A 72,089-nucleotide genomic window follows, 5' to 3' on the forward strand; every position below is an offset into this window, starting at 1 on the left:
TCTTTAATAGTAAAATTGGAATTTTGGGCTTCTGTTTTCTTTCCCAGATTTGAGAGGCTTTCAGCCACTATTTCTTCAAATACTTTCTATGGCCCCTTTTCTTTCTTTTCCTTCTGGGACCCCTATAATGCTAATGTTATTCTGCTTGATATTGTCCTAAAGGTCTCTTAAGTTATCTTCACTTTTTTGAATTCATTTTTCATTTTGCAGCTCTGTTTGTGTGGGTTCTGTTGCTTTGTTTTTCAGCTCACTGATTCACTCTTTACCTCATTCAATCTACTACTGAACCTCCCTAGTATATTTTTCAGTTAGTTATATCTGCTTGATATTTTCTTATATTTTGTTAATCTCTTTGTTGAAGTTTGTACTGTGTTCATCTATTTTTCCAGAGTTCAGTGAGCATCTTTATAACCTTTTCTTTGAACTCTTTATCAGGTAGATTGCTTATTTCTGTTTTGTTTAATTCTTTTTCTGAAGTTTTGTTTTGTTTTTCTTTTGCTTGAAACAAGTTTCCTGCTCCTCATTTTGCCTCCGTCTCTGTACTTGTTTCTACATGTTAGGTAAATCAGCTCTGTATCTCTGTCTTCACGAAGTGACTGTGTAGGAGAAGCCCTATGGGGCCCAGAAGCACAGTCTTGCCTTATGTGAGCTGCATGTGTCTACTGTGGCCAGGCCATGATGCTGCCAGACACTGGTGGGCAGAGTTCTGGTTCAGCTGGCTACGAGGCCTGGCTGAGGTGCAATAGTGGGTAGTGCTCTTGGTGAGGCACAACAACTGGTACTAACAGATTCGACTGTGATTTCCAAAATGGCACCCACCAGTGCTGGTATTAGCAAAGCAGTATGAACCCATGAGGAGGATGCCTGCCAGCATCTCAGTCCTCAGGGATCATCCCAACAGCTTCCTGCCTCTCCAGCAGACACTTCAAGGTCAGGAAGTGGATCCCCTTCACCAAGATCCCTGTGCTTTTCAATCTGGTGTTTTATTGCTGGCTTTTGGGTCACATGAGTCTGTGCAAGAGCCCTTTAGGAGGGGATTTTTCATCCCCTATAATTCTGTATTTTTTCTGAACACAAAACTTATGGTTTTCTAAGGCCAGGTGTTTTGGGGACTTGATTGTCCTGTGCAGGATCTAAATGTTGGAGTACTTTATATGAAACTCATATCCCTTACTCCTCAGGGAAAATAATCATACCTTTGTAATCCTTCCTGGCCACGGATTACTGTGACTGAGGTGTGATTTTCTTCTTGGTGTGACTATATCCTTGTTTCTGCTACTTGTCTTGATACTGTCCTTTTGCCATTTGTTGTGGAGTGTCCGTTCATCCAACTTTCAGAGCAAATTATTCTATATATAGTTGTAGAATGGATTTGTTATGTCCATGAGAGGAGATGACTTCAGGATCTTTCTTTGCCACCATTGAACTCTCTCCCTCAATTCTCCCACTGATAAATTTTCAATTACCTATATAAGCTTCACATTAAAACAGAATGATTTGATGCAAAAGATGTCACAAATTTGAAAATGCTTAAGTTGTATGGATTGGGCTGTAGCTCTGAGTAGTTCAACATTTTTTAAAAGAAAGGATCTTATCCACTTGAGAAATATGCCTTCTTCCTGATTTCCATTCATTTATTGAAATATTTAAACCTAAATATTTATGCTTCATATCCTGACACAATCAAAATTGCCTGTGCTGACGAAACTAAATAATGGGTCTGAGAAGAATAAGGGAATAATACTTCACACATTATCTTATTGTGAAATTATGTATCTCATATAAAAATTGTGGGAAGAGAACTCCCTATGTCCTTTATCTCTTAGATCATGCATATCTCAAACCCCAACTATGCACCACATAAAAGTAAAGAACTTAGAAATTCATGATGAAGAGCTGAAAGCATGAAGAATCCGTGGGCAATAGCCAATATTTTGAGTGTCTTCCCATCTGTCTCAATTTAACTCCAGTATATTCTATTTCTAACACATCATCTTTCAGCCCACTTCTAATTGTTTTAAGGAAAATAATTTCCAAGCCTCCGTTAAGCATATAAGTCCATCAATTTTTTATGCATCTTCGTAACAACAAAACATTGCCAAGTTTTACATTTGAATCAATTTCCATCATTTGAAAAAATAATTGTAGTGAAAAGTTCTGCCTTTGCTCTCTGAAATGCCTTTAGGAATGCTTTTATTTTCCATTTGCAAAGATGTCCTCCATTTTTCCTATAGAGTCACTGTCTAATCACGGTCCCTCGCATTCAGGAAATCCCATCTGTTTACATTAGCAATGAACAGGCTAGGCAGAAAATGGAGAAAAAAAAATCGGAGGTGGGAATTAGAGTCTTGAAAATGTGTGAGAAATGCTCAGAAAAAAACACATATACATACACATATTTTAGCAGTTTCCTGGAAACAATGGAAATCCCTCCTCTTCATAAAAAACCTCCCTTCCTCCCTCTGCTCTCCAATTCCCGTCCAAAACCCAGTGTTTTAACAGCAGTAATGTTCCCAGAATGAAACAAAGTGTGTTTCAGAGGCAGCATGGGAGACTGAGAGCTGTGAACATATGTGCAATACGATGTAGTACTAAAATACAGGCCTTTTTAATTAGACCCTAAAACTGCTTTTTTAACACTATTTTTTGAAGTTAAAGAATTGTATGGCTTTCTGTCATATAGATTCATGCTACCACCAAACTTTCTTGTTAATTAATACACAAATATAGGATACATAATAGGTTGCCCAGAGATGGCACATTTATTCTCACTAATGAGAATACCGTGTGAGGATGCTCACTTCTTGCCTAAGGCTATGCTGTTTTCAGTTCTTCATCCTGTAATTTCTGAATTAAATAGTTTACATTGGCTTTGTGATTAGGAAAAGGAGAAACACATTTTAGGAGGCTAAAAATCCACTTGGATATGGCATAGTTACAATTTCCTGTTAACACGAAGCCTTTAAAAATTTCTGGATGCATGACTTCTATCTTGCCAGCATCCACCCTCAACCCCAATACCCAGAATAAAAATCTTTGATTGAAAAGAATTAAATGGTAAAAGTTCAAGCCACTCTAACTGGCCAATGAGAAATACTGAACCAGAGGCCTGAAAAGAAGTTGGGAGAAAGAGAGCAATGATGGCAAACACTGGCTCATCAGGCCTGGAGCAATAGCTTAGAGATGGGGCTTTTATTGAAGCTTCTCAGTTCGCTATTTTGCTAGATATAACAATGAACAAAAATAAACCATGCCATCAGACGCTGGACCATCAAGTGAATGAGATGAGACTGATGTAAATAACTGAAGTACAAAGTAGGTCAAGGTTAGCCATGAGAGTGTCAAACTGTTAACGATCGGCAAAGCTTCTTAGGAGCGGTGGGAAATCCAACTAGTAAAAAGGCTTAGCAAGACATGTGTTTCAAAATTGGGCTCCTAACATTAAAGAGAGAGTTTTAATTTATGATTGGGGTTGTTGTTGTTTAGTATCTTTCCCCCTGTCCCCTGTCCTTATGTGTCTGGTGCAATATAGACCAGAGGATGAAGAAAGAGATCAGTGAGATGCAGGGAAAGGTGAAACTCAGGGATCCAGTAAAGTCAATGGAAACTGACAGTTGAAAATAGAAGCTTAGGGCAGAAATCTAGTAGTCTGCAAAAAAAGAAGAAAATGAACATCTCACTTTCTAATATTTCTCACTTTATGACCCTCAGTGTAGGGAAATCCTGGAGTCCTTTCATTCTGCACACACAGAAATTTCAATTGGGACCAAATATAACAAATAACATATCTGTTTGTTATTGATGTATAAAAATATTAAGTTGTCCTATTTCTAGGTGGAAATGTATATGACAAATTACTTATTGGCATGAGTTTATAAATTCTAATGATAAGGGGGTTCATATGAATAATTTGCATGAATTTGTATTAATATATACCTTGTTTTGTTTTATAAATAGTAATAGCATATGTGAGTTATATAGAAGAAAGTCCATTCTTATAAAAAGATTGTATCTAAATTGATTGTACAATATCTAGTTAATATTTATCAATACCCTGTACAACAAAAACACTTTATTAGAAGGTAAAAAAAAAAAAAATCTATGTTCCAGTCCTGGTTCTGCTCATTAGAAACACCATGTTTTTAGAGAAAGTTCTAAAACTTTTGTCTGAAAAATTAAGCATAATGTCCATAACTCCTTTTTGTAGCTTTTGAAAACTGATAGAGATATTTTATGTCGAGGTGCCTTAAACATTTACACGTTAATATTTAGTTAAATAGAATCTTATGAATAGATGCTTTGAAATGTTAAATTAATAACAATCTGAAATAAGCCTTTTACAACTCAGCAGTCTAATCCTTTTATAAAGTGAAAGACCTGATGTTTAAGAATTCCAAGGTAACAGAGTTTTTACACACCTTTGTTTCTTGTTGGGGTTAGTTCATTGGCATATCTAGTGCAGACAAAACAACTGGGGTTTTTAACATAGTCATCTATATTGAAGCCATACAAGTTAAACATGATCCTTTTGAAAATTTCTTTGGAATTGAATTATTTCAAACTGATATATGGGCCAAATATCATTGTATGTAGTTGGTCATTTGATTTATAAACAATTTATATATCACTGCTAATTGTCTTGCATCATAAACATAAATCTAGACACTTTCATCTCCACCTCATCTGTCTGTTTTCTAATCAGCATTGTTATTTTATTTTGGAGCTGAATTTCCAGAGGTCCTTTCTACATGCTGGACAATGGAACATTTGCTTATTTTGAAGTAATTTAACATTCTTTAAATGAGAAAATCTCAGATAATGAAGTAAATTTTAGTTAAACTTTCTTTAACTAAAAAAGCAATTAAATTGCTCTTAAAAGTACTGATAAAAATTCCATTTTGATGCTATGTTTCACTAAAGTTTCTTATATATTGTGTTATTCAAGGATTATATGTCTTGTAGCATCTTGTTTGTAAACAGGTAGAATTAAAAATATATAGTTCTGTTTCAGTAGTATGTGGGTTCAGGTTATTCTCAGGAAATATTTTTTTTTTACTTTTTTAAACATTTGTTTAGGTAGCTTTCTAGAAAAATCAGTGGGGGGGATGGAAGGGAAATAATTGGAAAGGTATCTCACAATAGCAAATCTAGGGAAAGCAGGTAGGTTTCAGAGAAGCCAAAGCAAGAACAGGAGAGCCTGCAGAAGCCAAGGATTCCCTCTAGATCTCATTTTGGACTTGCACAAGTTTTTAGTTTTATCTCTCTCTTCACTTCTTCTCCTTCTCTAAATAAATTGCTTTATTGATATATAAAGATCATAAGTGTACAGCAGAATAAATTTTCACAAAAAGAACTTATCAATGAAATCATCACCCAGACTGATAACTAGAACAGTATCCATAGCCAAAAGATCTCTTTTGCGTCTCCTACTCATTAACTCTCTCCTGCCGAAAGATGAATTCTCACGATCATAAATTAGTTCTATCTGTTCTTTAACTTCATATACCTGGAACTATACACTATGTGGGCTTCCCAGGTGGCTCACACAGTAAAGAATCTGCCTGCATTGTGGGAGACCCAGTTTCAACTCCTGGGTCTGAAAGATACCCTGCAGCAGGGAATGGCAACTCCCTCCAGTATGCTTGCCTGGAGAATTCTATGGACAGAGACACCTAGCCGGCTATAGTCCATAGCGTTGCAAAGAGTCAGATACTACTGAGTGACTAACACTTTCACCTTCATTTTAATATAGTATGTAGTCTTTTGTGCCTGGCCTCTGTTACCCACTGTAATTTTTCTAGGAATCATCCATAATGATTCATTTGTAGTTTCATTTGTTTTCATTGCTATGTAGAAATTTTTGCGAAGAATGTCACAATTTATTCATTCTATTTTAATGAATAAGTGATTGGAAATGTGATTTGTTTTTCATTTTTGGCTATTTTTAAAAGTGCTTCTAGGCAACAAAATAAAAAGTAAATAAATGTGACTGCATCAAAATGAAAAAAGCTTCTGCACAACAAAGGATACCATCAACAAAACAAAAAGGCAACCTACAGAATAGAAGATATGTGTAAATGATATGTCTGATAAGGAGTTACTAATCAAAATATACAAAGTCATACAACTCAGTATCAAAATAACAAATGGCCTGCTTAAAATATAGGCTGAGACATTATAGGCACATGACAAGTGCTCAATAAATATTTGTCCCATGACTGAAAAGATTGTAACAGTTTAATGACACTAAATCCAATAGTTAATCATTTCTACCTATTTAAATTATTATTCAGTTTAGTTCAGTTCAGTCACTCATATCAGATCAGATCAGATCAGTCACTCAGTCGTGTCTGACTCTTTGCGACCCCATGAATCGCAGCACGCCAGGCCTCCCTGTCCATCACCAACTCCTGGAGTTCACTCTGACTCACGTCCATCGAGTCAGTGATGCCATCCAGCCATCTCATCCTCTGTCATCCCCTTCTCCTCTTGCCCCCAATCCCTCCCAGCATCAGAGTCTTTTCCAATGAGTCAACTCTTCACATCAGGTGGCCAAAGTACTGGAGTTTGCTTTAGCATTATTATTAGGAAATTAGATATTTCAATATTGGACAGTCTTTGTCTAACTCAATGGCAAATTAGTCAAACTGCTTATTTTATTGAAGATCATGAGTAGATCTTTCTTTATTGATAGATCCATTTTTTAAACTGTAATTCTCCCGGACCTTTCTGACATCATTATAACTGATTACCACACTCATCTTAAATTCCATTCTCTGTTGTCTTCTCTTAGAATACCCTATTGAGAAGGGACATAGTAAAGGTTGTATGTGTCAATGATACTCCCCCAAAATGTCATACTCTCAGTAGCAATGATAAAATGTGTATGTGTTAATCACTCAGTTGTGTCCAATTCTTTGCAATTCCATGGGCTGTAGCCAGCCAGGCTCCTCTAGCCATGGGATTCTCCAGACCAGACTACTGGAGTGGGTTGCCATTCCCTTTTCCAGGGGATCTTCCTGATCCGGGGATTGAACCCTGAGTCTCCTATGGTTCTTGCACTGCCAGGCAGATTCTTTATGGTCTGAGCCACCAGGAAAGTCCAATAATAAAATAATGTCAATTAAAATATTGACAAAATATTGCAGCTGTGAAAAATTCAATATTTTCTGGGAATTGACTCCACTTAAAGTTTTGAAGAATTGATGCTTTTGAACTGTGTTGTTGGAGAAGACTCTTGAGAGTCCCTTGGACTGCAAGGAGATCCAACCAGTCCATCCTAAAAGAGATCAGTCCTGGGTGTTAATTGGAAGGACTGATGCTGAAGCTGAAACTCCAATACTTTGGCCACCTTATGCAAAGAGTTGACTCATTGAAAAAGACTCTAATGCTGGAGGGATTAGGGGCAGGAGGAGAAGGGGACGGCAGAGGATGAGATGGCTGGATGGCATCACTGACTCAATGAACATGAGTTTGGGTGAACTCTGGGAGTTGGTGATAGACAGGGAGGCCTGGCGTGCTGCAATTCATGGGGTCTCAAAGAATCAGACATGACTGAGCGACTGAACTGAACTGAACTGCAAGTTTTGAAACTATTTTTTTAATATCTAGCAAATGGTGTCCACCACATAAACTGACCTAATCTTTGATATTTTCTTAACTCTGTACAGTGACAGATGGTTACTAGACTTATAGTGATCAATTCATAGGGTATATAAATATCAAATCATTATGTTGTACACCTGAAACTAATATATATCAACTATATTTTAATTAAAAAACAAAAAGAAAGTACTTCTATGCACATACTTTAACTTGTCTCTGGTGTACATATTTGTGCTTTTCTGTTAGATGTACACCTGGGAGTAGAAATCCTTGATCTTAGATTATTGGCATGATGACACCACCCTTATGGCAGAAAGTGAAGAGGAACTAAAAAGCCTCTTGATGAAAGTGAAAGTGGAGAGTGAAAAAGTTGGCTTAAAGCTCAACATTCAGAAAACGAAGATCATGACATCTGGTCCCATCACTTCATGGGAAATAGATGGGGAAACAGTAGAAACAGTGTCAGACTTTATTTTTCTGGGCTCCAAAATCACTACAGATGGTGACTGCAGCCATGAAATTAAAAGACGCTTACTCCTTGGAAGGAAAGTTATGATCAACCTAGATAGCATATTCAAAAGCAGGGACATTACTTTGCCAACAAAGGTTCGTCTAGTCAAGGCTATGGTTTTTCCTCTGGTCATGTATGGATATGAGAGTTGGACTGTGAAGAAGGCTGAGCGCCGAAAAATTGATGCTTTTGAATTGTGGTGTTGGAGAAGACTCTTGAGAGTCCCTTGGACTGCAAGGAGATCCAACCAGTCCATTCTGAAGGAGATCAGCCCTGGGATTTCTTTGGAGGGAATGATGCTAAAGCTGAAACTCCAGTACTTTGGCCACCTGATGTGAAGAGTTGACTCCTTGGAAAAGACTCTGATGCTGGGAGGGATTGGGGGCAGGAGGAGAAGGGGATGACAGAGGATGAGATGGCTGGATGGCATCTCTGACTCGATGGACGTGAGTCTCAGTGAACTTCGGGAGTTGGTGATGGACAGGGAGGCCTGGCGTGCTGCGATTCATGGGGTCACAAAGAGTCAGACACGACTGAGCGACGAACTGAACTGATGTTCAAGTTTACTAGATACTACTAGACAAATTTCCAAAGTGGACATACCTACAATGTATGGATGCTCCAATTGCTCCACACTCCTCCGATAAAGTAAATGTAAACTAAAACCGCTGTAGGATGTTAAGATAATATAAAATTAGATTATAGTGGCACATATCCAGGATAATATTGAGTATATTAATTAAAATTTTTTAAATCTAGAATTTTCATTTAATTTCTTTTATCTAGATACCTTTTCTCAGCAGAAAGTCTCTCTCTTGTCTATTTTTCAAGCATATTAGTCACAGTTGTATTAAAATCTATGTTAGATAACTCCATTGTCTATATCATCGTGACTCTTTCTGTTGTCTGCATTTCCTCATAGTCCCATCATTTGGTATGCCTTATATATTTTGACTGAAGGGTGATTTTTTTTTTTTTTTTTTAAAGTTGAGAAGCTTTGAAAATGTGGCCTTCTTCCAAGACTGAATTTTATTTAGTTTCTTGCAGGATGTTAGAGCAAGATGAGGCCAACCTTATCCAACCTCACTCTGAATTTATTTGGGACTGAATTTTAGCCTTTTTAAGGCTTGATCTATCTTGTTCATTTGTCTCAACAGAAGGTTGGGCTGTTTACTATGGTCTTTTGACTTTGGTAGGCTCCTAGCTGCAAATTTTATCTTCCAGCACAGTAACTAGAATTAGGATTTCAGCCTTTTAGCAACTGTTTCCTGCTTGGTTCCCCAGACTCTCAGTCTGTTTGGTTTATGAATGACAAATGCTTCCGGGGAAGGGAGCGCATACTGCCAGGATTCCTTCTCTGTGCTTCCCTTCTCTTCAAAACATTATTCCCTCAACCTTGAGCTACTTTGCTATCCCTGAATATCAAAATTTTTCTCTCCAGGTCCACGTGACTCCTGAAGGCTTATTCAGCTTCCATACCCCTTATTCAACTCTTTCTGCTTGATTTATTAGTGCGTCAGGCAACGCTGCTTATGAATCAGCAAATGGTTTGAGGCAAAAAGCAGTATGAAATGTCATGTTTAGCTCAATGAGTTTGTCTTCTCCCAGAGATGTTGACCCATTAGACACTGGCAGTTTTAATAGCTCAATAGCATTTCAAAGAGATTGCTTTCATATTCTGCTCAGTTTTTGCAATTGTTTTTATTATGAAGATTGGTGTGCTTCAAGTTAATTCACCATAACTAGAAGAAGCAGAATTATTCTCTTTAATTATCTCTTCTAGTGTATGCTGACTTTTTTTTTTTTTTTTTTGCTTTTTCTCAGTTTGGGCTGAAAATGACCTCTCTGCAGCCTCATGACTTGCAAGTTCAATACTCAACAGACATTAACAGAACTTTTGTGTATGAGTTTCAAATTTTCAAGATGAAATATAGTTGGTTGAGTGTTATAACTGATACTAGAGGGAGGCGGGGAAGGAAATTGTGTGTGGGAGTATCATCTGGCCTATTATCTAAGTCACAGGGAATCTGAGAAAAAATTCTCTAAGAAGAAGTAATGGGGATTTGAAGAAGGGAAAAGTTAGAGCGATAGTCCTCAAAAAGAAACAGAATCAAATGGAGAAGAAACACAGATAGATATAACCAACGTATGACTTGAAGTCTCAAGTTGAAATCTCCAAGCCTCTATTTCCTGACAGGTTTTATGATTTATTTATTTTTTAAAGTGGGGAGCTTCCAACTACAAGAGTCAAAAAAAAAAAAAAGTATGATGTACTTTATCTAGTTTTTTGTTATATTTCTGTGACACATTCAAAACATCCTGACTAAAACAACAACAAAAAAAATCGGTCTCTGGGTTGATAAAATTATCTGACAAAAATACAGGTTACAAAACAGGTAGACGGTTTTTAACTCTCTCACACTTGTATTATCCAGTTCTGTTGATCTTCTTTGGTAGGTCCTTGATATTAGCACACAGCTATGCAGTGTGCTAATTTGTAGTATTTTGATTTTCTTTGCATTTCCTATTGGGGCTTCCCTGGTGGCTCAGATGGTAAGGAAACTGCTTGCAATGTGGGAGACCTGGGTTTGATCCCTGGGTGGCTTAACATTCATCTTGAGAAACAAGACTCTACAAGGTGGCCTTCTCATATGTTTGGAAGTGTTGGCTCTTTGCCGTGCCCACGTCATTATGCCTGTGCAGTCTCTGTTAGTTTGTGACATGCCTTCTATGCCTTCGTTCTCCAGCATGTATCCTTCATTCATGTAGAAATAGGTGAGGCCTTTCAAAAGCTGCTCAGCTGAAAGAATGTCATTTTATGTGGCTCCATTTTGGAAACAGAATCCTTCATTGAAAATGGAAGATCTGTATAACCCCATGACTGACCAATCACTAGGATATTTTCGAAATGATAGAGTATAATTTACTGAGGCTGGTTTGTAAAAGCCATGTAATGTTTATCTGGTTCTCTTTCCTCACTTGCTCTGCCATCACATGAGAATTCCTCAAAAATCCCTGTTCTTGAGGTGTTCTACTAATAATCAACAAGAGGGGCTTTTCTGGTGGTTGAGTGGTGAAGAATCTTCCTGCCAGTGCAGGAAACCTGGGGTTGATCCCTGACCCAGGAGGATCCCACATGCCTCAGAACAACTAAGCCTGTGTACCACAACTATTGGCCCTGTGCTCTAAAGCCAGAGAGCTACAACTACTGAGCTCATGTGCCACAACTACTGAAGCCTGTGTAACCTAGAGCCTGTGCTCCCCAAGAAGATAAGCCACCAAAAAAAAAAGCCTGCACACCACAACTAAAGAGTAGCCTGCACTTTCTGAATGTAGAGAAAAGCCCACACAGCAACAAAGACCCAGCACAGCCAAAAATAAATAAATAAAATGTATTTTAAAAAGTAATAATCAATGAGAAACTGAGAGGTTTGCTGCCAGTAGCTCCACTAGCAGAGAAGGCAATGGCACCCACTCCAGTACTCTTGCCTGGAAAGTCCCATGGACGGAGGAGCCTGGTAGGCTGCAGTCCATGGGGTCGCTAAGAGTCGGACATGACTGAGCAACTTCACTTTCACTTTTCACTTTCATGCATTGAAGAAGGAAATGGCAACCCACTCCAGTGTTTTTGCCTGAAGAATCCCAGAGACAGAGGGGCTTGGTGGGCTGCCGTCTATGGGGTCGCACAGAGTCGAACACGACTGAAGCGACTTAGCAGCAGCAGCAGCAGCAGCTCCACTAGAGGGTCTTCCAGGCCAAGTCAAGACTTAGAAGTAAAGTCAGTACAACCCCAGGTAGCCACACCACCATTAGAGTTCTCAGACCATAATCACCTAGGGAAGTCACCTCAAATTTCTGACCAGCAGACATTGGTATAACAAATGCTTACTGTTAAGTCAGTCTCTTGGGGGTTGATTTGTTATTTGGCAATAGATTACTAATATGGTTCCAGGAAGACCAGGGCCAGTGCAGTTGAGATATTGTGAGTAAAGCATAGATGATAGATGAATTTAGAGGGAGGTTTGGAAGTAGCTGATACATGGAACTGCAGACTATGATAAGGAAACTTCAGTTGAACGTCCTTAGAGTTTTAAGTGTAGCATTAAGATACTGAGGAGAAAGAGAAATAAACCAAATTTAATTGTTCATTCATTTAGCAAATATTTGTTAAATGCATGTTTATGGCAGATATTGAGCTAGATACCTGTGATACAATGATGAACAAGATATATAAAAGGCCTCCTTTATAGAATTTTCATTTCACTGTTTATGGCATTAGCAAACTAAAGGCAAAATGGATACATTTAGATTGTTACAGATTGTGAAGTGTGAGTGGTAATAGAAGGATTAATGTGATAGTGTTGCTGGAAGGGGGACCCCTTCCAGGGCCTGAAGGTGGGCTCTTGTCTAACACTCAGAAATGAATTCTCTGAGGAGACACATGTGCTGACAACACAAGAGATTTTATTGGGAAGGGGCACCTGGGCAAAGAGCCGTAGGGTAAGGAAACCCAGGAGGACTGCTCTGCCACGTGGCTCACAGGCCCGGGTTTTGTGGTGATTGGGATTAGTTTGGGTTGTCTTTAGCCAAGCATTCTGACTCAGAGTCCTTCCTGGTGGTGCACGCTTTGTTCAGCCAAGATGGATGCCAGCAAGAAGGATTCTGGGAGATGGTTGGACAAGTGGTGTCACTTTTTGACCTTTCCTGAACTCTCCCAGTTGGCGGTGGCTTATTAGTTCCTTGTTCCTTACCAGGACCTCCTGTCCTAAAACCTCATGCAAATGGTTACTTTGGTGCCTGGCCAGGGTGGGTGGGTTCAGTCTGCATGCTTCCCCTAATGATAGGACAGGGTTGAATGAAAGAAACTGCCCTGGGGTCAGGGAAGACAGCATAAAGGTGATAAAGTTCAAGTCCATACCTTTAGGAAAGAACGCAGTAGGCATGGAAAAGTAGATGATTATTGTCTTCAGACACATTGAAAATGTCTTCAGGTGGGAAAGGATTTGATAGAATGGAAAAGAAGATAGTATTGTCAGGGCAGTTCAGGCAGAGAGGGGTAGGATGAAATAAGCTTGCAGAAAGACACAGGAGCTTCCCGGGTGTCTCAGACTGTAAAGAATCCACCTGCAATGTGGGAAACCAGGGTTCTATCCTTTGGTTGGAAAGATCCCCTGGAGGAGGGCATGGCAATCCACTCCAGTATCCTTGCCTGGAGAATCCGCATGGACAGAGGAACCTGGTAGGCTATATATAGTCCATGTGGTCACAAAGAGTTAGACATGACTAAGCACACACAATGGCACCCCGCTCCAGTACTCTTGCCTGGAGAATCCCATGGACGGAGGAGCCTGGTGGGCTGCAGTCCATGGGGTCGCTAGGAGCCGGACACAACTGAGTGACTTCAGTTTCACTTTTCACTTTCATGCATTGGAGAAGGAAATGGCAACCCACTCCAGTGTTCTTGCCTGGAGAATCCCAGGGATGGGGAGCCTGGTGGGCTGCCATCTGTAGGGTCGCACAGAGTCGGACACGACTAACGCGACTTAGCAGCAGTAGCAGCAAGCACACACACACATTGGATCATAAAAAGTCTCATGAACCGTAGAAGGGCATTTGGACAATATTCTAAATGCAGGGAATAACCACTGGAAGTTTTATGGAACAGATGAGTGTTAAGATCTGATTTATATTTTAAGATTTATTTGATGCTATAGTTTTTTTAATATTTTATAGAAAATATAAATAATTTATAAGATACATAAAGTATTCAAATTTGAATTTTGAAAGGTGGCAGGGAAAAAAAAAAAACAGGAAGACTCTTTAGTGGCTTTTGCATCACATCTGGCTAGAGAAAATCTGTCCTGAATTAGCCCAGTGGCAGTCTATGTGAAGAGAAATAGATGGATCACATGGATGCAGGATATAGTTTGGAACTAGCTGTTGGAATTGCTGCTTGATTAGGATGGGACAATGGTTTAGTGAATGCCACAGGCTCTCTTTGTCTTTACAATTAAATGACATGATTGTTTTCCTGTCTAAGGAATTACATGCGAGTATTTTAAACATTTTTAAAACTGAAAGCAAATGTAAATTATGTTTTCAATTGCTAAAAAATTATAATATCTCTTGAAATCACTAATAAAATCAGGAACTATTCAATTAGTAGGCAGTGCTAGTTCTTTGACCTTGCCTAAGGTATATAAGAAAACAAGGAGAAAGTATATATGATAATTTGTAATAATAAATTCTGCAGATAGAAAATACCAGAAAGGTCTGATGGGGCAAATATAATGAGAATGATTTTCTGATGTGGACCTCTCTTTATTTAGAAATTAGATGTTAAACTCCTCTGTATGCACATGTGCATTTATTTATTGTGTATGTAGATACTTTATATGCTTTATAGGTGCTTATATTTTTACTATGATCAGAAAATCTCATTGCTTTCCTGTCTACCTCTCATACTATTTTAATGTTGTATTTCATATTATCCTCAGTATTATTTACACTTTGACTCCCTCCTCCCATTATGTTAAGAGAAAAAAAAGAGTATGTGTAGTTTTTATTATATTTCTTAACCCATGATAATATTTCCTCCAAGAATAATATCTATACTGTCAATCAAATTACCTAGAGACTGATGATAAATATTTGGAATATTAGATATAATGTTTCTTTCTACGCATTTGTTTAAGAACAACTATTCTTTTTTGACAATTGTTCGAGTTGATTTCCATGACTCTGCCATGTGTTTGCACTTGAAGTTTCTTATCTTTTTAGTGAAAGGCATTGCATATTAAGCCATATTGCATTAAAGGAAGCGCGTGATAGTTGCTCAGTCTTGCCTGACTCTTTGCAACCCCATGGACTGTAGCCTGCGAGGCTCCTCTATCCATGGAATTCTCCAGGCAAGATTACTGGAGTGGGTTGCCATTTCCTTCTCCAGGGGATCTTCCCGACCCAGGGACCCTGCATTGCTGGAGAGTCTTTACCATCTCAGCCACCAGGGAAGCCTACTATTAAGAGACATTTCTAAGTATAAGGAAGCACAGAGATTGCAAATGTGTGTGCCCAGTTAAAAGTCAGTTGCCTTGTGATAAGACTTTTCTCCCAAGGCCATTCTTCACAGATTTTGTAAGACAAAACATGAAAGAATATCTCTGCTTAGAAATCTGAAAGCAACCTGAACCTTGTAGTGTAGATCACAGCCACCCTATCCTCATTTCCAATCAAAATGCATTCTGTATGGTTTTTCCTTGCTAAAGTGGCATTACTTTCACTGATTACATGATTTCTTTCTTCTTTTACTTTTTATTCCCCTCCTGTTCTTGTTCACCCATACACTTCATGTTGCTATCTGTAACCCACAGACTGTCTTTTCATGAACTCAGTTCCCATCTCCACACTCGTCCTAATCTCATTTTACTCTATTCTTTTTTCTTCTTCCTGATTGTCATACCTACAGTCCAGTATCTGTGTATACACTCTTATATGTGTCCATGTACAAAGGTATACATGTGTAAGAATTTGTATATACCAGTGAGGCTATAAACAGACTGATTTCTCACACTTTCTTCTGTCCCCTTACCTAATCATTGCTGTCCTCATTGTCTTTTTTAACTTCTCCTGGAGTGAGGACATGCACCCAGCTTTAATACTCTTGTTTCTGAATAATAGGTTTTTAAGGATGAGAACTCTACAGTCAGAAACATGAAGCTCCCAGCCCTGGAGATTGTTATTACCACCTGGGAATAGCAGAAGTTACTAGAGATGGATGAGAGGAGCAGGCTTTCTAGCAGCTCTCAGAGGAAATTGCTGAAGTACAAAATCACGCTTGGGGCTGAAATATACTCTCTGTAGATAAGAGCTGTTTGATTGGAGTTTCTTTTTTTCTTTATGGTAAATGTACATTCAAGAGAATGTGATATATCATATATGTATGTTTGTGTGTCATATTTATATATATAGAAATTTGAAGAAAAGTAATAAATTTATTAGCTATGGAACCACAATCCAGTTTAAAAAATAGAATACTGTCTGCTTCTTAAAAAATCCTTTTGTGCTCTATCATAACCTGCCTTCCCCTCTAGGGTAACCAATAGCCTAAATTTTGTATTTATAATCTCCTTACTTTTCTGCAAAATTTTATTACCTATAAATTTGCAAATGCTCTAAAGGGAAAAGCATTGCAAAATGTCATATTGACCTAAGGAGTTTCCTTCTCTTTGGGGTATTTACCCTGAAAGCCTTTTTGTTTGGTTGGTTTTTATGTGACTCTTCTAATAATTCTTGATAGGGAAGTTGGCTTAATAGGAGCTCTTCTATCAGTTCTAGATGAGGAATTACTTCCACATTTAACTAATACTATGAAAAGTGCAGTGTGACATGAAGACATCTGAATCAAGGCTCCTTGTTTGAGAGAACATGGTAAAATATTTAGAGGTTTTCTGGGGAGGAAGGAGAAAGAGCATTTTAGGCAGATGGAATCAGTCCAAGCGGTGGGTATGTGGAATGACTGGATATCACTGGGGCTTGACAGAGAGTCTCCTTTTTCTGCCCCCGACCCCAACCCCCGTCCCCTCTTTCTTTAGAGTGCTGAGGCTTGCCAGCTCCAAGTCATCCTGAAAGCTTGAGTAATATCCCTTTCTTTATGAGATGGAGAATCAAATCTGCATTTTAAAAGGCCAAGATAAACAGCATATCAGTATGAGTTTCACTACTAGGCTCTTTTTAAAACTCCTCCCTTGCTAACTTTCTCTAATGGCCTTTCAGGGTTGTGTGCTTTGCTTCTGGAACAGTTGTCATCGCTACATGCCTGAACTCACTCTACCAGAGTCTTGCTAGCTTACTAAGGATCTACTGTTTACCCATCACTTTTGCCTCAAGGAGCTCATCATCTAGTTATGGGCCGAAGATCTAAATATACAGAAAGTCATTTAGCTTTAACCATGGCTTGCTCTTTATGTCTGGGATGGCATGAATCCCTATGGTACAAGATGGATAAATGTGTACATTTATACCAGGAAATGTGTGTAAAAATTATCTGGATGTAATAACAAAAAAGTAGAAACAGTAGAAATTTCTCTCAATGGAGAATGAATAAACTGTGATACAAACATTCAGAGGAATGTTAAAAAAAAAAAGGCAATTTTAATCCTTCTCTTTGAATACATCTACATGGGTGCATGGCAGAGACATAATGTTGACTGAGAAATAAATATTGTTCCCTTTTATATAACATATATACAGACATGTGTACTAATATTAATGATGGCTAGTTTTTTACATAAGGGCTTCCCTGGTGGATCAGAGGTTAAAGCGTCTGCCTGCAATGTGGGAGACCTGGGTTCGATCCCTGGGTCGGGGAGATCCCCTGGAGAAGGAAATGGCAACCCACTCCAGTATTCTTGCCTGGAAAATCCCATAGACAGAGGAGCCTGGTGGGCTACAGTCCACGGGGTCACAAAGAGGCCTTTAAAAACACTTACATGCGTTTTATCCTCGTAGTATCCATATGCATTAGACTCTATCATCTTATCCATTTTTTCAGATGAGGAAACCAAGAAGTTTAATAACTTGCCCTAAGTAACACAGAAAAGTATGTTGAACTGACTCCGTAATCTGTGCTCTTCAAGGCCATGCATGCTGTGTTGCCTCATGAAAGCCTGACACTCTTCATTGGCAGAATAGTCACTAACTTCATAATAATTGTTACCGCTCAGGGTGAGGAAGGAGAATGGAATACATGGTAAGACTTTTATTCTACGAACAGCATATTATTGTCTTTAAAAAGAAAGATGAAAGGAGACCTGTAGGAAATTTGACATGATATTAAAATTTGTTTTATCTGAAGTTTCTCATATTAATGTTTCCCCACTTTTCTGGTTAGTTAAAACATGCAATTAATTGATTTTTTTTTTTTAAGATAAGTTAGAAAGGGACTTCAGGTCTTGTTAGAAAAGTAACCATGAGAGCAAAACCTATCTTGGTACAGTGTTACTGCCAGAATTAGAGCAATACTTAGAGCACTTGAATGTTTACAGAGCATTATCACCTCATACATATACAGTCCTGCATAGTGAGTAAGACAAGTGTTTAATAATTTTACACAAAAGCAAACTGATGCTGAGAGAGGGTAAGTAACCTGCTAAATCCATGCAGTGACTGGTTGTTGATAAGCCCGTTTTTGTTGCCTAATCACGTGAAGATAACAACAGCACTTCTCTCATTAAGAATAGTCTAGAAACACATTAGGCATTGGAAAGTGCTTAGAAGAAAGAAATCCAGTCAACAAGACCTTAACTCAGTCATTCCTTTTATGGCAAAAAACTATGATTCCTGTCTCTTATATATCAGAAATCATGAATTAGAGCTTGAGAAACAGCTCTGGGATCTTTCCTTTCCCATCTGCCCACCATGACTACCACCATAACACAACTGAGAGGAGGCATAAATGAGGCAATCTAGTCTCCGTGCTTTCTTTCTTTCTTTCTTTTTTTTTTTTCCTGTTAAACAAAGAATTGCTTTATTAATACAAATCATTACTACATACCCAAACTATAAAGTGCTAAGAAATTTAAATATCTAAGTCACAGGAAACGGGTGGCAATTCAACATCCAGAGTCAACAGAATGCTTGAGGGAGACTGAAACAGATTAGACTCCCACAGCAGAGGAGGCATTTTCAGAGGCGAAGGGGAGCCCGCATGTAATAGCTGCTCAAGCTTCCTCTCCTCATCAAAGATCGTGAGAGGAACTCCATTCAAGGGGAGGTGGGTGATCTGGTGCTCCTCAGGCAGGTCAAAACGCTCAAAACCTAATGGATTGAAGGGAAAGAATTTTTCTATTTCTGGATAGGTGTCATCTGAGGCAGGAACCGAACTTTTTGCTTTAACAGTCTTCTCAGTAATCTTTTTGGTAGAGGAAGTTGTCTGTTTCTGTTTGAGTGGTCCATTCATCTTAACTGATTTTTCTGTAGCTCTGTTGACAGTTCCCAAAGCCTTTCTCACAGTTTTTGGTAAAGCTGGTGGAGCATCAAACATTTTGCCAACACATGGTGTTGAAACCTGAGATCTCCCATCCAAAGCTTTGACTGAAGGCACAGACCCCAGCTTCAGCCCATCCTTAGGAGCCATATGGATGCCTGGTTCTCCATTTTCCTTATCAACATAGATCAGAGTAGCCATTCTGGATCAAGTTCGGAGTAACAGCCAAACTCTCACAAGACTCTTCTCCGTGCTTTCTTCTAGACCTGTGCTGTTCACATGTGGCTATTGAGCACTTAAAATGTGGTAGTGTGACTGAGAAATTATAAATTCTACCTAATTTAAATTTTAAAACTGAAGCAGTATAAAATATATTTTTCATAAAATGCTACTTTATTATTTTTAAGACATGTCACTTTAACATTTTCTTTCTGTGAGATACTATTGTTGCCTTTTCATATCCACGTCAGACTTACTTTATAAATAAATGTATCAGATTTAATCAGATCTAGTCAGTGTAACTGGGTCAATTCAATTTGAATGACTTTTTTTTAATGCTCAGATGTAACATTGTAATGTGTTCCCTATTTAAATATTTTATGCAAGCAGCACAAGTTACAGTGATACCTACAATGTACAATTCATTTATTTCAACATTAATATGAAAGTTTAATCTACCTACTGTATTACAATTTTGTAAATTTCACTTCATAGTAATGTACTTCATAGAACTGTTTGCACCTGATTGATTATATCATATATCTTAAATATTAAGTTTTTAGAATACTGTCATCCCCCTCAACAAATTTTACTTTGAAAGGTTAGTATAAATAGCATTTTAGGGGGTTATCAAAGTGAGAAAACAAAAAAGACGCAATCTCAAGACCTGCTCCTTGAACAGCTTTGCATGGTAGTAGAGTTACTTGGACATAATAGGGCCAGAAATTCCCTAATTACATTCTAGGAGGTAGGAGACTAAGTAGCTTTGCATATCATAAAAGTGGAAACTGGAAATTTGGGAGTGACTCAGTATGACTTCAGAAAGGTCGGAAGAACCCATGACCCTGAATCTTCGTGGGAGGAAATAGCTGCCCCATTGTGTCCTAATGAAGCTGGGGGATGGGCCCTGTTCCCCGCCTCTTAGCTTAGACTTAATGAAATTTTATATGGCTGTACACCACTTCCCTGCCTTTCACCCATGTACATACTCTACCGCAGTAAGAAGCCCAGAATTTCCAGATAGGCTCCTGTGTGCCTGTTTATCTCCCCACTAAATGAAAGCGATGCATGCTCAGTGGCTCTTATCGTAGACTATCTCAACACTCTTCTGACTCAACACTAGAAAGGATGCATACAGCTCTGTGTGAGTGTGAATATGTACGTATAGTAACCGTGGCTATCTACTGGGCACTATGGACCCACGGTGGGAGTGGTGGTAAGGCAATTCCTCTTCTCTGCTCTTCTTTCCTGAAGTGGGATAGGCTAAACAAACAAGGAACAGAGGAAAGGTTTTGGCAAAGATAAGAAGGGAAGAAGGACATACTCTTTACAGACTTGGAGTATATCTTCAGGTAGTATGCATGTCATTCTCCAGCCACCAAATGGGAACTGGATTCAAACCTTGGATCATGATAATTGATTCCTGGCTGAGGCCAGATCTCTCATTCTATGACAGCCCCGCTCTGAAGGAGATCATGGACAGAAACTTTCTCTTGAAAACAGTGATTTTTTTTTTTTTTTGCACTTATAATTGTAGTCAGGGCCTGTGGATATAGAATAGAGCAGGCATTGTTTGGGTATATATGTATTGGAGGAGGAAGGGGTTTGGGATGATGACTTATCACCAGTGGGTGGGTACCTTGGGGATGGGAATATTGATGTTGTTGTTGTTCATTCGCTGAGTCATATCAAACTCTGTGCAACCCCGTGGACCATAGCAGGCCAGGCTCCTCTGCTCCTCTGTTCTCCACTGTCTCCCCGAGTTTGCTCAAATTCATGTCCACCAATTTGATAGTGATTGTGATAATGATGCTACCTAACTATCTCATCCTCTGCTGCCCCCTTCTCCTTTTGCCTTCAATCTTTCCCAGCATCAGGTGGCCAAAGTATTGGAGCTTCAGCATCAGTCCTTCCAATGAATATTCAGGGTTAATTTCCTTTAGGATTGACTGGTTTGATCTCCTTGCACTCCAAGAGTCCAAGATTCTCAAAAATCTTCTTCAACACCACAATTTAAAAGCATCAGTTCTTCAACACTTAGCCTTCTTTATGTTCTTATTCATATCTATACATGACTACTGGAAAAACCATAACTTTGACTAGATGGACCTTTGTCAGCAAAGTGATGGCTCTGCTTTTTAATACACTGTCTAGGTTTGTTATAGCTTTTCCCCCAAGGAGAAAGCACCTTTAATTTCATGGCTATAGACATTGTGATTTTGGACTGCAGAAAAATAAAATCTGTCACCGATTCCATTTTTCCCCCTTGTATTTGTTATGAAATGATGGGACTAGATGCCATGATCTTAGTTTTTTGAATGTTGAATTTCAAGCCAGATTTTTCACTCTTCTCTTTCACCTTCAAGAAGCTCTTTAGTTCCTCTTCACTTTTTGCCATTAGAGTGTTATATCAACATATCTGAGGTTGTTGATATTTCTCCTAGCAATCTTGATTCCAGCTTGTGAGTCATTCTCTCTTGTGTTTCTCATGATGTACTCTGCATATAAGTTCAATAAACAGGGTGACAATACACAACCTTGTCATACTGCTTTCCCAATTTGGAACCAGTCAGTTGATCCATGTTCAGTTCTAACTGTTGCTTCTTGACCCACATACAAGTTTCTCAGGAGATAGGTAAAGGCTGTCTGGTATTCCAATCTCTTTAAGAATTTTCCACAGTTTGTTGTGATCCACATAGTTATAGGCTTTAGCATAGTCAGTGAAGCAAATTAAATGATTTTGTGGAACTCCCTTGCTTTCTCCATGATCCAACAAGTTTTGGCAATTTGATCTCTTATTCCTCCATCTCTTTGAAACTCAGATTGATTGTCATGCCCTGGAGAAGGAAATGACAACCCACCCCAGTATTTTCTTGCCTGGAGAATTCTGTGGACAGAGGAGCCTCATCAGCTATAATGCATGGGGTCGCAAAGAGTCAGACATGACTGAGCAACTAACACTGCATTACTTGATTGTGAGGTGCAGATTTTGCCCTTGATGCAAACAGTTTAACCATCAGAATAGGGTACTACATTGTCATTTTCATTGACTTCGTAGAGCCTTGGATATCTTCTCCAGGGACACCTACAATTATGCCCCAAGGAAAGTCCTAAACCCTGTGCCAAAGATTCAAAGATTCAAGCCCACTGAAGCCTAAGTAGCAAAAGTCACCCATGAGTCCTCATCTTGAATAATTCTGTGGCATCTGGACGAAAGCAGTTGAAGCACCAATTGGAACAGCTGTAAAGACTAGTCTGAAGAGGTTGATAGAGGCAAAGGGGTGATGTACTCAGTCACTGAGTCATGGCCAACACTTTGTGACCCCCTGGACTGTAACCTGCTGGTCTCCTCTGTCCATGGAATTTTCCAGGTAAGAATACTGGAGTGGGCTGCTATTTCTTTCTCCAAAAGGGGGGAAGGGTCTCCCATGAAAGCTGAAGCTTTCATGATAAAGCTAAATAAAGCTAAATGACTAAAGCCACATGATAAACCACTACTGACTCGACTCTAGGCCAAAAGGGGTGCAGAGAGCAGGAGTAGTACCGTTCAGCCTGGCTCCAGCCTACTTTATTCATCCTGTCCTAGATCTCATATTGCTGACCTGAAAAAGCAAACTTTAGCTCCTAAAGAGAGTACACATAGCCTATAGATCTGAAAGATGGTTTTTTGCTCTTTATAACATACTTAATAATATTGTACATCCATTTTTTTATTTGGTTCTCTCAACTTAACTCCAGGTACGCTGAGTTACCCTCATACATGGAAAATCCAGGACTCTAAAACTCAGGGGTTGTTCCTTTTCCATGAGCCCATGAACCAACCAAGTCTATCTCAGTGAGGGAAAGGTGCTGACTTAAGAGATCTGAGTGACTGGCATTCAGCCACACAGCAAGTCATATCTGGCTCCTAGCTCTTTCTTATCTTGAGAGACACATGGGACGAGGCAGTCAGGATGCACATTCACTAAGATGACTAGGAAGTGATGTATCCAAAATGCCCTGGGGGCACAGTTCAGATAGGATCCCCCACCTTCACTCTCCCTTTCCCAGTTTCCCTCCCTGACTTATGACTACAGAAGCCCCCAAAAGAAGGAGAGTTCTTTCTCTCCAATACAGAAAATTTCATCAAATATTTTGTGTAACACCAGTAATGCACAACTCCAAAGTACATTATTTATCCAGGTGTGTATGTGTGTTTAGTTGCTCAGTCATGTCTGACTCTTTGTGACCCTGTGGACTGTAGACTGCTAGGCTTCTCTGTCCATGGGGATTCTCCAGCAAGAATACTAGAGTGGGTTGCCATGCCCTCTTCCAAGGGATCTTCCCAACCCAGGGATTGAACCCAGGTCTCCCGCATTGTAGTCTCATTCTTTAACATCTGAGCCACCAGGGAAGCCCAAGAATACTGGAGTGGGTAGCCTATCCCTTCTCCAGGGGATTTTCCTGATCCAGAAATCGAACTGGGGTCTCCTGCATTGCAGGCTGATTCTTTACCAGGTGAGCTATCAGGGAAGCCCATTTATCCAGGAGGTAACCTAAAATAAGGATAGGGATTCTTGGAGTCATATACTCTCAAGTCCTAAACACCTAATATTAGGACAGCAGCTCAGATGCATGAATGGTCTGGTATCCTGGAGATGGAATGAACACAAATTCCTTAGAGCCTAGCTGCTAAGACTACAGATTTATCTTTTAAGGCGGTTTCTGTCTAGGTGTATTCTTATGGGAAACCTCAGTGTTGAGAGTTTCCATTAAGGACTGAAATAAGTTTTTCAAGCCTTAGAACAGAGGCCTAGAAGACTTTTCATCTATTCGGGTGCCCAGTAGGATAACTCCTGGGAATGTGGTTATTAAGCATTTAAATTAACTATAACAAAATAAAGTTAAAAATTCAAATGCTGTCAGACTACCCACACTTCACTTGCTCGATAGCTACTTATGCTTGGCAGCTATCATACAAGTTAGTGCAAATGTAGAGCATTTTCTTCTTCAAAAAATATTCTTTTGGAAAAAACTTCTATTAGTCCTAGAATCCAGAATCTAAATTAGCCTCTTCTTTTTCTGTGGTCATCAGGACAGCTTTGGGTTTCATCAGAAAGGCCAAGTGAGTAGATGGGGAAGATTGAGTCCTTACAGACACCTGCCCTCCAGAGAAGGCAGAAATGGTCAGCCTTGAGCAGTCGGTGCCTGAGACATTAGGACAGAAGACTGGGGGTTTCTGGAGATCAGTTGTGTGGGTGCTGTTCATAAGGAGATGGTTACAAGTTATTTAAGTTACAGAATCCTCTGTGTAAATAGCTTCTCTAACAGGTCTTCTGCCTTGGATTGTCACTGGAGAAAATGTCCAGTTGGGTGAAAAGAATCTTTTGATTACCAGGTGAGCACAAAAAAATATGCTTATCTGAAGGCAGAATCATGTAGATTGTCAAAATGTCTTTTCCATCCACAAAGGATATACTAGAGGAGATACCTATCACCTGTTCTGTATGTCAAGAAGAAAAGAATAGAGCTACATGAACTGTATATGCAGTCCATAAGTTAAAAGCACTTGACATTTTCTATAACACATCCCCATGATATGAATCATCCACTGTCCAGTAAATGGGTTATGCTGAACATTTGCATTCATTAGCTGAGCTGTCATAAAGACAGAGTGTTGAAATTGTTACTTCTAGTCCTCATTCTATGCAGTAGACACTTGGAAAACAGGTGAATGTTGCCCACATAGCTCATAGCAGGTTTCTGCAGGTAAGCCGCCGTTAGCATCTTTCTTCTCTCTTGCTGTGCTTTTCAATGAGTGCTAAAGAATTGCTTTAGGAGCTGGAGGAAGCTGTCAGATCCCCTCTGAGATTAAATGAACAAGTGGAACAGAACAGAAAGGCAAAAAGAGACCTATCTGCTGGTATAGTGGCACCCTTTCTTTGACTCAGAGCTGTCAGGAAAAGAGGGATCTCCCGTGCAAGTAGTAAAAATTGGCTCCTCCTTCAGTCCTCAGTGTTATGATTGTCTTAGAAAAGTATAGTTTCCCATTTAAACACATTGGAGAGGACACTTCACCAGAAGGAATTTTCTTTGTCTTCAAAATGCTTCTGATAATATGCCAGTCCTTCTAAACAAATAAATTCTTTCCAGGAATTCTTCCCTCCTTTCAGCTGCTCCAGTTACTGTTGGGGCCAATCCGTAGATGCGTATATCTCCTTCGGGATATGATTGCCCCCCATACACTCTACAGACCAAGACCTTCAAATGCCACCCTTAAGTCCCCCAAAAAACACTTTCCTGCTCAGGCCCAGCAGGAGGGTCTGAAAGAGGATGACAGCCTATGATTTTCTTGTGAATGATCAGATTCATTTTGGTGATATGGCACACCTTTGAAACCATGTATCACTCCTGCTGCTGCTGCTGCTGCTAAGTCGCTTCAGTCGTGTCCAACTCTGTGCGACCCCATAGACGGCAGCCCACCAGGCTCCCCCGTCCCTGGGATTCTCCAGGCAAGAACACTGGAGTGGGTTGCCATTTCCTTCTCCAATGAATGAAAGTGAAAAGTGAAAAGTCACTCAGTCATTTCCGACTCTTAGCGACCCCATGGACAGCAGCCTACCAGGTTCCTCCGTCCATGGATTTTCCAGGCAAGAGTACGGGAGTGGGGTGCCACTGCCTTCTCCGGTATCACTACTAGACGCATATTAATACTCCTCATTCTCCTTTGCTGGTCCCTCCTCATCTGCTCTCTCTTAATGTCCAAGTACTCCAGAAACCAGCTCTTAATTTCCTCCAATCCCCTGACTTTAAGTCCCACACATATATGCTGCTGCCACCCCAAATTCAAACCTGCACTCCTTAAACATCCAAAATTTGACCCCACGTGTCCATCTCATAAACATGGTACATGCAAAGCATTTTCCATCTTGATTGGCAGCAATTCCTCCTTCCCATTGAAGGCCAAAAGTCTTAGTGTAACTTTTGAATTAACTGATGAGGTGCCGGTAAATGCTCCACAGTCAACTATCCAGGAAAAAAAATAAAATTACTTGTTGAGTTTGCTGATTTCCTCTGTGCAAATATTCTCACCATGACTAGAAGCCATTGGTGTGACTTTACTGTGGTCCAAGGTAAGAAGCCAGGGCACAGTCAGCTCTCCTAAGCTGGTGCAAGCTGGGCTCCACTATTAGGTTCTTGTCTCTTTCCCTCACGTCCCACCTTCAGTTCAGAAGTAAATTCAACTAGCACTACTTGCAAGCCACATCCAGACTCCAACTCTTTTTAGCCCCTGCTCTGCACCATTCCGGAGAAGGCAATGGCACCCCTCTCCAGTACTTTTGCCTAGAAAATCCCATGGACGGAGGAGTCTGATAGGCTGCAGCCCATGAGGTCGATAGAGTCGGACATGACTGAGCAACTTCACTTTCACTTTTCACTTTCATGCATAGGAGAAGGAAATGGCAACCCACTCCAGTGTTCTTGCCTGGAGAATCCCGGGAACGGGGAAGCCTGGTGGGCTGCCGTCTATGAGGTCGCACAGAGTCGGACACGACTGAAGTGACTTAGCAGCTGCACCATTCATGTTCTAGCCACCATCATTTCAAGTTTTGCAGTAGCCTCTCAACTAACCTCCTTTGCCTCATGTGGTCTATTCTTAACTAAAGGAATTTTTTAAAAGATGAATCATGTCACTCCTCTGTTTGGGACCTTCTAGTACTTTCTATCTCACCAGGCAGTGTAAAAGTCATCAAACAGTAGTCCATTCCTGCTTTATTTTTCTGTATTTACCTTACTATTTTCTAATGTGATAGTTTACTGTCTTATCACTTGTCTGCTTTCCCATTCTAAAATATAATCTCTATGATGCTACAGATTTTTGTCTCTCATGTCTGAAGCCCCAGCTCCTGTAAGAGTAACAGACATATAGTAAGCATTCAATAAGCAATTATTGAACGAATGAGTGGATCTTATCTCTTCACTGCTTTGACCCCATTGTTCCTCATCTTGCTGTCCTCCTGATTCCTGGGCCTTACTTACTCTTGCCTCAGTACTGACCCAAATGACTGTCCTTCACTGCTCAGATCCCACATTTAACAAGTCAGGTCCGGACTCCCCCCTAGTTTGTACGTACTTCCAGCACTGCCTGTTTGGATCTGCCTCATTGCCATCTACAACCTGGAGTAACACAGGAATATTCCTCTTCGGCTGCCTTCCAACATCTTCATATTTTTAGAAGGTGAATGATTATGTAACCCATCTTCTCTTCTATCTTGGCACTATGAGGATCACTGAAAACATACTTTAGGTGAATAATGATACTTCTGTATTAAGCAAGTATCCATCATCACTGGTACAAGTTCATCAAAAGGCGATTAGTAGATGAGTAAATAATCAGTCATGATAATTAACATATATTGAACTTTTACTGTATATTGGACACTGTCTGATTTATCTCTTTATGGCAATTTTCATATCCACTTTTGTTGACTTAGATCAAGAGTTTGAATTTCTAAAATAGCCTTTCAGTCATAATCCACATTTTTACCTTTTTCCATTCCAATACTATCATTCACACTATAATCTCCCTGACTTTTAAAGGTGTTTTAAAATGCTCCTGACCCCTCTAACCATAATTAATAAAATCCAGATTCTTTATCCACAACCAGGGATAATGCTTAATATCAGCAGGTGCTTACTGTTTTAAGTCTTGATTGAAAGCTTTACGTATAATTATCTTATTTAATGTCCTCAACAATCCAATGAGGCAGAAAAAGAGGTATGAAGAGGTTAAATGGTTTTGTTCAGTGTCATGCATTTCATAAATGGTGACATTGGGATTTGAACCCGGTCGCTTATCATTCTGATGTCCTGTTCCCCCAAATGAGTAAACTGGCAGAAAGTACCCCCTCAAGTTCATTTCTTACTGTGCCCTCTGCCTATCAAGCTATACAACAGACATACAGACTCCTTTGCTGCTCCTGGAACACATAAAACTGAATCTCCTTTGTCAGTAAGGCTCTCCTGGACCACCCAGTCTAAAGTGCAATCCCCTCTCATAACACCCTCTTCTTTCCCCTCACAGCAATAGTCACACCTTAAGGGTTTACTTACAGATTCATCTTCTTTCTTCACCTGATCTGTTTTAATTCAAAACAGCCTATACCTACAACTTTTCCATTTCTTAAACGTCTGTAGAATCCATTTATGAACTTACTGTCATTAAATCTTCACTATAAACTCTGAGAAAGTGCCACTCTTCATTAAAAGAAATAGTGAATAATTGGCCATAGGTCAAAGAACCTATTCATGGTGAACCCTAGATTGCCACCCCAACCCTTCTGATTGCAGAGTACTAGCAAGCTATACTTCTTCCCTAGATGCTCAGGATTTGAGGACCCTAAACAAGGAGATTACTGAAGCAACTGGCAGATGGGCTTAATAATCTCCTCTATAATTATCTGCAAATTTGTAAACCTTGAATTGAAAAATAAATCCTCCCTCCTCAGGTCTCTTTTTAGAATGATGACTGAATGACCTAAAGGAGCCTCATCCTGGGGGCTTGCACTGAGCAAGTCACAGCGCAAGGAGGCAGCTAATTGCCGAACTTGATTGCAACTGCTAATCACAGTCATAGGGAAAAAAAGTGTTGGGAATTAATTAGGCAAGGACCTTCCGAACAGCAGCAGGAAGCCTCTGAGTGACCTTTATTTACAGTCAGTTAAACAGAAGTGTGACTAAAAAATGCCAGGGAGCAAATCAGATTATTAATATTGATTGCTTAAAGAAAATGAATAATTTAGAGGCCTAGTCAGAATAAATATCCAGTGACAGAGATGAAAGAGCACAGCACACCACATTTCTAACATTCATCCGTCATGTGGCAGTGTCCCCTGCTCGGAAATTGAGAATTTTCACCCTCACAAAGCACAATTAGTTTCATGACCCAGCATGATTGCCGCTAAGAACTGTTCTCATTCAGCCAAGCATGGGGAAAATCCAGGGTGTTGAACTAAAGCTTTTGTCAACACTTTGCATGGTAAACTAATTACAAGTTCATGGAAGGTTTACTTTCTGATTTTTATCAATAAAACATCAGCCAGAAGAAGTTGGATTGCATTTTCTATGCTTCCTGAGTAAAGCTCACACGCTTTAGTTTTTGATCACTGCATGCATTGTATGGTGCGTATATGACAGAAGTATTCAATGGGAAAGGCAGAGCTTTCAGATTGCTTATAAAAGTAAAGATTTTCAGAGGTTCTCTCCAACTTTTAATAAAAGTTGCCTTTCATAGGCTACAGTCATTTTATACCGTACCTCCCCAGTGTCATGCCTCTGTCCTAACTCCATCTGATGATAAGACAGACATGGAATATTTATTTATAGCAACATCCTGAACAGGTACTTTTGAATTACATATTTTCTTAAAGCAGTGATTTTTGAGATTTTTATGCCATGTTGAAGGGTTTCAGTTATACTTAAAGTTATGTTCTCTACCTGGGAATATTAATTAAATTTCCTGGTGGGGAGTTATTGCAATAATTATGTTTTAGGGAAGTAGATATTAATAGTTTTGCTGAAGTGGCAGTATTTCAGGACTACTATAGTGGTGGAGAAGCCAGGCATCCTATCACTTTGGATAGGACTCAGAGAAATTAAGCTCTGAGGCTATCAGATTAATGTAGCAAATCAACTAGCCATGTTCATGGTCGTCACAATTTCTATATGACAGTAAACATAATTTGTAAACCAATCAATAAAGCAAGTCAAATCATTCATTTTCTCTATCCAGTATAGGCATTAGTATTCATTTATGCCTATACTAATTTATGTCATTCATATCAAGTGTGTGTACACTCAGTTGTTCAGTCATGTCTGACTCTTTGCAATTCCATGGGCTGTAGCCCACCAAGCTCCTCCATGTCCATGGAAGTTTCCAGGCAGAAATACTAGAGCGGGTTGCCATTTCCTACTCCAGGAGATCTTCCTGACCCAGGGATTGGACCGGAGTCTCTTGCACGGGAGGCAGATTCTTTACCACCACCTGGGAAGTCTAAGGATAGATACTAGCGTATCACATACACATACACACGAAATAGACACTGAGATGAAATGTTTTCCCGTTTTTTACAGTGAATAGAATTGAACTTTTTTCGCTCTTTTACACACAGTTTGAAGTACATTCCCTTAGTATTCAGCTGTAGAATGTCAGAATATATTACCAGATCATCTCCCCAGGTGTTCCATTGCCCTGCAGTTGGGAAGGAACCAAATGCAAACCTCAGTGAGGATGAGATAATTTCTCGTGTGAATTTTTTACTTACGTTGCTCTCATTCTATTGCCTGTTAGACTTCAACAAATATTGCCCAACTATTAGGTCTGACTGACCCTAGGTGAGACCCAAAATCAGCCTACTTATGTTCTTGTGGTCCAAAAAAAAAAAAAAATGGGTACTAAAGTTTGGGAGATTATGCCAAGTATTGCTGACACCTTCCATTATGGCTGTTATTGATCTAAGCATTGATTGGATATTTGTCGAACATGAATAAATTCTCACTTCTCTGTTCACAGTACCAGTGGTCCTATTCTAAAGGAATGTGTTTTGTTTTTTGTGTCCCCCCCCCCCCCAGTAATAGGAATTACTGGTTTTGAACTGTTCTAGGAGAAGGCAATGGCACCCCACTCCAGTACTCTTGCCTGGAGAATCCCATGGACAGAGGAGTCTGGTAGGCTGCAGTCCATGGGGTCGCTAAGTTGGATACGACTGAGCGACTTCACTTTCACTTTTAACTTTCCTACATTGGAGAAGGAAATGGCAACCCACTCCAGTGTTCTTGCCTGGAGAATCCCCAGGGATGGGGGAGCCTCATGGGCTGCCGTGCATGGGGTCGCACAGAGTTGGACACAACTGAAGAGACTTAGCAGCAGCAGGGAACAATAAGAAGGTCATTCAGTTATGCATCTATCTTGCTATATGGACTTTTTTCATGAAAATTTGTATTAATATATCACTCCTTTTGGAGGGAGAAAAGGTCATGTGAAAATCAGATTCCTCAGTCCCCTATCATCTAACACCGGTATACTAGCACCTCGTTGTTCAGTCTCTAAGCTGTGTCCGACTCTCTGTGACCCAGTGGACTGCAGCACATCAGCTTCCCTGTCCTTCACTATCTCCCAGAGTATTCTTGCCTTGAGAACCCTATGAACAGTATACCAGTACTGCAGGCTGATAATCTGACGGTAACATTTTCCTTCACTTGGTATGTTGCAGGTAGATAGAGGTTAGTAGAAGATTTTTCTTTGCCCCACAGATTTGGAAAATATCATTGTTTATAAACTATTTTATATAATTTCTAGAATCTAGTATCTTCCTGACTGTTTAAAATTAGCTTGTCTTTTTTAAACATGCAAAACTAATGCTCAAAAGAAAAGCATCAACAGAAAAAATGCAGATAGCCTTAATTAAATGTGAGCGTAAAGCTTTAATCACATCTGATGTTAAAGTAATACAGTTTTTATTGAGGTGTGCTAAATGATTCAGGTGGCTGGCAGGTTGGTTACCACAAGTCAGTAGATTGTGGGGGAATTTTATGGGCTCTTGTGTGCATCTGGATACTAGCACACTGACTGTGGCAACCTTTCTTCTCCAAAGCAATTTTCCCTTTCAGAAAACCAAACAATGCAGAATTACGGCCTCTCCTTTAGATTCCAGAAGCCCACCTAGAATGGGACTAGACTGTGGGTACAAAGTAGAGCTCACCTTGTGATTCTTTTCCTATTTGAAGACAACAAAATGAATCTGGTTCTTTGGAAAGAATAGTGTGCAAATGTGCCTCTTTTAATATATGAAAGCTAACATTAAATACTTCATCTTATGGCATTCTGGTGCTGGGAAAGATTGAAGGCAGGAGGAGAAGGGGACACAGAGGATGAGATGGTTGGATGGCATCACTGACTCAATGGACATGAGTTTGAGCAAGCTCCAGGAAGTGGTGATGGACAGGGAAGCCTGGCATGCTGCAGTCCATGGGGGTCACAGAGTCGGACACGACTGAACGACTGAACTGATGGCATTCTGAGATTTTTTGCTTTTGCTACTTGAGGTTGTGATTTTCATGTTAATTGTGTGTCATTTGTAATGGGGTGGCCTGGCTTTATGTGCAGATGTGCCCCATTCTTTTCCATTATGGGAAGCAAATAATATGATTGTAATAATTCATGGTATCAGATTATAAAAGCAGCATCTTTAGAATCTGCAAATGTGCTGTTTTTATTTTATCCCTTTGTTTATACACAGATTAAAACATGATCCCCCATGGCTACAGCTTGTAATTAAATAGTGTTCTAAGGCTATCACAGAGCAAGGGAGCAGTGCTTGAGTGACTTTGAAATAGAGTCAACACCTGAGGAGTAAATTTTCTCCTTTGTCTTTCCCTTGGCCTTGAATGTTTTGATAATGTTGAAAAGACACAATAAAAAATGTTATTATTTAATGAGCAAAGAAGTGTAGCTAGTCACTACACTGCCTGCTGCAGGAAAGAAAGATTTTTCAATATTACTTGAAGGATCACAGGGTTGGGGGTGGATATTTTCCATATAATTAATTTCATCTTAATTTGCTTGGTTTTCTGTAGATCATCAGATAGAAACTGCAATATGTTTCTTTGTCTCTTTTATCCCCCTGAAGTCTCAGCATAATTTAGAACTAGGGAAAAGCTATTCTTTCTCACTTTACATGCAAGTCACAGTTTCCTTATTGGGTTCCAAAGGATCCCTGGTCTCCAAGCTCCAGTACACAGCTGCCACTGCATATGTTACTGCTGCAAACGAAAACTTGCTGAAACAATCATTCCCTGTGTTTTTAAAAGGCTGTGTTTAAAGTACGGCTTGACACATCTCATTTCTTTAGGGAACTTGAGTTCATATCACAAAACAGCAGAACCAATGAAACCCTAAGGTTTTTTTTTTTTGTATTTAATATTGGATATTATGAACAATCTTAAGAATCGCTAATAATCAAATTCATTTGAGCCTGAAGCATTATATGTACTTTAATTTCTAGCATGCAAAACACAAAGATAAATTAACACAGTAGTGAATATAAAATTTGGGTACTTTTCCATGCACATTATTTAAAATTATAAATTCTTATATACACACAAAACTGGTACCACTTTTGTTTAAAACTATTAAAGGCTTTATTAATTTTTTTTCTTCTATGATCTTGCTGCTAATTATTTCCAGTACTCTCTATAAGTAGCAAAAGTAGAAAATAATGCTTCCTTTGCTTTGCTAGCATATACAATCCATACCAGTTACCTTAAATCACAGGATACATGAAATCCTCCAAGTAGAGACACTTCCAAGCCTAGATGTCTGTGGACTTCTGGTTCCTTTATTACATGTAAATAAGATAGTAAATAATATAGCTCCCACCCAATAATTTTCCAAAGTTAACATGGAGAAAGAATCATTTGGACATAGCCAGGACCTCCATTTGTTTTAAAGTCAGGTTCCTTCTGAAAATAAAAACTTTTGTTATCAGCATCCCTGAGAGGTGAAATTAAAAGTATAAGTAAATGAAAGTTAGTCTGGGCAGAATTCACTGACAGCCCAAAAAGCAAATTAACATTTAGGGATTTCCTACCTTTTTCTTTCAAGCAAATAAGAATAACAAGGCAATTTTCTCAAAAGCCCCAAGCATGTTTTGGGAGTTTTGTTTTACCCACCTTTCCCACTCCCCACCGCTCCCCTCCCCCGCATTCTGGATTGTCAAACAGAAATAGGAAATCTCGAAATGAAAAATTATTCCAAGTGTGGTTTTAATCCAATAATCATTACCAGATTGAATTTCAAAGAATTCTAAAGATTTTTGTTTTTATGTTTGAGAAAAAGAAAAAAATAAGTTGCATTTGAATAATATTTCGGTGGTTTTGTAAATAATATTTATGTTTAAATTTAAATACAAAGTGTAGATAATTTAAGGTAATAATTTCAGTAATTACAGAGTCCCCTTTTAGCTAAGTCTTAATCAGCATGGAAGAAGATCTTTTTGTGGCTTCATTTCATTCAGATGATGTCAGCAGATTCTGAGGCAGGAAAATAGATACATGTTCCTTTGATGTTTTTCTTGGGAAAGTTGGAAGTGTATCCTGTAGGGAAGATACATTTCTGCTTGCCTGCTTAATAGCCCCCAGAGACACAGGAAGTGACCCGTATAGCTCATATTTGATTATTATACAGGCATACATTTTTTGAATAATTCAGTAATTAATGTTTATTAATTAGAAAAGTTTTAAGTATGGGCAATATAAAATAATTTATAAAAATGCCTGTCATTAACTACTTAAAGGTGGGGGTAAAAAAGGCTATTTATGACTTGAACCATTTAGTTCTTTTTAAATAAAACTTATACTGATCAGATACTCTGCTACCGAAGTGGCCCTAACAATTCATGGGCAGTGTTTATCCTGTTATAGTGCATTTTACGTCTATGCTTGATTCTCAATAAATGTGTCTTCCTTGACCAAACCCACTGGAAATTAAAATGATTTCAACTACGATGGTTACTAGGTTGAGCTGTATGGATGAATTTTCACAAAATTTATTTTAAAAATCTTTTGTTCACCTATCTTAATAAAAAATTCTAGTAAATACTGTAAACTCTAGAGAAGAACATCTTTAGAATACCACATATGGCAAGCTAGCACTATCTGGAATTAAATTTTATATGAACTTAATCATCCTGTATGAAGATTACACCTCAAAATACCTACACTCTCAAAACAATTTACAGATCAGGAACATTATTCATCATTATTTAGTATATCTAAGAAAAGATGGGAATACCAGGCCACCTGACCTGCCTCTTGAGAAACCTATATGCAGGTCAGGAAGCAACAGTTAGAACTGGACATGGAACAACAGACTGGTTCCAAATAGGAAAAGGAGTATGTCAAGGCTGTATCTTGTCACCCTGCTTATTTAACTTCTATGCAGAGTACATCATGAGAAATGCTGGGCTGGAAGAAGCACAAGCTGGAATCAAGATTGCCGGGAGAAATATCAATAACCTCAAATATGCAGATGACACCACCCTTATGGCAGAAAGTGAAGAGGAACTAAAAAGCCTCTTGATGAAAGTGAAAGTGGACAGTGAAAAAGTTGGCTTAAAGCTCAACATTCAGAAAACGAAGATCATGGCATCCGGTCCCATCACTTCATGGGAAATAGATGGGGAAACAATAGAAGCAGTGACAGACTTTATTTTGGCGGCTCCAAAATCACTGCAGATGGTGATTGCAGCCATGAAGGAAAGTTATGACCAACCTAGATATCATATTTCAAAAGCAGAGACATTACTTTGCCAACAAAGGTCTGTCTAGTCAAGGCTGTGGTTTTTCCTGTGGTCATGTATGGATGTGAGGGTTGGACTGTGAAGAAAGCTGAGCGCTGAAGAATTGATGCTTTTGAATTGTGGTGTTGGAGAAGACTCTTGAGAGTCCCTTGGACTGCAAGGAGATCCAACCAGTCCATTCTGAAGGAGATCAGCCCTGGGATTTCTTTGGAGGGAATGATGCTAAAGCTGAAACTCCAGTACTTTGGCCACCTCATGCGAAGAGTTGACTCACTGGAAAAGACTCTGATGCTGAGAGGGATTGGGGGCAAGAGGAGAAGGGGATGACAGAGGATGAGATGGCTGGATGGCATCACTGACTCGATGGGCATGAGTCTGAGTGAACTCCAGGAGTTGGTGATGGACAGGGAGTGCCTGGTGTGCTGCGATTCATGGGGTCGCAAAGAGTCGGACACGACTGAGCGACTGAACTGAAGTGAACTGAACCCCCATTTGAGGTTGTGACAGAACTCTTCATAAAATTCTTTACAAATATCTTAATTTGAGAGGAAATATATATTTTAAAAATATAAAACCTGTTGACTGACTGATTTCTTATGTGGGAGTCTGCATAAGAAATAACAGAGAATGGGATATTGGTCCTGCCAATAAAAGAGGGGAGGACTGTGATTGTGGACCCTGAGGGGACGCTACCCAGCAGACTGGACTGATCACTTGTGAGAAGCAAGAGATCAGAAACCAAGAATGACTTTAGGCTTGCCAGACTCTAGATTTGAGTAGTCAAATAGAAAATGATTGTATGAACAAAAATAGGGGAAATAGAAATTTGGGGAGCCACTCCAGTACTTTTGCCTGGAAAATCCCATGGACGGAGGAGCCTGGTGGGCTGCAGTCCATGGGGTCGCTAGAGTCGGACACAACTGAGCGACTTCCCTTTCACTTTTCATGTCATGCATTGGAGAAGGAGATGGCAACCCACTCCAGTGTTCTTGCCTGGAGAATCCCAGGGACGGGGAGCCTGGTGGGCTGCCGTCTATGGGGTCGCACAGAGTCGGACACGACTGAAGCGACTTAGCAGCATAATGAGTTCAGTTTTGAATCTTTTGCGTTTCGATGAACCTCCAGGACAGAATATTTAGATGAGAGATGGAAACAACTGATTGTTTAAATGTTGAGGCTGGGGAAATAGCTGTGGGAATCGTCTATACCCATATCTATCTCTGTATTTGCTGAAAATAAGAAATGAACACTGAATAAGAGAATGATTACCTATAACCCTGCTATCCAGAAACAATCAAATAATATTATTATAGTATAATAAGTAGTTCATTCTTCAGTCTTTCCACTACACACATATACATACATACATGTGTTTTTCATCCATTCACCTGCATGCATAAGTATTCTGTTATCCAACTTGTAAGCAGACAGCTAAGATATTTAGCATAACATTGTTATGAAGTCCTAGAGTTGACATGTCACATTGTGACCAAATTGCAATAATAGTAGCTAGGAGAAAATAATTAATAGACTGGGAGAGCACCTGATTAAGTGCTGGTAAATGAGTCTTTTTTAGCATACCTTGTTTAAAAGAGGATTTGAGGCCAAAGAAAAACCTATTCAGAAATACTGTATTTTAAGTCAACACGTCAAATCAAAATTGTCTCACTGAATTCCTTCTGCCTTCCTAATGCTTGATCCTCTTCAGTCTGAGACATGATTACAGCCAAGTTAATTAGCATAATCAAATAACTGTTTGGCAAATCTTTTATTACGTTAAGAAAAAGAGCTTACTCTAGGTTGGTCTACATCACAATTATGGCAGTCCTGTTTGAACCTGTGATAATGGTTTTTAGACATTATAGCCTCAAATTGCTGAGTTTCAGAAGTCCCAACCCAAACTGCAGTTCCCTGCAATGTCTTAGTGCAGGCACACAAGAAGGGGAAAAAAATTACTCAGGGAAGAAAATTATATATAAAACAAAAGTATGAAAAACATTGCCTTAATCTGTGCTTCAATAACATCGTATAAAGCTACAAAGAACAGTGGGTCTGTGCTTCTCAAGTCTCCAGTGAGAAAAACATCCAAAAGGTCACAGAGCTCAATTGTTTTTCCAAAATGCCCGATTAGGAAAATCAGTTAACTAGGCATAATGGGCCCTGTGGTGAAATTGCTTCATTCCGTTGGACTAGGAAGAAAAACTGTGAAAACCCAATTTTTTCTCTTGCTGTACCCTTCCACAAAGCTATGATGAATAAGGAGATGCCTTACAGTGTCTCAGCCTGGTTTACTCTCAGCTACCAGTTATGACATCTCAAACTCTTTCTCACAGAATTCTGATTTTTATGTAAAGTCTGAGCAGCTTTTTACTTTTTAATGTTAACACTGTGTGTTAGGATCCTGGTCTCCCAAGACTAGCTTTTAAATAGAATTTAATCACTCCAAGATATCCTTTCTGTAGCGATCTGGAAAACAAATAGACCTAAATCTTTCTCTTTTTGGTTTCATATTTTATACTAATAGTGGGTGACAGGGCACGCAGCCACAATGGCCAAAACAAGGGCAAATCATAGAGTTTCCAGAAGTTTTCCAACTTTGTCTTGATGAGTATCCCATATTCTGAGAGTCTTGCTGATATCTTTTGCTCCAGAGCATAAAGTTCATCAAATTTTGCTTTTCTTCAATCCCTGGATTTCTCTAGATGATAAAGAGTATTTCATTATTTCAGATTGGTTCAGCATAAAGGCCTGACAAAACCTACTGGTGTGAGCATAGATGTGTATCCATAGGAAATTTGTATAAGCCTGATTTTATGAGAGTGATTTGCATTTCTGGAGATTACCAGACTCTCTCATCGGATAAGTGTGCCTTTTATTCTTTAAATCTGAGGTCGTAGTAAGGGTTGTTTTCTCACCATGAAAGTTCTGAACTACCTAAACAGAAACTACAGTCTGGACTTCTCTGATACTGCTTGGATCCCAATCCTCTCTCCATCAGATTACTGCCTGAGTGAGTTAATCTCTCTCTGCCTTCAGGTCTCTTCTATGAAAAGAGAGATCATACTACCTGCCTCATAGGGATGCAGTGAGAATTCAATACGTTTATGAGATAAAATGGCCCACAACTGTGCCTTTCACATTGCAAGCACTGGTAATTACTATCATTGCGAGGATTTATTTTGTAATGAAGTTGGGTTAGGCCTACATTGGCATTGTGGTACAGAATTGTGTCCCCCACAAAATTTGTGTATTGATGTCCTAACCCTCAGAACCGCAGAATGTGCCTGAATTTGGAGCTAGAACGAGGTTGTTAGGGTAGACTTTAATCCGCTATGACTGAAATCCTTCGCGAAGAAAAGGTTAGAGCACAGACGCCAAAGGAGGACCATGAGAGGACATTGGGAGAAGATGGACATCTACTAGATAAGGAGCGAGAGACCTCAGAAGAAACCAGCCCTACCAGCACTTTATCTCCAACTTCTAACTTTAGAATGGTGAGAAAATAAATTTCTCTTATTTGGAACACCAGACAAAATCAGAGGAACTTTGTTTGGCAGCCCTAGGAGACATACAAATGGACATTAAAAATTGAAGTTTTCTAATAAAAGTCCTGGTTTGTGGGCTCTCTTAAAAGGCAAGAGATCTGACAAGGGTGGACTTCCTTCAGCTGCATGGAAACAAAAGCTGGCAGCTGAATGATAGAGTTCTTTTCTACTGTGCTTTTTAGAGAGAGAATGGATCATCCAGTTGACCAGGAGGCTACCATCTCCCATTTTCTCACATCCAATCCACTAACTCCATTGGTATCAAGGCACCAGACCTAAAGGTCTGGGCTTCCCAGGTGGCTCAGATGGTAAAGAATCTGCCCATAGTGCTGGAGACCCAGGTTCAATCCCTGTGTCCACAAGAGTAGGGAATGGCAACCCACTCCAGTGTTCTTCCCTGAAGAACTCTATGGACGGAGCAGTTTGGCAGGCTGTCGTCCATGGGGTTGCAAAGAGTCGGACACGACTGAGCAACTAACACACTTTCACTTTTTCTAAAGGTCTAGTTCGATTTTGGTGATGATTACATTGGTTCTATTTTTCCAAATTTAGCCAGATAAATCCCTGGTGTAGAAAAAGACTTTCTTCTATAAACAATAAATGCTGGAGACGGTGAATGCAAACTAGTGTAGCCAGTATGGAGAACAGTGTGGAGATTCCTTAAAAAACTGGAACTAGAACTGCCATACGACCCAGCAATCTCACTGCTAGGCATACACACCGAGAAACCAGAATTGAAAGAGACGTGTGTACCCCAATGTTCATTGCAACACTATTTACAGTAGCTAGGACATGGAAGCAACCTAGATGTCCATCGGCAGATACATGGATAAGAAAGCTGTGGTACATATACACAATGCAATATTACTCAGCTATTAAAAAGAATGCATTTGAATCAGAATCAGTTCTAATGAGGTGGACGAAACTGGAGTGCATTATACAGAGTGAGGTAAGTCAGAAAGAAAAACACCAATACAGTATATTAATGCATATATATGGAATTTAGAAAGATGCTAATGATGACCCTATATGCGAGACAGCAAAAGAGACACAGATGTAAAGAACAGACTTTTGGACTCTGTGGGAGAAGGTGAGGGTGGGATGATTTGAGAGAATAGTATTGAAACATGTATATTACCATATATGAAATAGATCGCCAGTCCATGTTCGATGCATGAGGCAGGGTGCTCAGGGCCGGTGTACTGGGATGACCCTGAGGAATGGGATGGGGAGGGATGTGGGAGGAGGGTTCAGGATGGGGAACACATGTACACCTGTGGCTGATTCATGGCAATGTATGGCAAAACCCACTACACTATTGTAAAATAATTAGCCTCCAATTAAAATAAATTAATTAATTTAAAAAAGAAAGACTTTTTCCTAACCTGATATCCATGGAAAACATTCACAGGGATGATAGCGTACCATTGCTGAGTTTAGAGCTGATTATGAGTAGTTACTTCTGTAATTCTGTTTCTTTCTCTCCTGAACATTATGGGCAGTAAAAAACACATTGTATATTATGGTGTGTGTGTGTGTGTGTGTGTGTGTGTGTGTGTGTGTGTGTTGTGACTCCATATTTGAGAATTACTTTCAACAGGACAGAAAACATTTCTGTTTTAAAACAATTTTGGATATCATGAAGCCATAGCCTTCATTTCCCTGATTCTGCTGCTAAGTTGCTTCAGTCGTGTCCGACTCTGTGCGACCCCAGAGACGGCAGCCCACCAGGCTCCACTGTCCCTGGGATTCTCCAGGCAAGAACACTGGAATGGGTTGCCATGTCCTTCTCCAATGCATGAAAGTGATTCTAGCTGGGAACTAATCCACTCTTCCACACATAACGTATTGCCACCTCATTCTGAAAACCGCCCGTCGTTTCTACGACACCAGTGGAAGGCCCTGGGTGGTGTGGCCAGCCAGCAGGGCTCTGCTGAGCACCCTGTGATGAAGACAACACCTGCTCAGAGGCATTCCTTTTCGTGGGTTGCCATTACCACTAGAAGTATGGTTCATGTCTGCTGCTGGCTGGTCAAAGACACAGTGTCAGTTTTTTAATAACAAGCTGTGAGCACTTACAAGTCAAAGGAAGGGAGGGAGAAAGCGAAGCGTGCCCAGTGTTATTTCAATAGGCAAGCTCCAAAGTCTTCTAAGGTTAACATTGCCTAATTAACGACAGCACCAAATGGAGCCAAAAGCGTGAAGTCTGCAAATGGCTAATAATGAGGGCTAGATAGATATACCCCACTTTCCATGTATGTTCATAGGGCTGGCTGCAGAATGTAATTGAAGTCAATGGGATTTTCTGCTTATTTCTTATTCTTTAAAGCTGAGAGGGTGTTTGCTATTCTCTTTTCTTACCTCAAAGAACCTCAATTAATTATAGCAAGTTTTATACCCAATGGCATCACTGCTAGAATCCTTGACATAGAAACCCTTGAAGGACATTTCCAGAAGGAGAGGGAGACACACAGTCCTGTGCATATGTTCAGCCTTCATTTATCTCTTTGCAGTTGTAGCTGATGGACCCTAACTCTCTCTGGTTTTGGGGAGGTGGGAGGTGGGTTGTTGTTTCCAGCTCCTCATGCTTGTGAAAACCAAGGAGTTCCATTCTTTCTTTTAAATGCTTAAGTTCAAGTCATTTTTAACATACCATGACCCTTTAATGAAAACAGCCAGTAAGATAGGATCTGCAAAAGCAAGACATTTTAGGAACAAGGGATTTTTTTTCCCCCATGGTCTTTGTTTTCCCAGTCTTGAATTAATCACAGCTGTCTTTCACCAGCAAAGGTTATTTTTATCTGGCATGCTTTAAATTAAACAACAACAACAACAAAGGGAGCAAGCTGATGTTCTTCAAGCTCCCATAACCTTCCACAGAATAGAGGGAAGCATTAACTCTGGGCAGCTAAGAATACAGCTTTTAATTATATCTTCCCTGTGTTTACATGAACTTTAGTTTGCATTTCAGAAGCCTTATGGAAGGATTCCTGTGGCTGACCCAGGAGTAGTGGGGAATTTCTCCATCAAGTGAGTATTGATGAGCTGCAAAGTTCAGTGAACAGGAAAATTCTGCTCCTTTTATTGCCAATGTGACAGGTTACTTTATTACCATGCCTTTCACAGCAATTTAACAGTTACCCTGGTAACGGATTCGGTGAGGTAATGGGATCACAGGCATGAGAGCCGAGGCAGGCTGGCCTCGGAGCAGCCATCTGCTGGCTGCTGTTCCGAAGGCTGTCTTCCTGGAGGAACCCTGACAATCGCGGGGCCCGCATGGCAATGAGGCAGGTGAAACCGCAGGCCTGCCCCAGTTAGTTGTACTCTGGTGATTTGTCTTTCTAATTCTATTGAAATAATAATCAGGATTTGTTTCTGATTAATTAACTAACCTTTTGGTAAAAAGATTAGATAACGAAATTGCTGCCTATTCAGAGATAATGAGATTTTTATTACTCTGTCAAAAGAAAAAAAGTACATTTATGTGTCACCAGCCGCTGTGTCAAGAGGAGGGAAAAAAAAAGATCTAAGTCTTTGTTGGATATGTGTATTCCTCAACAGAGGAAGGGTGAGCATCATTTGCCAGGAACAGTCTTACTGGAAGCCTATAGGAAGAGCTTCTAAAACCACAAACAAAGTAATAAACACATTTAGGCCAATAGGCTTTGGGGGAGGGTGCTAATTTGTTTTAAAATGTCTCCTAATGGAAGAGAAATGCTCAGGAGTCTCAGGAACTTGCTTGTACTATGTGGGTGTATTTATGTAAGTGTGAGAGTGTGAAGAAAGCAGTAAAATCTCCTTGCGAGGCTTTAAAATGACATCTGTAGACAGGCTGCTTTCCCCCTGCTCTGCAGATATGTCTCCGGCTTGCAGTACATTTGTCTTCTGGCAGGAGTTGTGCTTGGACAATGGGAAAGGGAAATCAGCCGAGCTTAGCAGGCTGGGAGGTCACCTGTGACTGTCACAGGTAGGCTGCGTTAGGAAATGAATTATTCTAACTGTCTGAGTAAAAAGGGAAGCGGCCCTTCTCCCTACTTCACTCTAAGACACACAGCCAGTCGATTTAACCTTTTCTCCTAAGAAGTCACAGCTAAGTCCTTTGTTAGAAGAGACTTTCATTTTCTCACTCCTCTGTGGCTTCTTCAGTGTTGTGATATGGGGGGAAAAAAAAAATCAACCAACCCAGGAAAAGTGTTTCCCTCAGAGAAAGCAATGCCAAATGAGCCAAACGGGCTGCGTGCGGCAGTCAGCATCGCAGGGAACAAAGCACAGTGTATTTCCAAATAGAATTTCACAGAGCTTCAATATTGTTTTAATTGCTAAAACCTGAGGAGGAAACAGAGTGCGTGTCTCTTCCTGCGACGCTGTAAAACCGAGGAGCGGGAAGGAGGGCCAAGCAGTGGGCTGGGACCCAGCTGAGCGTTTTGTTCAAGCCTCTTTGTGTCACTGCCTTTTCACATTCAATGAGACACTTAGGTCTCCTGTGACATCCTGTGGCCTTGGCTGCCTCAGTTTGTGTGTGTATGAACATGAAAAGATTTCCAGTTCTAAAAATGGAAATTTCTGTTCTAAATTTCATATGGTTCACAGACAAGTTGAAACAGATGGAAAAAAAAAAAAAAGAGTAACGGGGATCAGATGTACACATTCCAGGGCCTACTTCTATTTCCCTGCCCTGGGTTTTCCCACTCTCCATCCCTCCTTTATTCTACGCTCCTCCTGCACCTCAGTTGCCAGCGAACGGGCTCCATTTCAGATATGAGATGCTTGACAAAGAAAGAGAAATAAGACGTTAGACAGGAGGAGGCTGCTTTCCGGGTGGGGGTTTCTGATAGTTTGTTGCCAATAGCTTTTTACAGGAACTTGATCTCGTTGGCACTGTACCACCTGAAGGGAAAGAATGGGGCAGGGGCGGGGAGCCTTTGTCTTCAAACTCCCGGTGAAATATAGGGTTAATATTAGCAATTATTATTAAAATTAGCCAAATGTTATTAAATGATCTTTGTATAGAAGAATAAGTATAGTTTTCCCTTTGGCAGACAATGACATCTGCAGCTCTACATTTTCCTGAAATGACTACACTTAAAAACATTACTTCATTTTCATGGTATTTCTTTTGTGCCTAGGAGCAACCCTGTAATTGTTCACTTCAATTACAACATTACTATTTTAAACTGAAACCCATTTTATCTGCATGCCAGTTTTTTATTTGTTTTACCAACTATATCTATTTCCATTACTGCAAGGCTGATGGTTTGTCTCAAGAGGAAATCAAATCCATTAATTCAGAAATTTCAAGCCCGACTAGCTCTGCCATAAGCAGCATTTCTTATGCTAATAGCAAATGTGCTGAGACTGAAAGGAACTGACGTGGCCCTGTTTTTTATCATAACTTAAGCATTTATGTAAGAAGGCAAATTTAATAGTACTAGGAAACTGTAAGTGTTATTATATATAATTCACTTTCCTGAGATCTGGACAGGGCTCTGGTTTGTGTAGCCATGGTTTAAACCAGACTGCCATGAGACTTTAGCTCACCTGACTTTTCCTATTTAGCCAACATGTGGCTTCACAACAGATACATCTAGCTTGAAACTAGAATTGTATGTGCGTTTTTGTTATTTTTTATTCTCAACTTTTTTCTTTCCTCCTTGAAAAGTGAGACTTTTGTCAATGCAGCAAAAAAATAATTTTGTATTCAGGTGATGTCTGAAACTTATCCCTGTAGCAGCACTAGCCTGAGACAAACCTGGCCCCATTCTGCTTCATTTTTAATGCACAACGTTTGGGTCGTATGGCATGATTTGTGTTCAGTTAGATAGCTTGACTCGATAAAATCTGACTCTGACCCAGAAAAAAAGAGAGAGAGAGAGAGATTGCTCCTGACTCCTGCTTAAGCTTTTGTAGGCACTGTGACCTGTTTATGTCAATGGTAAAGTGTAAGAGATTACTATCACAGAACCACATCATCTTCTGGGATCTAAAAAGTACAGAAAGCTCTCGAGGACCCTGGCCTGCCTTTGTTACCACAAAGCCCTTCAGTGCCGTAAATCAGTTCTCATTGGGAGCTCTTATACACCAGCCGTCACTGATAAGCTTGGGAGAAGAAGACAAGGCTTTTAGGAACTGCTGAACCATGAAGCTGACCTGCTTAGGGTTTTGTTGTAGGCTATTAAATCCAGGATGGCCGTTTGAAGATGATTCCGCTTTCTTCTTCCTTTGGCCTGGTTAAGCAACTCTACCGCAGCTCATTATTTGGCTGATTGAAAAAATAAGAAACAGAGCAACCTGCTGTTTGAGAATACTACCTTCACACATCAATTTTAATGAGTGACTTATGCTGACGTAGTTTATGAGCTCAAGCAACTTGACACTCATTTTGCAGCTAAGAAAAGATTTACTAACTGTACATACTGCTCTGCTTTTGTTGGCATGGGTACCATGATTCTTTTCTCCAAAAACAAACCCAAAATCTTTTGTAAACATGCATTATTTGGTTAACACATTGTAAATGGATACCAGTTGTGCAGCACAAGCGCTCTTCACTATTATGTAAACAATTATTCACTGGAAGGCTTGCTTTAAATTGTAAATGAATATATTTCGGCTATAATGTTGCTTTCAGATCTGCCCAGTGATATAAATCTGGTCATTTGTTTTTTTGCACTCTGCCTATTACTAACCAGTTAGAAATGTGCTGATTATTTGCACAAGCCTTTCACACTGCAAGTGCAGTTAAATTGCTGTTTTATTTTTCCTGTGTTTGATGAGTGTTAACAAGAGCGCCATTTGAGGAAACCCAAACAAAATATAGCTCTTTAATTGGGGCTGGGGGTGTTTGGGAAAAGCCACCTGGTGAGTAATTCTACTGTTTAATGTTTAGAAGTTCACCCACCCCACGATAGGACTATGGCAAGATTAATTAAAGCAGATTGACAAAAATTCAGTGCCTTGCTCAGGCAACACAAATAGCTTGAAAGATGGTGCATCCAGTTATGGGGAAGTAGATTACTTGGTGCAATATCTAATCCCAACTCTCTCTTTTCAATTCCTGCATTGCCTCGCAACTCTGCATTTTGGTTAGGTGATTTGCATTCTATATCCCTCAAAGAAAGCACAATTTGAAGAGACAATGATGTGGTGCTTTTGTTGGGCACATGCCTCGACTTTGAAGCATCTGCCCAGGGCCTAATGAAAGTTCCAGCTGGCTCAGAGAGCTTTGTCTTCTTTTTTTTCCCCAAACAGTCAATGATTCGTTTTTAAAGTTCCCCACACCCCTTGCAGTTTAATGGCATTCCAGTAATGTGCTGATCTGCAAAGCACTATAGACAAAAATATGATGACCTCAGATGGTCTCCTTATTGTGAACCAGAACAATCATTGAAAGTTTAGCTCCATTTGTTGCAGGAAGGGGAACCTCTTCCAGGGCCCAAGAGTGGGCTCTTGTCTAACACTCAGAAATGAATAGTCTGTGGAGACACACACGCTGACAAAGGAAAAGACTATTAGAAAGGGAAGTCTGGGCAGAGAGCAGTGGAATATGTTGATGCAGGAGAACTTCTCTGCAGCAAGGCTCACAGCCTTAGCTTTTATGGTAATGGGGTTATATTCTGGGTTGTCTCTGAATCAGTCATCTTGCTTGTGCCCAAATTTGATCTGACTCAGGGTCCTTCCTGGTGGTATGTTCATGTCTCAGTCAGGACCAGCTCAAAGGTTTCTGGGGGGCTTTGGGCTGGCATCTCCTCCTTCCTTTTGTCCCCTCCCAAATTCTTCTGACTGGCAGTAGCTTGTTAGTTTCATGTTCCTTATCTGGACTTCCCATTGTAAGATAACTCATGCAAGCGGTTATTATGCATGGCCAGGGTGGGCAGTTTAGGACAATGCTTTCCTAACATGTTGATAGAACTACAAAACTATAGGCATTGCCTTAGGTAGTACCCATCTTAGATCAAGCCAGGATAATGGAAAATGTGCCAGGTTCTATCCCTCGATTTGTCCCTAACTAGCTCAGTGACTTTGGATACTCATTGTAACCTCTGTGTGCCTTCTCTATGGCATGGTAGGGCAACATAAGTGGGAGTGAAAGTCGTTCCGTTTGTCTGACTCTTCGCAGCCCCATAGACTATACAGTCCATGGAATTATTCTCCAGGCCAGAATACTGGAGTGGGTAGCCTTTCCCTTCTCCAGGGAATCTTCCCAACCCAGGGATCAAACCCAGTCTCCCTCTGCAGGCAGATTGTTTACCAGCTGAGCTACAAGGGAAACATAACATGATCATTACTATTCTTCCAAAACTCAAATTCTAAGATGTCTGGGACACATGATTCTAACTGCTTTGCTGCATCCATAATTTTAAATATGAGGGAGACTCAATAGTCAAAATATATGGTATTTATTAGATAAAAATATGAGGCTCTATTTCCATTTTGAACATTAAAAAGGAAATCTGTGGTTTCCTTGTTATTTCAAACTCCATAGAGCTTACATAAAATAAGTACACTTTCTTTTGTATGCATTCTTCAAAGCCATAATTGCCTATACTATCTATGAGTAAACCACATGAGCCATATATTTTAGGTCTAAAATAGTTTGTGTTTATATTCTTTCCAATTTCATTAATAAAATTTCTTCTATTTTGATTAGAATTCAAGCTACCTTTTTCTTCCTGACATCCTATTTATTCAGATATTCAATTTTACATATTAAATTCAATTTAGATGAAAGAATGAAAGTAATGTGCACATCAATATATACCTGTGAAAATAAAGATAAGAGCCTCCGCCATCTGAACTTATTCTTCTCTAGATGTTGATTCAAGTTATCACTCATGGCAAATTGGAAACATAAGACTTGAGTACAAAAAGCCCGTTTAAGAACCATTATTATCAGCTTTATTTTAATGGCAAATACAAGATTTACTCTGTTCTTTGCTGTGCTAAACACAGTTTTCTAAATAAGAAATGGGCATGCTCCTGTAGCATTTCTCTTACCGTCACTGTGTTCTATGTGCATATCCACAGAGGAAATGGGGTGATTTTTGAATAACACATGTTTTAGTTAAAAAAATACTTTGAAATTTTTAAAGTGTATAATTTTTAGTTAGTCCTGAATCCTGATACTTGGTTCATTTTAAAATTTAGATGTCAGACCAAATTCAAGTAATAGCAATGCCTCTTTTTATTAGCTTTCCTATCTGCCATGCCTTTTATTCAGTGCTCCCTAGAAAAAATAGATATTTCATTACACTCTACTCTTTTCTTTGCCCACTTTTGACCCTGTCTAGGCAGATGACAGGCTGTCATAATTTTACTTTTCAACTGTCCACTTTATAAGCCAGTATCTAGGAATACCCTATTTAAAAGAAGGGACCGTTTATTTCAGGCCAAATCTGTAGAGTATTGATAAACTCAGCTTGGAAATGGTGTGTTCATAGAGCAGCTTACTGTGGCCTTCTTAACATATTGAAGAGGGAAAGGTGTTTCTATTGAGGTCTTAGCTATTTAGACAAAGACAGACTTGGTCTGCAAATTCTTTTCTATCAAATAAATGTTCATATTTGTTGCAATAAATTGTCACCTAAATATCTGAAAGAGTTCAAATAAGTTATTCCATTATCATGCTGAATGAGTTAAAAACATTCAAATATTCTAATACACAGTCAGTTATCCCTGAGTTGAGACTTTCCTGGTATTGTCCAGTAACCAATATAATCTAGTTGGAAATCATTCTGTACCATATTCCTGAGCAGGCAGAATTCCCTTGCCATGACCTGTATCTTAGAGAATGTCCAGCTACTTAAAAAGTTTTTAAGAAAAAGTTCACACAGCCTTGATTGATACATTTCCTTTTAATTATTTAACCTCTAATTACTTCGAAGGTAGGGCATTTACCCTCCTTGTCTTTCTAATCTAAGGCCTCACATTTAGTCACTGTGCAGCAAATGTCTGTTGACCTAAATAATTTTGGCATCCTGAGCATTTGGTATTCCCATAAGGTGGTAAATACAAGTCAAGTAATCATCAGTGTATGTAAGCTACATGTGTAGGAAATGTTCATTCCTACTTAGAGAATGTCCTATTAGTGAATTTACTTGAGCCTAGATGCAGTTTTGGCAACCCACTCCAGTATCCTTGCCTGGAAAATCTCATGGACACAGGAGCCTGGTGGGCTGCAGTCCATGGGGTCGCAAACAGTCAGGCACAACTGAGCGACTCACACACACAGACACAGTTTCAGAGGCTAAAATGTCATTCATGTTGCAAAAATGAAGACTTCTCAAAAATACAATTAAAATAATCCACCTGTTGGAGTTAAATCAGTATGACAGGGGAAGGAAGGAAGATTATAAGCCACAAGGAAAGAAAATGAATCTTGGCAGTTAGGAGAGTTCTAGTCTTAAAAATGTCTTTTTGCTATTATGTAGAGTGTGCTTTTCTGCATAAACGTGTACAAGAGTTTGTAGCTGCATCTTGTGCTTTTAGACTTGTTGGTTATGAGGACTTAGAATTTAAAGATTGCTTATTTAAATAGCCTGGGGGTGAGAACATTTTAGTAGCCATTATCCTATATTATTTCACTCTTCTTAAATATGCATGTGCTATTTTTTGTAAAAACAGGAGAGTTGTTTTGGAAAACTGAATGTGCCGTTCTGCAAATGCTCTATGTCACCAAGTCCAGACAAAAGGAATCAGGGGAGTCTTCTTTGCAGGTCAAGCTATAGCTCGCTGAGCCTGAAGCACAAGGGAATGAAATCTGGAAAAAGGAAGCAAGATTCATTTCAGGCAAAGGGAAGGGCATATGTTGTTCAATTGCTTTGAGCTTAATCATACCACATTAGAATGCCTTTCCTGACTATAGTCCACATGTTATTTATATTTCATAGAAATTTAATTACTAATTTAAGAAAATTCTTTACATTCTCCTTCAAAAAAGTATTTAATTTTTAAATGAAAATTTGAGATTTATAATAAAACAAATCATAAACCAGCTATTGAATAACTCAATTTGACCTTGTTAATTTTAACTTCCAAAGATTTTCAGTCTTGTTGATTTGTTCATCTATTCAGTAAAATTGTATGGACTCTATGGAAACCTTCTCCAGGAACTGAACTAGTTACTGAGGATACTGGTGCTCAAAAAAAAAAAAAAAAGTGGCCGCATGTTTTCATGATGCTTATAGATTTTTGAGGCCATCTCCTCAGTCATAATGAAAAGTGAATGACTCTAGAAAAAAATCTCCAGGAAGTGGATGCTCAATTATTACTATTTTTTGACTGCATAACGAATTACCACAAAACTTAGTGTCTTAAAAACAACAGTAATCCTTTATTATCTCACAGTTTCTTTGGGTCAGAAGTTGTAGAGCTGCTTTGCCGAGCTGTTCTATTTCAGGATCTCTCACAGATCCCAGTCAGATGTCAGCTAGCCTGCAACCTTCTGAAAGTTAAAGAAGGCTATGTGATCTGCTTTCAGGTTCTCTCAGACCCATGGCTGTTGGTGGGAGGCCTCAGCTCCCGTCACTGTGATTCTCCACATAGCAGCTCAAGTGACCTCACAACACAGCGCTGGTCTCCCCCAGAGCAAATGACCCAAGGGGCCAGGTTAGAATCTATGATTTGTTTTATAACCTAGCCTCAGAAAACACATGATCTCATCTGCAGTACTCTACTGACAAGCCTTGATTCTCTGTGGGAAGGAACCTCACTTGGGCGTGAACAGCCGGAGGTGAAAACCTTTGAGAGCCACCTTGGAGGCTGGCTACCACAATTATTAAACCTCTGCTTAGAAAATCTCCACATCTCTGAATCTAGTTGGTGACATGGTCATCATTTCAGAAATTCTCATTTAGTTCACCTATAAGTTCAAGGTAACTGCTTTTTTACTTAGAATAAGTAAGTTATAAGGAATACATTTTCAGGGAATATTGGCCTTTCTGTTTGTTTCTTTTCAATTAAATGGTCATCCCCAGTACTTGGAAACTCTTATTCTTTATCAGAAAACCAGTGATCTGGAGAGAGCTTTCTCTCCGTTCTTTGTGAGGCATAAGGGCTCCAGTAAAGAGCTGGCACAATTATATGAACCATGATATATTCTCAAGTATTCAAAATTCTAACTCATCCAGGAATCATTTCAACTCTTTCATCTGTTTTATATTCTAAAATTCTGAGTACGATTTCAATTTTTCAAAATTTCTGTTGCAAAAAAAAAGTTTAAAGCACTGATCTAACTCAAATAGAAGAATTCTTTTCACAATCTCCCTTACAGATGGTCAATGGGTTGCTGGACTACTTTACATGACAGGAGGTTCATTTCCTCATGGGAAACAGTAAATTCATATTCAGTAGAAAGCCAAAATCAGCTCATTGAAACTTCAACCCATGAATTTTAACTCTGCCTTCTGGAGCAGTGTAAAACAAGTTGGCCTTATTTGCTGCATGACAACCCTTCCTGTAGATAGCTGTCACCTCTTGCCCTTATAAACAAGTAATAAATTAACTTTACCTTGATATTCAAACTATACATCATTATTAAACCCCCTGAGGCCATATTCTGTTTACCTAGTTTCAGGACCTCATCATTTCTTTAAAGATATTCTTTAAATCAAAAGTTTTATTCTTTCTCCTTAGTCCAAATTAGTGAGATTTTACTAAATGCAAAAGTAAATACCGATTAGAGTTCTCAGAGATTGTGAATTTAATTTAATGACCCTCTGGAAATCTGAAGCTTAACTGAAGCAAATTCCTTTTCTGCATTCACATCTATTTCCCCACAGAAGGTTTTAAAAATCAGATTGCAAGTCCTAGCTGTTACTGCTGTCTGTCTGGTTGACAGGTATTCCTTGGGTTTACTTGGAATCAGATGAGATTACATAATCCCAAAAGTCCTATTTTCTCTCTTGCCTAAGGCCTTCCTGTTGTTAATTAGGTGTAAGGAGAGGCACAGAATTAACTCTTTCAGGAACAGCCTTTACTTTCCTCTCATCAGTTGCACTGCAGCAATAATGATGGAATAACATCCTTCCCTGTTGAGACTGCCATATTTCAAAGTAGTTCTTAAGTGTACCAGAAGAGTTTATAGATCTAATTCTCAACCAGAGAGCTACCAAGGAAGGATCTGAGATTTTTTGAGTTTGCTCATTATTATTATTCTTAGAGAGACTAGCTACTTTGGAAAGATCGCCTCGTTGGTTGTGGCAGGTTTGCTGTCTTTTCTCTGATCTTAAATGGTAAAAATGACTATTTTTGATAGCAATACTTCCCTGTGGCTCTGGGAATATTTCCTCCTTTGCCCTCATGCCACATAGAAGGATTTTTCTCTTTCTGTGTATTCCTCAACAATAAAGATGTTTAATTCAGGCTTTCTGGAAAGTGTTATCAATGCCAGTGGCTTACTCGGTCATTGTACACAATGACAGCAATTACTACGTTTTTTAAAGTGCACTGTTATACAGAAATCTTCAAAACAATGTTGCAAAAGTAGCATCTTTATTTACATAATACAAATAGTGTTTTGGAACTACTAAAGCCAATGATTTATGCAGGGTCGAGAACAAAACAAACATGCTTCATCTCTATAATATTTATTCCCTGTGAAATTTCTTCTAGAATTATGCAGGATGAGACAAAGCTAGAGAAATTGTACTCTTCAAGAGGAAAAGAGATGGCCCTGCCAGCAGAACCAAGTGAAATCAACTCTCACCTCAAATGTGAGTGTTCTGAGTTTAAGAAATAATTTAAAAGTTTTGTTGAAACAAGCTATCCATTAAATATAGAGACTCATACTATTTTGGTAGGTGGAAAGCTAGGCTGTAAGAATTTTGACAATTAATTTAGGACTTTTGAGATTAGTCATAGAAGGGAGATAAAAACTAAAACCTGATTCTCATTGCTACTTATTACATCTTTCTTTAAGTCATTAATTTAAAAGTCACTAATGAAGAAGGTTTCTTTCATCATAATAAGAACACACCAAGTAACACACACCATTCATTTCCAGGAAAATTAGAGAAACTACTGTGAATGTCTTCTGCTTGCAGCTAAACTTTGAGAAATTTGGGCCTATTTCCATGTTAGGAGAAATTAACTTCAAGAGAGTAAAGTGGTCTTTTTTACTTTTCTCCAGGTTGTACCTTAAGAAGGAAATCTATGAAAGTAATAGGAATGAAATAATGCCATATGAGTTTTCCTACTGTTAAAATTAATTAAACTCAAAACTTAGATTTAAAGATAATATATACTCAAAAAGTTTATTATGTCATTATTTCAAGACTTTATGATCTTAAATCTACACACACAGCTGCCAAAGAGAAAAAGAGACAGTGCTAAGTACTCTAAATAAATAGTTTAGATTATCAATAAAAATATATTTTAAATGCTTAAAGCATTATGATATGCAAAATGGTCCCATGTCATATTATCCAAGTCTTAGAGGAATGGTTATGAAGTTACTAAAATTATATGTTATCTCTAGTTTACAGATGACTAAACTAAAACAGAAAGTTAATGACTATGATGGATCTAGATTACAGGGCAATTAATGACTCATTTTGTGTACCTACCATTTTCCTCTCTGAATCCCCCAGGATTCTGTAGCACACTATTATGAAGAAGAGTAAAACTCCCTAACTGCAATATCTGTAGTTCTATTTCCATTTATTATACATACTGTAATAAATCGCATTAAGGTTGATACATGGATACCATGAATTTATCAACCAAACCAGGGAAATTTTGAAGGTGGAAGGTAATGTTGCTAATAACTATGTTGAGACGCTACGTGTTCACTCTAAGTATGAGTAGAGTTTAGAAAACTTGAACCAAAACTTGAACCAAATTTTGTGTACAGTTTTTTCAGTTTTGTTTGTTCTGTTTTGTCACAAGAGTGAGAATCCTTTCTTATGTCTATGTGGATGTTTGTTTGTTTCTTGCCTGGATAACTGGTGATTAAGGAGTATAGTTTTCTTCTTAACCAGGATGGAATATTTGTTCCCTCTTCATGTCTTTGTATCTCTGAGAGTATTATGCAACTTAGTCAGCCATATTTAGGTAAACAATATAAAAGAACAATTAAGGGGAAAACTTTGTATCTTCAGAGGTTTTCTAGGACATATATATATATATATGTGCATATATGTATATATATGTATTTGGACATATATTTTTTTCTTGTTAAGAAGATAGATGAGAGTAATAGAAATGACTAATATTGAGTACTTTTTAAAAACATTTAGATGTTTCATAAATATTTTCAGTACTCGCTAAACTTTAACTTTGGATTACTAAGAGTTTTAATCTCAGATGAAATAGTCCAGTGCTCACATTAGTAGATTTTAAGTTTTATTTCTCAATAGCAAATACTCAATCTGAAATTAGTTGTCTCTTAATAAGGAATTTTAATATGCTATATTAAAATTGTTATCACTAAAATATTTGTATTTATTTCTACTATCTTCTGTTATGTTTTTCTCTTATTCTATTTTGCTTCTTATTATTTTGCTGATTAACATTTACCTTTCCTGATTACATTTTGGTTGGTCACATTTTTTTGGTCCTAATTTTTTTTTCAAATAGGTAATTCTAACTCTATTAATATTTCACTAGTAAGTTCCATGTATTAGTAACACAAGGATTTTGAGAAAAATTTGCGTAAACAACATCAAAGTGAATCAGTTAACTGTAATAAATCAGCCTTGTTTTGATGACAAATAAACTCCAAACCTCAGTGTTTCACCACAAAAAGCTCAGTTCTCTCTTCTTATGTTTCATGTTATCTCTGAAGGTTGCAGACTGAATGTGCTTTACTGCATTTATCTTGTTCATTTCAGAATCTGGACTGAAGGAGCAATTTCTTTTTAGGACCTGCCATTCTTTTGGTGAACAGAATAAATACATACATACAAAGAACTAAGGCACTCAAAGCTTTCAAAACTTGGACATAGTGTGTTTCACATCTGCTCACTTCCCATTGGCCAATACATGTCACATGTCCCTGATATCAAGGGAATTGGGATGCATGCTTCTCCGGTAAAATAGTGCTTCAAGTCACGTGCCGAGAGAGAGGGTAGAAAGCAACTGAAAATGATGTCACAGTTTACTACTGTAACTCTTGCCTGTTGTTCCAGTAAGATGAGATCAACACGTACTGAACTCATCCAGGTGCTGGGGATTCTGTAAGGAGCAAAACTATCCTTGAATCAGTGAAACATGTTCAGATTCTCACTTTCCTATTTGACTACTCTTCTGATTTTATATTGAAATTAAAAGGAATTTGCAGTAAAATTTCCCAAACTATCACTACCCTTTTTGCAAAGTAGCCTGTTACACTATGAATTTAATATCCTGTCAAATCTCTCTGGGAATAGAAACAATTCAAATTTCCTTCTATTTCTGTTGTCAACTTTACTTTCTCAGGTGAGAATTTATCCTTTTACATGTTTCAGGTATATCTTTATACTGTGTTAGCTTTTTTCTTCTTCCTGTGATTGATCTATACTAAAGACTACAGAGATCTTCCTCAGTTCCAGTACATATCACTGTTTTTCAGAAAAGGAATACGTGTTCAGTCTACAGGTCATTTTCAGCTATAGCAAATAACTAAGAAAGGGCTGAGTGTGTGGGGCCAGTGAACATATTGTTGATTTGGTTTTATTTTAAAGATACATGGGGAGCTTATATTTTGTATACAGGTAATTCTTATCTATTGTGAAAGTTATTTAGACTCCTGCTCTGTTTCTTGCTGTAACCTCAAAGCCAACCGTGTAAGTTCCCTGAGGAAAAGTTGCCATATTATTTCAAGAACTTATCTCTCCATTTATCCTGAGGACAAACACCAGAGTCAGTGCATTATGTATTGGGTCAAGCCCAGTGATTCACAATCCTTTAAATAATATTCAGAGTTTTTCTCAGAGCCCTCTTCTGCTGCTTCTGATCTGAAGAATACTCAGGGGACAGCTGAGACTAAGGGTGCATACAAGATGATTGAGGATTTACTGTAGATATAAAGTTTAAGTAGATGTTAAAACAGTAATCAGGATAAATAATATTTTAGTGTACTCTTTTAAAAGGATCAAAAATAAAACAAAAATCTAGGATGGATAAAATATCAAACTTTAAATGAAGACAGGATCATTCATAGTTCCATGCTACGCTGGAGTGTGAGGCTAAAGGAAAAATGAGTCATACTGATATTTTTTTAACAATGGAATTTTGGCATTAATTTTTATTTTAAAAAATATTATTCCCTCTAATTACTGAGTTTTGAGCACCCCTCAAATTCTGCAACTTTTCCAGAGGCAATTTCCTCATTTGTCTCATTCACATCACCCTAGTCATGATTCTGACTTAGAGCCATTCTGGGGAAGCATACCATTTCAGTGATTCTATATTATACTTATATTATGTGAGCAGTTCTTTGGTTATGTTGGATTAAGTTTAAAAAAATCTTATCTATCATCTTTACAGCTTTTACAACTTTCCCAATATTATTGTCTACTGATGGATATTTTTCCCCTCACTGCTTTAGATTTACTCTATTTTTTGTTTTTGAAGGCTTTTTCCCAATATAATTTAAGAGAGTATAAAGGTAAACTTATGTGTGTATATATGTACTCAGCCATCTTGAAACAGAAGCTGGCAACAGATATAAAAGCAAGAGAAAAATAATGGTGAATTCATGTGACAAGGGCAATAGGTAAAAGGGATACCATACCCAAGTAAAAACTTATAATTATTTTTCAAATGCCCACTGATTCTCCTTCAAAAATAATGAAAGAATTTTAGCTGCACACACTTTATAGAGTTTGGAAATAAAAGATTTGAAAAGTAGGGAGACAACTCAGTTTCCATGTTCTATGAAGTCTCCAAAGTATATATATACAGATTCGTTGGAATAGAGACACATAACTGAGTAAATAAGGAAAATTTAAAATCGTTGAAGTTAAAAAAATTTCTCCAAATGCAGGTTAAACAGTCAAAAGCATGCGTGGTGTGTTGTGATGGAGACCTGGACCAGCCACTGCTGACTTGTTTAACTAAACAAAACTTTCCCCTTTGTTCCACTGGCAGCTCAAGTCAGAACACCAAAATGACTACTTTGTATCTCAAACATTGAGATGTTAAAAATATAGCATCAACTATTTATGTTTGTCAGAGACTAAAATGGCTTTATCAGTTCATTTTCATAACGTAAGAACAATGTGTGTATAGAAATTAAAACCTCCCTTATTTTACAAATAAGGAAACTGAAGATGAAGAAGTCAAATGGCTTGATCAAGATCATACCTTTAACATTTGCTGAGCTTGGGATCATGGCCAGGCCTCTCTGTTTCCAAATCTGTGCTCTCAAACACTGTATCACAAATTTAAGCACAAAATGGGGATCTTTCTTCTATCTTAGGGATCAGGTTAATACTCCAGAAAACTTGGACCAGTTAGTCGAAGACCATCTCTTCAGTTGTTTCATTAAAACCTGTTCATGGGAGTGTGTAACTTATCTTTATACTTCAGTTTTCTGTGTAAAATAATGCCTAAGATTCCTACCAACTCCATGATTCTGTGATTATTATCAATAAGTCATTTGCTGTAAGTAGGTCATAACTGGAGACCCTGGTGACATAAATGGTAAACTAAGAGAATGAGATTCAAACAGGCAAATTCTAAGGAAACAGCAGTAATCTCCTTAATTTACTGAAGCTCTTTTAATTCTCATTCTCCCCTTTTAGTTCTGAATCACTCTGCTCTTTTGTATACAACTTTGTCTTTCTTTTATCCTATAGTAATAGATCCAATACAATTTCACTGGGCTTTGCTCTCTCTGCTGAACTTTTCCCCACCATTTTCCCAAGCCAAGATAAATAAAACACCAGAGCCCCACCTCAGACAATTTCACACATTTCTCTAGGGGACCATGCCTTCTTCACCCATCACTTGAGGATCTCAGAGACAGCCTATTGAGTTATCCTACTAGGCAAAAATGGTTGTTGAGTTTTGCTCTCTGGAGTTTGTTTTTTATTACTATTAAAATTATGTTTGTGTAGTAATTCCAAATTAAAAGAACAAGACCTCATTTCAGAAGCATCAGACTAACATTTTGAAAGTACTGGGGAGGATGTCAATCAACACAGTGTCATAAGTTGCTTCATGGAGGGGAAGGAATCTTGTACAACCATTTTAGACAGCAATTTATAAAAATATCAGAAATTTTAAAATATGCCTACCTGAGGATGTGACAATTTCACCATCATACGTGTGCACCTAGATAAATTCTAAAAATGTTCACTGTAGCATCACTAGTGATATGGAGAAACTAAATAATTTAAATGCTCATCAGCAGAAGAACAGATACATGAACTGTGCTTTTGGCAAATAATGGAAATAATATTCATCAGTCAAAATGAATCATAGCTATGTGTAACAATATGAAAACATCTGAAAACCTAATAATGAGGACAGTAAAAATTTGCAGTAGGCTACATACTATGTGAAATCATTTCGATAGTTTTGAAACATATGAAACAAAGAATATTTTGTTCATTACTCTTTCAAAACTTGAAAGGGCTTGGGGATGACAGACAGGATTAGGGCAAGTGCTAATTCTAGGGAAAAAGTGACTGGGTTCATGTGGCTTAGAGTTTCAATTATATTTGTTGTCCCTAATTCTTATTTTTAACTTATTTATTTTTAATTAAAAGATAATTGCTTTACAATATTGCATTGGTTTCTGCCATACATCAACACGAATCACAGGCCAATATCACTAATGAACATAGACGCAAAAATCTTAAACAAAATTCTAGCAAACAGAATTCAACAACAGAGTATAGAGATCATACACCATGATCAAGTAGAGTTTATCCCAGGGATGCAGGGATTCTTCAATATATGCAAATCAATCAGTGTAATATTAATGAAAGGTAAAAATGCTATGATCATCTCAATCAATGCAGAAAAAGCTTTCAACAAAATTTAGCCATTTATGATAAAACTCTTCGAAAATGGGCATAGAAAGGAATCTTTTTTGTGCTGTGCTTAGTCGCTCAGTCGTGTCTGATTCTTTGCAACCCCATGGACCATAGCCTGCCAGGCTGCTCTACCCATGGGGATTCTCCAGGCAAGAATGCTTGAGTGGGTTACCATGCCCTCCTCCAGAGAAAGGAACCTACCTCAACATAATAAAGGCCATGTTTGATGAACCCACAGCAAACATTCTCAATGGTGAAAAACTGAAAGCATTTCCTCTAAAGTCCCTAATTCTTAAATGAGTAATGTATACTTGGCTGTTTGTTTTATGATTTTTATACTTTTTTACATGACCTAAAGATTGTACAGTAGTAGGTGAATATATTTTTTATGTTCCCAATATGAAATTACCTAGTTTCCCTTGGTATCTGTAGGGGATTGGTTTCAGAATCCAACATGGTTGCCAAATTCCACAAATGCTCAAGCCCCTTATATAAAATGAATCTGTGGGTATGGAGAGCGGACTATTATGAGACTCAATCTGTTTTTTGAAATTTTACACATTTTTCTCCATACTCACCAATAAGTCCCCAATGAGAATGAGAATCATTGCTCTGACTTACATTAATCTGATCATGTGACATAAAGTTCCAACTATGAATCTAACCAAGTACTACTTCATGTTGTTGATCACCATTTCCACTGCCCTTTCTAGGGGAGACAGCCCAAACTTTTTGGGAAATGATAGAAGTCAGAGGCCAGGAGATTAATATAATTAGTTTGTTACTAGATTGGTCCAACTCCAACAGACTTATCCTGGATCAGAGCCACTGCTGAGGGGAACCACATGACTTACTCAAAATCAATGGAAAAGCTTAGTCAACAGCACCTAAAATTCTCACAGTCACAGGCTTGAGATAATTCTTGGTTATGTCATTTAGATTCCTTCTATCAATAAAAATAATGAATAAACAATGAATACTAAGAAAATAGTTTTATTTGAGCCAGACTGAGGCCTATAGCCCAGAAGTCAGCTTCCCAGATTCCTCTGAGAAACTGCTCCAGGGAAGCATGGTTTTCAGCACAGTTTTATATCTTGTCAGAACAAAGAACAATAAATAAGGCTACATTTCTTCAAGGTTTCAAAAAAATAGGCTGTACACATACAGCCTGTACAATATTGCCTTGGTTCCTGGAAAGGGAGTCTCATAATCAAAGGAGTACTAGCATTGGCATCTCGGGAAGAGGAGCATTTAATTTTTAGTTTTAACATGGACATTCTTCTGGTCAGTGTGCCATTTTCTTTAATAATTAAAGCAGATATACAATGTACATTTGATAGGCCATGAACAGACTATTTTAGTTAGAATTAATTATGAATTAAAGTTAACTCATACAGAAACAAGAATGTCTTTTCTATACCAAAGTGTGACAATTTATTTTACCTTCTTCCTTCCTGATTTCGCTCTTTGTATCCAACTACCTTGTAAGCCCCTGCCCAAAGCAAATCTTGAGAAGCAGTATGTGATTTGGCCTCCAGTGACTCTTTACTCATTTGCTCATGAGTTTCCTCAGGATAAGGTCATTAAAATAAGGTTTGGTTTCCACTACCAAGATACAAGAATCATTTTATATATAGTTTTCCCTCCATTGAGATCTTTAACTCTACTTCTTCAAAGAACTGTAATACCCTTGGCTCGTTTACTCTTGCGGTTGAATAACGTCCATCAGTCTACATTCTGGGCAAGTACTTGCAGCTCAGGAACTGTTTTTTTTTTTCCTCTTCAACTTATGTACTTAACTCTACTAGTCATCCTTTCCTTGCCAACCTCAGTAGTTTCCCACCCCAGCCCATCTCAGCTACACATTTCGTTACCACATCCTACATCTCTGTATTCACATGGACCTTCTCCTCATTAGCTTAACTCATTTTGCCCTTTTGTTATTGTTAAGTCACTCAGTCATGTCTGACGCTTTTGTGATCCCATGGACTGTAGCCCACCAGACTCCTCTGTCCATGGGATTTCCCAGGCAATACTACTGGAGTGGTTTGCCATTCCCTTCTCCAGGGGATCTTCTCAACCCAGGGATTGAACCCGGGTCTCCTACTTTGGCCGGTGGGTTCTTTACCACTGACATGGGAAGCCCTTTCCTCTTTTGCTGCTGCTAAGTCACTTCAGTCGTGTCCGACTCTGTGCGACCCCAGAGACGGCAGCCCACCAGGCTCCCCTGTCCCTGGGATTCTCCAAGCAAGAACACTGGAGTGGGTTGCCATTTCCTTCTCCAATGCATGAAAGTGAAAAGTGAAAGTGAAGTCACTCAGTCATGTCCGATTCCTAGTGACCCCATGGACTGCAGCCTACCAGGCTCCTCCATCCATGGGATTTTCCAGGCAAGAGTACTGGAGTGGGGTGCCATTGCCTTCTCTGCCCTTTCCTCTTTTACCTAGATACTATTCTGTGCAACCATTCTTACAAGAGCTCCAGTTCACTAACTTGTACTCTACCACTTGTTCACTGCTGGCAATCCTCTTGTCCTTTCGTTTCCCTGGACAAAGGGACTCCTGGCACCAGGACAGAAACCCTTCCCTTGTAAATACCCTCACATCCCTGGCCTCTCTTTCTCCATTGCATCCACTTAGCAAATGCGGGCTTTAGTTAAACCCAGGTATCTGTTTCCTTTATGGCTGAACCAGAGCCACTAAATATTGCTGGAGAAAAATCATGCAGGTTGTTGTTTGATGTCACTTTAAATACAAGACAGAAATCATCAACAAAGTTCGACAGTAGCCCCATTTCTATTCTATTTTGCCGCTAACTTTCTTTGCCACTTTCCTAGATGACTATTTTATAGTTTTTCTCTACAATTTTAAAATTTCCATCCCTTTCACCTCCATTAATTATCTGTCGTTACTTAAAACTTAACTCATACTTTTGAGAAAACAATCAACAAAATTTAAATTTCCTAATGATCCAACAAGCATACCTACATAATCTTGTGTATATGCTCTATTTTATCTCTTGTAAAACAAACAAAAAAAAAGGATAGACACATTCCAGTCTCTATTAATAGCCAATGTATCTACTTGTGCTGTGTATGATTTTGTAACTTTGTCTTCTCAAGGACTTTGCTCCTGTGGTGTATTAGTTTCTATTGTTGCATAACAAACTCTTCTGAAACATAGCAGCTAAAATCAATGAACATGTATCATCTCACAGTTTCTGAGGATCAGGAATCCAAGAGTGGCTTAGCTAGGTAAATATGGGCCAAGGTCTCTTACATGTTTTCAGTCAGGCTGTCTGGGAGCACAGCCATCACACTGTTTCATTAGGACTGGGGAATCTACTTTGAAGCTCATTTGCATGGCCATTGGTCAGTTTCTCACTGAGTATTAACAGGAGGCTTCAGTTCCCCACCACTTGGGTCTCTCCCTGGGGCTGTTCAAAATATGGCATCTTGTTCCGCCAGAGCAAATGATAAGAGACAGAGAGACAGTGAGAGACAGAAAGACTAAGCAGAAACCATAGCCTATTATAAAATAATTTTGGAAAGAGACTACTCCATACAGCACCCTGTTGTATGTTCCTGGTCATTTCAACATAATAGCAAATATATATTTGGTCTCTGCCCTGGTTCTTGGCACAGAGCTCTTAAAATCCTTGTAATTTCATAAGTGATAGAATACTAGGAGCACCTTCTGTTCTAATGTTTGGCATTTGATCCTGACTCCTGACACAGAATTCCTGAATCCCTTAGAATTTCCTGGGTGATAGCAGTATCTTTTTGTTCTAAATGAGGTTCCTCTTGGTAAGCTCCCGCATGGGGGCTGGTCACCAGAAAGACCAAGTTATGATTAGAAGTATGGAATTCAACACAAACTCCCATTCTCCAGAGAGGGAAGAGGGATTAGAAATGAAGTCAATGATTGATCATGTTGACATGATGAGCCTTTGTAAAAATCCCCGAAGTATGGGGTTTGGAGAGCTTCTGTGTCGGTGATCACATGGAGGTGCGGAGAGAGTGTCACTCCTGGAGTAAGCATGGACACTCCAAGCTTCTTTCCACATTTCACTCTGCACATGTCTTCAGTCTAGGTGTTCATCTGTATCTTTTATCATATCCCTTTATAATAAACTGGTAAATAGTATATAAACTATTTTCCTGAGTTTTGTAAGCCACTCTGGCAAATCAGTCGAACCTGAGAGGGAGTCATGGTAACTTCCAATTTATATGCTTATCAGTCAGAAAACTAGGTGGCAATCTGGACTTGCAATTGGCATCTGAAATGGTGAAGGGATATGGACAGTATTGTGGGACTAGGACCTTAACCTGTGGGATCTGACTCTATCTCCAGGCAGATAGGATCAGAATTTAGTTAAATTGAAGGCAAACTATCTAGTATCTCAGAGAATTACCTGGTGTGGGAAGACAAACCCACATATCTGGTGTCAGAAGTGTTATGAGAGTATGCCAGGAGTGGGAGAGTAAAGAAGAAAGACAAGGAAGACTCAGGTTTTTCCTTCTCTATCACATAGCCCAACCCTCATACATTTGGGAAGGGTCTACCCAAGTGTGTGAATAATGAGAGCTGTGCTCACTGAGAGCGATCTTGGAGAATGGCTGCTGCATGCACTTACTGCTGTACAGCTTAGATTCTAAGTATCTCTCTTCCTATTGGAGTGCTCCGATCAGCATACATAGTTGCTTCTATCAAAAAAGACAACTCTCAGGGCCTCACATTTCCCTCCATCTGCCACCTGATCTATTTGCCAAGCCTCACTGCTAAATTTCACAGGCTTTGTTGATAACCACTGTCACCATGCTACAGCACTTTTCATTCATTCTCTAATCCCCTCCTCTGTTTTCTGGCCATACCACTCATCTGAAATAATTCTTGTTAAAATCAGCGATGATTCTATGTTGCCAATTCTAATGGACCCTAATCTACCTTCATCTTGCCATAGCTGCTAGCAGCATTTTAAAATAGTGTCTCTCTGTTGTTTTGGATGTACAGGTGAATTTTAGTTTTGTGAAACTTGAAGGTTTGTGAAATTTTGGACCCCTTATTTAAAAATAAAAATTCAGAGTTATAGTATTAGATATGGAAATACATATTTATTTGAAATTAAAAATAAATCACAAAAATAAAAATATTAAAAAATCTAAAAAATGCCACCAATATACAAAACACAACTCCTCTCTCCATTTATTTGCTTACAAATTTGGCTGCATACTCTTTTATTATCTCTTTATATAATAATGATCTTGATATATTATTTTCTGTTTTGAGAATAGAAAGATAATTTAGCTTTTCTCTGGAATGGTTGATCAAAAATCTTTTAAAATTATTTTTAGCTTAGATAATTAACTTTCAGCTTAATAACTCATCAATGATTTTTGGCATTATTGTCAAATCTGTCAGGTTTATTGCAAATACAAGCTAGAAGACTTGGATGAACTTTCCACAGTTCACATGGAAATGCATACATTCAAACCCAATTTCTCCTCCATTCCTGGCACCAGACATTGTGATAAGCTTTCTAATCCTTTCATTTATAGTCATACAGCCAAGTGAGTTAGCATAGTGGGCATCCAGGGTGTTCCTGAAGGCCATTCCTACAATGGGATGGCTAGCAAAATTTAACATTACACAACAGTACATTGTGAACTATGTAAGTTTATCTTACATAATCTAAAATAAATAAATACATAAATGTGTTATAGTTCAATGTAAAAATGTATTGGGTTGGCCAAAAAGTTTGTTTGGGTTTAACAAACTTTTTGGCCAACCCAATATATAACATCTGTAGATTAGCTTTCTATTGCTGCTTAACAAATGAGTACAGGCTTGCTGCTGCTGCTGCTGCTGCTAAGTCGCTTCAGTCGTGTTAGACTCTGTGTGACCCCATAGATGGCAGCCCACCAGGCTCCCCGATCCCTGGGATTCTCCAGGCAAGAACACTGGAGTGGGTTGCCATTTCCTTCTCCAATGCATGAAAGTGAAAAGTGAAAGTGAAGTCGCTCAGTCGTGTCCAATTCCTAGCGACCCCATGGACTGCAGCCTACCAGGCTCCTCCGTCCATGGGATTTTCCAAGCAAGAGTACTGGATTGGGGTGCCATTGCCTTCTCCGGAGTACAAGCTTAAGCAGCTTAAAACAATACATACTTGTTATCTTGCAGTTTCCATAGGTCAGTGCTCTGGCCACAATCTATCTGGGTTCTCTGCTCAGGGTCTCAAAAGTCTGTGTTCAGTGTCAGACTGGACTGGGTACTCATCAGAGGCTCAAGTAGGGAAAAATCTACTTCTAAGCACCTATAGTTCCCTTGCAGCTATAGGATTCATGATAGCCAGCTTCTTCAAAGCAGGTAACAGAGAAAGTCTAGCAAGACAGATGCTATAGTCTTATGTAACTGAGTACATGTAATCACTGATTCTATCACCTTTGCTGTATTCTATTGGTTAGAAGCAAGTTGCATGTCCTGCCCTTAAGGAAGGAGAGGGTGTTACACAAAGGTATGAATACCAGGAAGTGGCGATGATTAGGCCATCTTAAAATATGCCCACCACAGTCTGTTTTAAAGAATAGATACAGAAAAAATATAAAACAATACTTGCCACATAGAAAACATAAATAAGTTCAAAATAATTTACATACAGCACTGTCTCAGCGGCTCTATGAGGTAATATGTATCTGTGTTCAACATAAACAAATAAAATTTTTACCTTTTTTAGTTTCCAAAGCCAAGTAATTGAGCTAGAGCTTAAACCTCTGTTTTTCAACATACAGTTTATCCTTCAGTGATAGTAGCTTCCTCTAGAAACACTATAAAATTGGAACTTTCATTCTTTGAAATAGCTTTTAAGTACCAGAACCACTCAATACACATCTTTTTTTTTTTTTTTAATACACATCTTAAAAACATAAACTAGTTATTGAGAATTAATTAACCCCCTAATAATTACTCGCACACAACTAAAATACATTTTCATTTCCACATATTTTGATATAACCTCTGGTGTTCAGATTTATAAACGTAAGTATTTAGTGGACTTTGCTTCAGTTTTATTTTGCAGATATTTGAGACTATTCTCCTCATCTAGCATGCATTCTTATTTTCTAATGACTCATCTAGAGATGTTCATCTCTAGTCTTAATTTATCCTAAAACAGGAGCAAGAATACTTCTCAATGATCTTTAAGAGTGAGTTTATATTGCCAGCAATGGTTAAGTTATAGCTTGTTTAATTTCAGTAGCCTTGTGTTGTTTTTTTTTTTTCCTTTGCTATCATTCCTCACTGGATACCATACACTGTATAGAAGCACTCCTTGTTATTACATTCTTTATCCTCTGTACAGATATGCCATTGGATGAAGAGGCTATGTTCTAAAGGCAGGGAATACACAGATGTTTTCACTTGCCCATTACTCTACATAGCAATGATATTAGCCTTTTAGCAGTATATGTCACATTAGCAATCTGAGTGTTTTTTGAAGCAAAGCTGAAATTTGTAGTGCCTCTAATGTGTAATGAAATTGCATATTTTTACCATACATTCACTCAAACATATGGGTTATAAATGAACTCAAGACATTGTAGTTTGGATTCACTTCTTCTCTAATAAAAACATACACATAGCAATGCTTCTGTCCCTATTTGGAGACACAATTTGATACAGTTTGGTCATCTGTTATTGAGTGGATTATGCTTTCATCGCTTTGTTGAAAGAATAAAGTCATGATAACTTAATTATGCAAAATAAATTACTAACTAGCAAACAGTGTGTATTATTTCTGCACATGATCATTTTAAAAGAATTACATGATGATATGAACTATCAGTATTGAGAACAAATATTACAGTACATATGCTTAGTATTTTTGAGGAAACATGCAATTTTAAATCATAGGCTTAGTACTCCTCTAATTACTCTTAACCAAGCTTTCAAATAGATGTTTGCATTTATATGAATGTTTAAATTATGGATTTTGGGAATGCTCAGATTATGCTCAAAAGCAAATATTTCCAGATTTTACTTTTAAAGTTTTTTTTTTTTTTTTTTTTACTGTAGTTGAGTATAGTTGAATCCCATTTGATGAAAAAGTAGAAGTAGTCAGAAAATTCATTAACTTTTTTTGGATAGTCTTTAATGATTTGAATTTAAATTAGACCTTTGGCTAGGTTCATACTTAGCGGTTGTTATCTGTGTGCAGTGTAATTTCAAGAGGTCTGATAATATAAGTTAAATTTAAGTGTTTTAAAAAATATTTCTTTTGCATTTGCTCTTCTGCTTGTATGTGTAGATATGTATGCATTTTTATCTCCCATGCAATCAAACTGTTAACTGGGGTAGTTTTTATTATAGTCTTCTGATCAATGAAAAGAAACTAACACTAAAATGATCAAAACCAGCAAATAAACATTTGCACTTTAAAATTATTTTCTAGGAAATTATTTATTAGGATGAAGCATATATTTAAAAATGAAAACAGAATAATCACTAAAATTTATTAAGCATTTAATTCTCTAAATATTTATTTCTGTGTGTTAATTTATTCCTCTGTATGTTTTATAAAATCATCACAAAACCATATAGAGAAGTATTATTTCCCTAATTCCCAAAAGAGGAAACTGAGGCACAAAGAAGCTAAATGACTAGTAAGAGGTAAAGCTGAGATTTCAACCTAGGAAGTCTGGATGTTAATGATTAACTTATGCCATCTTTAAGAAGTTTAGCATCAACCAGAAATAATCTTTAAATGACATTTTATTCATTGCCCTTTCAAAAAAATGTTTTCTTAATTAAGAGTATGAAATTCATGTTTTATATTATCTGCTATTGAATTATATAAAAATTATAAGAAATGTCCAAAATCTATTTTGTTCTTATGACAGAACACTCCTGCAGAAACTCAAAATTATTACCTGTTTTTTTTTCACTTTAATACTCTTTCCTTATAGCACCACCAGTGTTGAAAGTTTGTTTCTTCTTTTCTCCTCCATGTCTGCATCACTTTCCTGCCCCATATCCACCAAATTATGACAGCAGATGTTCTTTAACTGCTCAGCCAACCATTTTGTGCAAACAATTATATTTATTAAAATAACCAAATTGATTTTCTGTCTATAAGGAAAGATATTCTGAAATCTATATGCTTCTTGGTCAAAGGTTATATCAATAAAATACTCAGTAAAGTGGAGATTTGGAAATCATCCCATTAATTTGATCAATAGAGAGACAAACTCAATATATTAAATCCTAAAGGTATTTTCCTCTTCTAAATTACTGTCTGCAGACTACATTGATACAATTAGCCATGTAATCACCACATCTTACTGCAACATGTATTCACTCCTCAATATTGTAAACAGTTGGTAGACACTGGGTTTCCTCAGACTGTGATACTTCTCTATCATTGTAAAGTACAGCAGTTTCAAGAAACTTCAAGAAAATGTGCATTTTAACTGAATTATAACTATTCTAATTAACTACTTGACTTTGCTTATAAGAATATGCCACTTAATATGAATGTGCTCAATCACTTTAATATTGATAAACAATTTTGACTTTAACATTCCCACCAAATGCAGAGATTTGCATTGGAATTTTTGACAGCATCTATGTCACATGTTTTGAAACTTCAAGTTGTTCAGATTTTAATCAGGAATTCAAAAAATTGAATGTCAAATCAATTTAAAATGTTGTCCTGAGTTTAGTGCTATAGCCGTAACTGGGATTTGCTCTGTTTCCCTTCCAGGAGTTTTGAAATACTGATTATGTCCAAAAGGTCTCCCATGTCTTGTTCCTTCTATTTCATGATAATATCATAAATCATTTGAGGTCATGTTTTATACTGTGAGCAAGTATAAATTATGTGTAATGGAGAGTCTACAGTTCTATTATTATAAGAGCTACCTTTTCCTAGAGAAAATATTTTTTCATTCAATATAGAAAAAATATCAACTCATTTGGTTTAAGTCACAAGCTTTTATTCCATTCAGTGTCAGAGAAAAGATTTGGTCATTAATGCAACATTTTGGACTCTTTTGGCTCAAATTAAAAAAATCAATTAAAGGGAGGGTTAACTACCTATTTATGAATATATCAATATATGAAAAATACTAAATGCCATGGAATAATTATACTCAGTCTAAAAAGAAGAAGTAAAAAAGTGAGTCAGGTGTTTCTTTACATGAATTTATGACACTGTATGATTATTTTACATATTAAGCTAAATTGCAACTGTTAGAAGAACTGATCCATTTCCAGAAAATTAGAGTACCTAGCAAATATATCCAATATGAACTTTCTGGACATATTAATGTGCTGACTAGCTTTGGATGCCTTTCTAATTACTTCTTAATGCATTTCACAAGTCATGAAAACCTGCTAACACATCTGCTGAGGCCATATATATACATATATATATATGTATGTATTTATATGTATACATTCCCTGGTGGCTCAGACAGAAAGAATCTGCCTGCAATGCAGGAGACCTGGGTTTGATCCCTGGGTTGGGAAGAGCCCCTGGAGAAGGGAATGGCAACCCACTCCAGCATTCTTTATGAAGAATTCTTATGGAGAATTCCATAGATAAAGGAACCTGATGGTCTGCAGTCCAGTTAGGATACAGAGGGAACACATAGATTATACAGTACTATGTATCCTATAATTATTTATTTACCTGTAGAACTACTGGGATTTGTGAAGTATACATGGTTTTTCAATAACATTTGGGTCTGTATTTTTGCCTATTTTCTATTTCTGCTTTTACTAGAATTATGTTCAAAAATGTCACGTGAATCTTCCATCTGTTCTCAGTTAAACTTAAAAGCAATTTTTCTTAATGGTATTTAGACCACATTAAGTCATATAGATATCTTGCTTTCTTACTTTTAAAGTGCCTGCCTCATACATATGTATAAGTGAGTATGTAATTGGTCTAGATAGTAGAGCTTTTTAAACCATGATTTAAGAAAGAAATAGCTATTTACTAAATTATCTAACTCTGAGACAAGACTAAAAAATTAACTTGATAATTAGGAAAATACTTTTAATAACAAATGTTTTTTGCTTTATTTTTTGGCCTGATTATAGTGCTAAAATAATGCTATCTGGAATAAATAAAATTTAGGGTCAAAGGGAAAGAAAAGGGTTTTATGATTTTTAAATTTTTCATTATGTTACCATTAATGAACTAAAAATGTTCTGTTTCTCAAAATACTGAACAAAAGGAAAAGTAAAACAGAAAATTTACAGTTCAGTGCAAAGTATCAGATTTACTGCCAACATTTGTAATAGACATTGTGGCAATATGGGTCAGACACAAAGTAGAAAGACAGACACCGCACTAGGTATTACAAACAGAGGATGTTTCATAGAGAGAATTAGTTACTTAGGTGTTGAAAGTCTGAAGGAGCAAAAAAGAAATCTGATATGAAGAAATCATCAATGTAGAAAACAGTATCTTTTGGTCTGAGAGACCTTAATAGAAGTGATGATGCCAGAAAACAGAAGGGTGAAGTAGAAGTCCTATGGACTGGGGCTTGAAACTCTGAGAGTGGCATTAATGGCTACTGCTCAGACCTCTGAGAAACGTGCCCATAGCTCAGATGTGGACCTCTGATAGAGAATGCCTCATGGGGGATGCTCAGTCTTGTGGAGACAGCATGTGAGGACACAGCAGGTGTTTGGAAGGCAGGGAGTAGAGTGACTGAGAGAAAGCACAGCTGGTATTTCAGTCACTGAGAAGCCTGACATAGTGGGTACTCACATCACTGAAATCATGCCAGATAGTGCTGGAATCACCAAGAGAAACTGGAAGTGGATGTTTTCACTGTCTTCTACTCCTGTAGATGTACAGAACCAAGTGGAAGATGGATATGGGTCCATTGTCTTCCAGCCTTCTTCAAATAACCTTCTATTTCCAATTACTCCTCTCTCTCAATCACCGGCAACCACTGATCTACTTTATATTTCTGTGGAGTTGCCTAGTCTGGATATTCCATAAAAATAGAATCAATGATATATGGCCTTCTATTAAGCCTTCTTTTACTTAGCATAAAGTTTGGAAGATTTGTCTATATTATAGCATGTACTGATACTTTGTTTTTATAAATAATAATATGCCTTTATGTGATTATATCATATACTGTTTATTCATTCATTACTTCATGGATATTTAGGTTATTTCTTCATTTTGGCTTTTATGAATACTATTGCCATGAACATTTCATGCATCAGTTTTGGGTGAACGTAAGTTTTCAATTCTCTTGGCTATATACCTAGTAGAATTACTGGATCTTACAGTGTGTGCTCAGTCACTTCAGTCATGTCAGACTCTTTGTGACCCTATGGACTGTAGCCTACTAGGCTCCTCTGTCCATGTGATTCTCCAGGCAAGAATACTGGAGTGGGTTGCCATGCCCTCCTTCAGGAGACCTTCCCAACCCAGGGATCAAACCCTCATCTCCTGTGTCTCTTGAATTGCAGGCGGATTCTTTACCACTGAGCCACCTGGGAATCTGGTAGCACTATGTTTAACTTTTTAAAGAACTACCAAAATGTTTTTAAAAGCAATTTTGCTGTTTAAGTGGTTTGCAGTTTATTATTATCACACACAAAAATGTGGAAATAGAGGAAAACCTATGATTCCTTAGGGCTACCTAAGAAATTCTAGGAATTCTGGTTTCTCATTTCAGAATCCTGAAATTGTTGTCTTTCAGAAATTTGGAAATACCACCTGAATTCTATTTGAAGGTGAAGAGCTATTGGATACTAGCAGCATGGAAGTATTGGCTTACTATGTGCCCAGAGGGATAATGACCTAAAGCTGGGAAGCTTTTAAAAATGACGAGTGATCACCTAGACTGAGTTCATAGAACCATCCCTCAGAGAGATCCAGAAACTCAATGTCAGACTTCCTGTG

The 72,089-nt window shown here is 38.3% G+C and overlaps 1 pseudogene; it reads right to left on the reverse strand.

The window, feature by feature from the left end:
* Positions 1 to 18,692: 18,692 nt before the first annotated feature.
* Positions 18,693 to 19,438, reverse strand: LOC539883 (pituitary tumor-transforming 1 pseudogene; annotated as a pseudogene).
* Between the last annotated feature and the right edge of the window lie 52,651 nt (positions 19,439 to 72,089).

The sequence above is a fragment of the Bos taurus genome, chromosome 7 (genome assembly GCF_002263795.3).
Source record: "Bos taurus isolate L1 Dominette 01449 registration number 42190680 breed Hereford chromosome 7, ARS-UCD2.0, whole genome shotgun sequence".
NCBI lineage: Eukaryota > Metazoa > Chordata > Mammalia > Artiodactyla > Bovidae > Bos > Bos taurus.